The sequence below is a fragment of the Lepisosteus platostomus genome, chromosome 8, assembly GCF_059453375.1.
Source record: "Lepisosteus platostomus isolate fLepPlt1 chromosome 8, fLepPlt1.hap1, whole genome shotgun sequence".
In the NCBI taxonomy this organism is placed as follows: Eukaryota; Metazoa; Chordata; class Actinopteri; order Semionotiformes; family Lepisosteidae; genus Lepisosteus; species Lepisosteus platostomus.
The window spans coordinates 1960676-2032764 of NC_142618.1; the positions used below are offsets into that span (position 1 = coordinate 1960676).

At 41.3% G+C, this 72089-nt stretch overlaps 1 long non-coding RNA gene across 2 annotated transcripts; it reads left to right on the forward strand.

Moving 5' to 3' along the window:
- Positions 1 to 1606: 1606 nt before the first annotated feature.
- LOC148655486 (uncharacterized) lies at positions 1607 to 14940 on the forward strand. 2 transcript variants are annotated; one of them, XR_015941067.1, is made up of 4 exons: positions 1608 to 1687; positions 8663 to 8767; positions 10443 to 10530; positions 13892 to 14940. It is a non-coding gene; the product is annotated as an uncharacterized LOC148655486 (long non-coding RNA). The 2 variants fall into 2 exon arrangements; XR_015941068.1 differs by lacking the exon at positions 8663 to 8767 and having other exon boundaries at positions 1607 to 1687.
- Positions 14941 to 72089: the final 57149 nt, after the last annotated feature.

Genomic DNA, 72089 nt, shown 5'->3' on the forward strand with positions numbered 1-72089 from the left:
TTGAAACCATACGGTCTCATACTGTATATAGTTCAAGTTCATGTTTATTTGTCACTATATACAATTATACAGTGGAACTAAATATTGTTCCTCCTGGTCCACAGTCCAAATGTAGACAGGACATTGTAGACAGGATACACATGATTTCTGAAACCCTTTCTTTATGTCCTGTTTTCATTCAGGTAAGGGTCAACTATATACACAAAACTGCTGACGGCAGGAAAATACCTATTTTTTACTCAGCAGCTTATTAAAAACAGCACCCATGGTGTTCAAACCTATTTTTTTTTACACAGAAGACTGACACAGCTTTGCGTTGTGAATCTGTTTTTCTAAGAAAACGTGTGTCAGTGGGGGAAGGTGGAGTGTCTTTCATTGGAAGACTCGCCCTATTCTACTTTGAAAATACCTGTGAAACCGGTTTAATTCGGCACAGCCAGCACTCCCGAAGAGAGAGAGAGAGAGATGAAAACCGCGCAGTGCCAGGTGCACATTTTTCAGCAATTTAAGCAAACAACACGTCAGCATTCTTAGGTTACACATAAAATGCTGGACAGGCCTGTTTGCAAGCTTTTTTTCTGGTAAGCTTGGCTGGAAGTGAAGACATGAGTAACATTGAAAAAAGGAAAATTGTAGGAGTGCTTTAATTTGATGTCAACATCATAAAACAATAAGTAGCAAAGGGCAACTGTGGATGGAAGCACATACTCCAGAATTGTGATATTTCTGATATTCCTGACAAAAGAGAAGTGCACATGTGGCACTAGCCTGAAGAACTGTAAATCCCTAAGCTCTGGGTACCAACAGTGAAGATTCCTTAATATTTTGGGGCACATTTGTGTGGTATGGCTTGGGTGCCATATTTTTCTTAGATGGCAAGGTCAATGTTAATTGCTACCCTAGTACTGAATGATCAACATCACTCCATGTAGCAGCATTTCTTCTCTGTCAGGACAGGTAGATTCCAGAATGTCAATACCCTCATCCACAGAACACATATCGCCAACCAACAGTTGATGAGCACAACAGTGTTGTTATCCATATATCATAGTCTTCTGAACCACACTGAGCATTTATAGGATATTTAGAATGACCCCCGAGACAGCATTTTTGACTTCACTCAACCAGGAGTGAGCTGATTGACTTTCTTGGAGTAAGAACGGTACTGTATTCCTCTTGCAGAATTACAAATGTTGGTGTACTGTATACCATGGGTGATTGTCACCGGCCAAGTGACCAGGTTTGGCTCAAAAGAAAAGAAAAGAAACTTCCACACAGCAGTCTTCAAATGCAAACAACACACCTTTCCTCCAAGGCACCCTCCTCTATACTGAGCTCTCCCAGTCTCTTTTATAGCCCCTCCTCTTCTAAGGACCATCCTCTTAAAGGGACTCACTCACATTTTTAACAGAGATGAGCAGATTGATCAAAATAAAGTATTTAACCATCTCAAAATAACTTCTAACTTTTAACAGAGTCATGCAACTGTGATATATTCACTTAAACAAAACAACTAATCTTATATCGGTTATTTATAGTTGCCTCACCAGTAACCTTTCCCTTTAAGATAATTTATGTGATACTACAAACAGGAAAGGTGACTGGTGGCCATCTTGATCAACACAAAACAATACAAATAATCCAAATGGGGAAAACACTGCAGTGATTTTTGGGAAACACCAAAAGGGTAAGTATCGTTTACACTTCATTCGTATCACATACACTCTCTCAAACATACCAGAAGGGTAGGGGGAAGTATTGGAGTATTTCACATTCAGAAAGAAAGAAAAAATAACAAGCACTCCGTCACAGTGATACAGGCCATATTGGCAAAGATGGTGATACCCTATTAAGTTACTTTACATTAGTGTTTCCATTATTTGTCTACTGCTTGTAGGTAGTTCAACATATAATCTGTTACAATATCAGTTATTTTTAGTTGTGGGTTGTGGATTAATGTAGCATACAGAATTTATAAAGTTAAAATGCAGAGGTTGTTACTAAATGAGGATGGAAAAGTATTTTAGAGGACAAGTTATTTTTGAAAAAAACATAGTATATAGATTTTGATCACTTTAAAATTCATAGGTTTACAGGGTGTTACTTTTCCTCACCTTGACACGCAAAGTTAAAGTGTCTCTAAAATACTATCGATTTATCAAATTAGGTATAGCATCTTTTTTGAAAAAATCTTGCACTATTTCGTGCTGTAAAAATATTTAAAAATGAAAATCACCAACATTTTGTGAGTATAAATTAAATAAACATGCTTTTACAGGACAACCTGGAAATTCATCCAACACTGCCAACAAATGTTAATTTAGAGCCTGGCTGTAATTAACAGATAAAAGCATGGGTTCATTAAATGAATATGCAATGTCATGCATTCAGAACTCAGTATTGATCGCTGCTGCCTTTTTGGTCCTCCCCTAGCACTGGAATTCTGACACCACATATATCACCAAAACCTATTTATAGAATTCTAATTAGCTGAATGCTAAACCCAACATCATTAGCTTTTATTTCCAGAAAAAAACATTGTGTGTGGTAATAATGGTTATCTTAATATATATATCAAGGGTATTGCCAAACAGGTCACAGTTCAAAAAAAGCTGTGACAAATTAAACAATAGATAACAATTTATATGTGCCTTGTACACACCAGCAATTTCACCTTGAAATTGCTTTGAGCTGAAGAAACTAATGCAGTCTGGTTTATTATTCTCACTCAAACCTCAACAATGTAAAGAAATAGTAAATGAAAAAAATGTACTTAAATTGTTTAATTTATTATAATAAAATAAACAGCATATTTTATTTTAATTGAGCTGATTGTTTTAGAATATATTCTAAAACAACTCTTTATTCAACACTTATTCAGAAATGAGAATCATAGGCAGGACATTTGACATACTTTTTCGATTAACAAGAAAAACACAATATTCTGCCTACCCCTGCCTTACATAGAGCACTTTTTCTAAACTGCTTACTTATATTTGTAATTAGTGAGACACATATGTGCATAAATATGTTTCCAAATATGTGCATAACATTTCACTCTAGTCTCAAAATCTGAGGCAGTGGTAGAGATGGACTTCCTCTGATACCCAACCAGAGGAATTTTTATTTTGTGTAAGAACCATTTCAGTAGATCATTTCAGAAGTTGAAGGACAGCTCAAATAGTGAGCTTTCCTGGGTTAACTCACCTGGCTGAGGAGACCAGCAACTCATCTGTAAGGACAGAGGTGTTAGAGCCCTGATCCACCCTTTAATGAAGGATGAAACAGTGAGCTGCTGTAAGGGAAAAGATGAAGCAGGAGGAAGGATGCAAATCTGAAACACATAATCGAAAAGTATGGTATTTATTTGTAGGTAGGTGGAAGATTATAGTTTTTCCTCTTCCTGAACTTTTTTTAAAGTCTCCATAATGTAAAGCATTTCATTGCCTACCAAACATCTATTTTAAATGAGATGTCACTGGTTTCACATTCTAACTAAAGAATTGAGAAAATGAAAAAGATGCATGTCTTAAAACATTTTTGTTAGAACTGCATTTTTCTCATAATTTTGTTATTAATCTTTCAAAGTATATATATATTTTTTTTACCATGTTGTAAAAACGTAATCTCCTGCTCATTTAAGCAAACCTATTCAATTAGAAGTGGGTGAGGGACAACACAAAACCTAATATTGTTGGTATGACATTAGCTTTATAAATGACAAGAAAACAAATATCCAGCTAATGTTGAAAATCACATGGCAATGAGTTAATTAAATGTGACGGATAAGCTACTACAGCACTTCCTATAGGCATCTGAAGGATAACTTACTTTTTTGATCACCTCTTGAATAATCTGATTATTGTGGAATAAAGACTGCTACATGACAATCTTGGTTTCTTCTCACCCAAAATAAACTATAATGATCAAAGTTGTAATAATAGTTGTAATAATAATACACCAAAATAACATAGGATTTCTAAAAATTGCTGATACTCAAAGCTTGTATTCAATGATTCATTATAAATCCATCTCTGTGCTTGCATTGCCTATGCCCTCTCAAAATCTCAGATCAGGATTTTGTAGTGTTAATAGGGAACCGTATTCCTCTTTCCCCAGTTTTCCCATTTTGAGTGGTTTATTATTTGTATGGAGCACACTAATTAAAGACAATTTCCCAGGAACTGACAGAGAGATGAGCAAATTTGCAGGTAAATGCAAAGGTAAAACTCAGGGTGTGTCTGGACTGAGTATCTATTCATTATCATATCTCAGTAACCCTGTCAGGAACATCTTGTGCTCTTCCTCCTGGTTCTACTCCTTTTTGTTCCAGCTGTCCTCTGTTTGTCATGTGCTCCCTGTCAATAACTTCTTTTTCTCATTATTATTAGTGTGTTTAGCTTATGTGAGTCAAGGCCAAGTGTTCGATCTGCACAGCCTGATCCTTTCACAGCAAACAGAACTGCAGCAGAAGTCTATCTCGACAAAGGCCCAGAGCTGTTTTTGCCCTATCCTTTTGTACTATGAGATGCAGCCTGAACTGAAAACAGCTGTGCCTCATAACCTAGGGCTTCAACTAGTTATCTAACTTCCTTCCAATTGCCTTGTAGGAAATTTAATCTTCTCTGCCCTGCATTAAATGAGTCAACTATAAACTTCAGTGAACTAGGTTACAGACTGTAGAGACATAGGAACATGACCATTATAAATGACTACAAAAAGTAAACACTAGGGCACAAGGTGTCACAGATTCATTAGTTTTCTGAGCATTATCTATGTGAAAAATATACTGATAGGCATTAAAAACACAACAAATGATATTGGTATCGATATTTTGGAACCATTAGATTTAATGGCTCTCAGTATACTTCTACATTTTTATATAGGCATTCATATTGATACAAAAGGGGGGTTATGGAAATGGTGAAAATCAGGAATTGACCGAACAGTTTAGTCAATAAGTAAAATAAATATTCATAACCTCTGACTTGTAAATGATTTCTCGAGAATATACCCAAGAGGATGGTATAATTAGAGGATTTTTAATTCTCTGGTACAACTTTTTTTTAAAAGGAGTAATAATCCAGGCACACTTCGTTAAACAAATGTTTATTAACAATGAGAAGATACAAACTACACTACACAGACAGAAACATACCCTTCTTGTTTGAAGCTAGAGAAATTTACTCTCCCAAGTGTCATAAAATTTATTTGAAATCTAAGAGAATACACAAGGAGTACCATATCTAGAACTCTATGGTAAAGGTAAAGATTACAGTGATTTATTGTATTGTTAAAAAAAATAAAGTAGCTATAAATGATTAAATAGTATTTATATATTGAAATTGTAATTTGGGCGGCATGGTGGTGCAATGGTTAGCATTGCTGCCTTGCAGTGCTGGGGTCCGGCTTGAATTCCTGGGGTACAATATGTGTGGAGTTTATATGTTCTTCCTATTTTCTTGTGGGTTTGTACCCAGTGCTTCAATTTTATCCCACAGTCAAAAGGTATACTGGAAGGTTAGTAGGTTTGTGGGAAAATTGGACTTGGTGTGAGTGTGCGCATGTTTGTGTCCATGCAAAGGACTTGTGTTCCATCCAGCGTGTATCCTGCCTTGCACCCAATATTCCTGAGATATACATGCTTCCACAATCCACAATCTATTTCTTCTTACAGATATCCTTTGCTTCCTTTACTTTTCTTAAAGAGTATTTTTGACCTGGCTACTTTTATAATAATAATAATAATAATAATAATAATAATAATAATAATAATAATAATAATAATAATAATAATAATAATAATGTTTCTTTATTAACCCTATACAATTTCTTGCATTAGGGATTCGTCTTTTCGCATACCCCAGCTTTTCTCCATGGAGACACAGACAGGGAGAGAAGCTTGGGGTCAGAGCGCAGGGTCAGCCATTATATGGCACCCCTGGAGCAGTTGGGGTTAAGGGCCTTGCTCAGGGGCCCAATGAAGTAGGATTCCTCTGCCAGCCACGGGATTTGAACCGGCAACCTTCCAGTCACAGCCACCACTCCGCCCATTTTATTTTATTATTTTTTGTTAAGTATCCCATCAAATCTGCATACAGTACATTTGACATTGTCTCTTTGAGTCTTTTTTATGCAAATTATTTTTCCAACATGATGAATTTCATGACTGATGCTTTCAAAGCTGTGTGTTATCTCACTGTATCTTCTGTGATATAATAATCATTATAAGCAATAAGCTTAATTCTTCACTCCTAAAAAATACATTAGTTATGCTATCATTATTACTTCATTTTTAGACTCCTTATCATAAGTTCAACAGGAACATATAGGAATAAAAGTAATTTTTACAATCAGTTTAATAAGAAATACATCCAAAATGCAAAATTAAATTGAGCAAAAATAATGTTCTAATGTCATACTTTAAAAGTTATTTTATATCCAAATATGTTTTCCATATGTTTTATTGGATGTTAAGTCAGTAAAATAAAAAAAAAATGTCAGAGGATAAACAAAATTCCATCAAGTGGAATTATTGATTTCTCAGAAGAGGCTCATTACTTGTTTCAATTATGAAACACAATACTGTATGTAATTTAACACTATACTTTGTAAAGTTCTCACTTTCTCACTGAAAACACACAGCTTTGAAAGCATCAGTCATGAAATTCACCATGTTGGAAAAATAATTTCAATAAAAAAGACTCAAAGAGACAATGTCAAATGTAAGCAGATTTGATGGGATACTCAACAAAATAAGGGCATATCAAATACATTGAAGACATCAAGTCATTGCTATTTAACCTTAGGTGTTTCAGAACAATTTAATATAGACTACATAGAGACAATTCAATTTTCTTTTCATTAATTAAAAAATAATTTAAAATACGTACAAATGCACTATGCACTTTTTGCATTTTTTTCACTACTACATATTTATTGTTCTCTACAACATATTTATTGTTCTGGTTGCATTATTTATTATGTTTGCAATGTACATTCTACATTGTGTGGTGCTGTCTGTTGTGCCCTGCATATGTTCTGAGTAATCGATGGGAATAAGAATTCCAATATACATTCAGTCAGCCTTGTTCTCTCCATTCTCCATGCTCTTTGTTTTGTCAGTACATTGCCATTTTAAAATATTGTAGCATGTCTTTGGGAGTTAGGACAAATTCCTTGCAGCAAATCCCCAGTATTCTTTTTTTCAGCTATTACAGGACATGCATTATACTGCTCTGGGCAAAAATAAAAATAAAAACAAAGGAAAGAAGAAACACAAATATAACGTAGCCAGAATATTAAAAAAAAAACAGAAGAACCTAATAAAACCAAATAAAAAATACTGATGTGAGTGTGCTGAACTAACCTAGGTCCAACAGTTTGAGAAGTGCAAACATGGAAAAACCATTGACATGTTAACAATAGGACATCATGGTGGTGTGGTGTTTAGTTCTGGGTTTGATTCTAGCCTGAACCACATGGGGCCCCTGCTACTTCCCATCTTCCAAATGCCAGCTAGGGCAATTAGTGTCTGTAATTTTTTGTATAGTTATCACCTGCAGTGGACTGGCTTCCTGGGATAAAGTCCCACCTTGATCACTGCAGTATTTGTGACAAAAAAGATATTTTATAGTCTATCACCACTGATACCAACATAATGCATTTTATGGAGCTCGGAAGCTTAGGCTGGCAGCAGTCTGGATCCTTCGCTTTCAGGACAGGCTTCGGTTCGTCATAATCTTAACCAAGAAGAAGCAGCTTCCAGATAATAGGTAAATGGATAGATTTCCAGATCCGTGCTCAAACAACAACCTCTCCTTCACGTTCCCAACATTACATAGTGAGAAGCAGTACAGAAGTATGTTTTCTTTAAATCATTTATTATCCAATTACTTCTGGCTGGACATATACTGTTCTTTAAGAGTCCTAGCACGCAAAGTTAATGCAAGAGCAGCAGATGATACCACAGTGACAGGAAATCAATAAAATGCATTATGTTGGTATCAGTGGTGGTAGACTTTAAAATGTCTTTTTTTGCCTCCTGTTGAACACAGGCTTACAGATACTGCAGAGATCAAAACAAAATCTGTCTGAGAGGTTTAGGTTCTTAAGAATTTATATAAATAAACAAGAAAGAAATGGTTGAGCTCAGAAGGCTTTATTTGTATACTGTATTGATTTCTTTCCCCAAGAAATATTTAGGCGGGAGCTTATTTATTTGATAATAATAAAGTGCCATGGTTATCCTCTTCTTCAGCTCACATGCATACAGTATGCATGCCTCCAGATTTCTTTGTAAAGATGAATATGATTAATTTTAAATAACTGTAAAGAAACTTGAAAGTCTTTGTAATTTAAGCAGCTTCTTATAATTCTGTTAGTCAGGGCTAACTTGATTGACAATGACTCTAATAAAACAGACTATAATTAAAAGATTGGAGAAAGATTGTGTCACCCGTAGAAGGCAGTACAGCTGAAATGTTGTATCTCTTTACAAGCTTTACCTGTTCCTTTGCAGCCCATGCATGCTGACGCAGCTACATAATATGCATTTGGGATAATTTACCACGTGTTCTGAGTGTTTGTTTTATACTGTTTTATCAATGTTATTTACCGTGACTATTGATAAAAAAAGCTGTCTATGGTTTATGTGTTTTAGACCAGCAGTACAGACATAATGGTAATCCTAATGGTAAGACTGCATATGATGTGTGTATCTGACTACTGCATGAATGGACAAACTAGAAGATCCAGCCCTCATGCAGTAAGTGTATTGTTGAGTACTGTACCTGTAATTCTGAATGACAATCTGAGACTGATTGTACATTTACCACTTAATATGGAACTTTTTTACCAAGTTTATTAACTTTTCTTCTTTTATAGCACCAGATATAAAAAAGGGAGCATAAACAGAAAAAGGAAAAAAAGATAAAAGGGAGTACCTTTGTAGCCTGAGGTGGAACCACAAGCAATGAGTAAGACTGCCTATGTCCCTCTTGCTCTAAGGACACAGAGCAGAGAAACCTGTTCCAAATTTGCTTTGATGGCTGGGAGAACCATGTGTGGAACCATCAAATAAATTACTAATATTAACAATTCCTCTTGACACTTATAGTGTAAAACTATAATCTATAATGCCTGGTAAGAAGTCCGGGTTGTCAGAAATTGGAATGCAGAAGCCATCCCTGATTTCTCCTCAATGCACCAAACAAAGTTCCATAACTTGACTGTATTGATTGATATTGAGTTTTCACAATACTGATTGATTTTATATTCTTAAAGAGCAACACATTTTGTAAGGGACATTTTGATTGTGAGGTTTCAATTTCAATTCAAATTGAAGAAGAATCATTGCACACCCAATCAGCTATAGATCGTAGGTGGGCACTTAACTGATTTGTTTTAATGACTGGGAGCTACAGGCCACCTTTGGCACTTGGTAGGCATAACTCTGCCATCTTAAATAGGATTCTCCACATAAAAGAGTTGAACCAGCTATTTCAGTTTTTCAATATTTTGTGAGAAAATATAACAGGAATCATTTGAATAGGATAAAACAAGTAAGGAGAGCATTCATTTTCAGAAGTGAAATATGGCCCAGTCAGGATATGGGCAGTGTGTTCCATTGCTAAAGATCCAGCCTGATTCTCTCAGACGGAAATGAAGTTAGCCTTAAAAACCTGACTATGTTTGGGTGTGGCAAATATACCCAAGTAAACAAACACTGAAGGTGACCAAGAAAAGGGGAATGGAGAAGGAGTATTAGGTATATGTTGCAGGCTATCTAGTGGCATGGCCTCAGATTGAGCAAAGTTTATCTTATAACCACAGAAGGCACCTAACACAGTAATTGTATTAATTAAACTGAAAATTGACACATCAGGTTTTTTATAAAAAATAACAGAAGTTTGACAGCATATAGGACAAAAGACAAAAAGATGGCTGAATTAAACACAGAACCCATGATTACCTCACTCTCAGCAGAAGCACTGATTACACACAGACCTACCTTCCAGCAGTAATCATGGAGTCCAGTGGGTAAACAAAGCTGCACTAAGCATCTGATTATTCCACCATGTCGATGAATTCCATAGCCAGGACTGTCGAATACCTTAGTGGCTCTACTGTGAGTGATCTGCAAGTAAACCGTATCAATATTTCATAAACTGGAAGATCATTACTTTTGAGTCTTCATATATTAGAGATCTCCTGTTTGCCTCACTGAGCCTTGAAACCTTCATCAATCTCTGCTTGTCCACGTGATTGTGTAATCTGATAACAACTGGCTGTGGCCTGTTGTCTGGACCTGGCATAGGGGCTAGCATGCAGTGGGCCCTCTCAGTCTTAATTCAACTTGATTTGGTTTCAGTGTTCAGGAACTAGGCAGCCATGACTGGGTGGGCAATGCATACATTCTTTCTTCTCCCTCTATTTTCCAGATCGTCGATAGGATCAGCTCTTTCCTGCACCTGTTTATCCAGTGCTAGCAGCCAAATCTCAAGCATGTCAGCAGCTTCTTCCACAATTGTAATCCTTTGCTATTTTTCTATAGCCTGTTTTTCATAACTTTCAAGTTTTTCTACATGGGTTTGCAGCTCTTGAGTATTACCTTGGTAATATTGTCCATGATCCATGAAATTACTCTTATTTTTGTGTAAAACACTGAATAGTTTATTATTGTCAATGATAATCTCATTGCTTTTGTCTTGAAGAAATACAGGTATGAAACACATAGGTCTGGTACACTTATAAGAACTACATGCCATCATTATTTTTTTAGTATTGTTACAACTATGGGTGAATAGGAACTAAGATATAAATTGGATAATTATTGTGTAAATTTGGGGGAGACAGATTAAAAGATCTACAGGTCAAAAAAGTTTGGTAGATCCAGAGGTTTAGATCAGAGTTAAGATAAAGTGTGTAACAGCTTGCATTGCAAACATTAACAGCTTTAAAACAAAGGGGATGTTTGCTGAGATGTAGGGGATCCAAATCCTATGATCAAATACAATGATAAAGTTTATCTTGCTTTACCTAAGTTAATTAAGTTATAGGCACATGTGTCTATTAACAGTCCAGATAAACATAATATGAGATCAGATCATCATCAGAAGAAAAGAGGTAAAATAAAGCCCAGACCGCAAGAGAGAGAGAAGTGAGAGAAGTTGGAATTTAAAGCTTGTGCCAGGCGAGAGCCCCTAATTCATGATTAACCAGACAAAACCTGATTGGAGCATAGTATTTAAACCTTGCTGGAGAGAGCATTATTTAAGAATTGAATATGTGGTAGCAGTCTGGGGTTTTCTGTGTGATTAGGTTGTTAGACCTCTAGATCGCCTTGTCTGTAAACCTTTAAATGCAGATCAAGTGGGAAAACTTTATGAACTAAAATGAATTGTAGCTTACAAAAACTGGAAAACGAGATAGAAAAACACTAGCAACTGAAATGAAAAATCTAGGAACTAGGATATAAATTGGATAATTGTTGTGTTAATTTGGGGGAGACAGATGAAAAGACCTACAAGTCAAAAACGAGTTTGGTAGATCTAGAGGTTTCTGTGTCCTCTAAGCCTACAGTGAAAAGCTTGTGAAATTAAATAAAGGAGATCTTGAGGAAGTTTGAGCAGTGGACAGATGTAGTAAATACTGTATGGTTAGCAAAAATATAGAGATGTGTGAGTCTAGAGCTGGTCAGGCAGGAAGAGCAGACGCAGGGGAGAGTGAGGTGCTCACTAGCAGAAGAAAACTGTTTTGACTGGGGATAACACTACTCTCTGCTAGTGTTCAGGGTTAGAATAGTCCTCAGTAAATCTTACCAGTGCACAACAGATTGTGTACAGTGACTCTCTGCCCTTGAAGAGACAACACCTGAGTTTCCCGCACCTCCACCTGGTTTTCATAAAGTACCAGAGGAGGAAGACCTCCAGCTGACAGGAGAAATAGAGGACAGCAGCAGCAGAAGCAGTCAGCCTAGAGTCAGCAGTATTGACAGTACCGATGTCAGTAGCCTGAGCCTCTGAGCCCCTGATCTAGCCAGTGAACTGTGTGTGTACCAGATCACAACCCCTGAGACACCCTAACTAGGTGAGTTGCAAAGACACTGCAAGAGCAGGGCAGCAGCTCTAAAATCTGTGCAGGCAATTTAATTATTGTCTGTAACAGTGATGTGCAGTTTTTGCCACAGAGCACTAAGGATTGAAGAGCACTGACTCTTCTAGAACCCACGTCTGTCTGCAGTACCGACAGCTTATCTTCCAGGTGGATGCTGCACTTTGGTGGTGGTGGAGGGGAGTCCCAATTACCTGTAAAGCGCTGTGAGTGGAGTGTCCAGAAAAGTACTATATAAGTGTAAGCAATTATTATTATTATTATTATTATTATTATTATTATTATTATTATTATTATCTGTCTAATCCCGTATATCGGTCTGCAACGGTGCCACAGACAGCATGGATGGTCATTTAACCTCTCCAGATATGAACTGTCAGGTATCAGGGAAAAACATTTTCCTTGGTTTAATGTCCCTTACTATAGTTTATGTTGTATCGTTGTTTAAGGTCAACATTTTTTTCCTTTCTTTTACTAATTTATTTAAAGTTTTAAAGAAGTTTATAATGTTATTGTTTTAGGATTGTGTTTGGTTAGTCTACAGAGGTCTATGGTTTGTTGATTCAGTGCTTCTATTCAAATGCTACCAATTTGTAACAATATCCTACATATTTAGAATTAACAAGTTATTAGTCAGTTCAGCTCACCATGTTGCCTATATACTGAACTAGATTAAGCAAGATGAAGACCCACAGAGTTTTATCATCCAATAGAGGACTGGTGCAGTTCTCACTTATCACTCTGCATTGCAAGCCAGTGATACTTTGATAGACTAAAGTACACTAATCCAGAGCAGAACTTGATGAATTATGCACCATTGATTGAAGAATAACAATCACAGCTGACTAATGATAAAGCCCAGGTTTGAACCAGTGATGTCTGAACTGTAGAGCTCAACCTGTACTATATGTACTCCAAACGAGCATCTTCACTGGTTCAGCCTCTTGGGAGTCACCCTGATCATTCTTGTTCCTCACACATAAAAACTGGAGTGTGGAAAATTACATCAGATTTAAGTACATTTTCAAAACTGGGTTTTAAACCCATTATAGTTCCTTGTAATCTAGAACGTGTTTGACCTTACACAGCTTGTACAACAGAGCTAAAATCACAGAATCCTTTACTGTGAAATTCCTGAAGTTCCCAAAACCAAACCAACCTTCTATGTTAGTCTTATAACATGAGACTTTGATATTTACCTCCTATGTTTCATACCTGTATTTCACCTAGACATAAGCAATGAGATTATTATGGACAATAATAAAAGTCTGATGTTTTGCAGTCTAAGATACAAGTGTAGTGACGCAGTGCACATAGTTCCACTGTTGCACAGCATTAAAAACCAGAATTGTTCAGATACTGTTAAAACCTTTTATCTAAATTGATCATTATTAAAATATTAGTAAATATATTAGAGACGCTGGTACTATTTATGCTGCAATCTCTAATATAGTTATTTAGTTTTGGATATGTTGTTATGTGCCATTTTAAATGATTCTTGATTTTGGAATGGTTATCAAGTAATAGTTAAAATAGTTTTTTTTCTTAAAGAAAATGTCAATGGCACTAAGCTTTGTAGTTGATATTTCTTTTTTTGTGTATATTCAGTTCTATTAAATTAAAAGAAAGTGATACTCTCATTAAGTTAGACTGCTATTTAATATGGCCTCAAGGCAGCATTTTTGAAGGAAACAGCAATTTAATTAGGTAACGAAAAATGAGAAAATTAACAAAAGTTTCTGACTAAAAATAATTTTCTTTTTAATTTGACATACAGGGAACTTCAGGAAAACTCAAGGACTTTCAAAAGAGTATTACATAAAATGTCAAATGTCTGTTTTGTGTGTTTTGTGGGGACCCAAGGATTTGGACCCAGACTCTCACAGGTCACCAACCGGCACCCTACAAGAGGAGCCATAGAGCCACAAATGAGTAGTACAATTTTAAAAAAGACAATCTTCATGGGAAATAGTGCTGGAGCTTTATTGTACATGATTACTACCATTAACCATTGGATGGTCCTATATTCAACGTTGGAACATAAAATTTGAAATATTATAATGTATCCCAAGATAATAGGTAATCAAAATCAACTAGAAGTAAATTCCTATCAGTTAAGCAGTTTGTGAAAAGATAATGACCTGTTGCAACTATTGCAAAAACATCTGTGTAGCAGTCTACATATGCCTACAGGCAGACTTTAACTTTAGTATCCATCAATACAACTGCTTCTCTCTCCACAGAAAATAAATACTGTAATTATTTCCTAACAGATGGTAATGTGTAATGTAATCATTTCTGTTTTGTGTTACCTTGTTGCTTCAACACTGCATATATTTTCCTTGAACTGTTTCCCTTTTATTTTATTCAATGCTTTTTTAATTCAGTAGTGTTTATGTTTCATGAAACTATAGAAATTATTTCTGTAAAAGCACTCTGTGGTCAATGTAAGCATAGTTTCCTTGTTTCATACAATTGTTATTAATCTTGCATGAAAACATCTAAAAGAACAGTTACAGAGAGGCAACATGGAAAGTATTAGTTTTACTTTAGATTCAGAATGAAAGCTTTTAGAATTACAACAGTTTTGGAATTGTATTTTTAAATTTCCAGGAACAGTCAGTGAACAAATGGTCATGGAAATAAAACTCCTTTCGTTGGAATAAAAGTACTGCTTAACAAATGACTTTCTGAACCTTGCCACAACTAAAAATAAAATACACCAAAATAATTAAAACTAGTTTTATGTGTATAGCTCTTAATAATGGCAGCCTAAAACTACCACTAAAAAGCTTAAAATTGAATTAGACCATTTCTACTGTACCACGTTTCCTACACAGAGTGGCATCAGATGCATATGTCTGAGGCCTCTTATATCTGCATTCGATGCTGATGGTCCCAAAGGAAAGAAATGATAAGAAGTGTATGGAAATTGACTGAACAGCCTAAGGGTCTCTACAGGGTTCTATACTTATTGTTGCAGATTTCTGCCTAAGCACTGTAAATGTTCTATTTCTTTTATCTAAGTTCTCCTAGTATAGTGAAATTCTCTGTTTTTTTTTCCTTTGAAATAAATGCACTCTAGGTTGAACAAAAAATATTCTGTGAGTAGCTATTAGTCTTCCATGACCACTTGCTTTGCCAATATGTTGAATGTCAATAACTCAGGTTATTCTGTGTTGTTAGAGATTTTGTGTCAAACAAATGACAAAGTTCAGGTGTCTGTGAAGCAGAAGTCCCTTTATTCATATGCATATGGAAGTCTGGTTTGCGACCACCAGACTTAAAAAATAAGTAGCTGAAGATGGTCCTTTATACCTTTAAACACAATGAGTTACTATGACATATTCTAAACAAATGATGAAAAAGCAACACCTGCCAATTAATTATATCTAAGTTGCAGACTAGACAACAGTTAGTTCTTTTCATATTCTGGGCGTACAGCCAGCTTACCAAATACATGCCCTTATCTTACTGACCAAGGCCAGGTAGCATCTTTATATACATTTGAGCACAAAGCCTACGTCAAGCCACTAGACTGCATAGTTTGCAAAAAACATACAAAAACACGAAAATTATATTATTATCCCACTTCCTGGGCATCTCTCTTATCTCTTCATTCTTCAGAGATAAATTCTGAATAAACAACTACAACACTTTTTGTTAAATGAAATTTTACTTCTTTAATTGATATTACTTATTTAATAGAAAAAATACAAGAGGCAGTAATTTTGTCATATTTTCTTGAAAAGGAGCAACTACAGGCATTTTTCTGTTAATGGTGACTCAAATGATCAGTTGTCCCATATGCAAAGCAGAACATTCCTGTCTTTATGCTATTGTCCCTTTCTGTGGAAGATGGCGCAATGACCTCTCCAGGAATGTCCAGTCAAATGTTGAATGTTTATTCTTTATTATGGTGGATCTAATTATTTACGGCACAGTTGATTAACTATGAACAACCTTTGTGTTCTTTTTTAACCCACAAACACAACATCTATGCCTTACCCTATACCTACTAAAATGCTTTATTTTGCAAGGTTAAAGTAAATAAATTTCTAATTCTGAAGAGAAAAAATGGTATGTAGAACTGGATAAATTGCACTCAAGTGCCATTCAGTATAGGGAAACATTTCAGAGGATTATTGTGGGTTTAAAGTAAATCTAGCACTCTGTTATGCCTCTCAGTGTCTGCACACTCTTGGAATTGTCTACACACAGTTGGAATTGGTTAGTGGAAATGCCCTGGCTAGATGATAAGCTCAATAAAGTCCTGGTTTTACGATCGTCATCCCTCCTCTAGAGGGTGCTCCAACCCTTTTGTATTTTAGTTTCATTATTACATACACCTGTCCCTGGTTTCCCCGTTATTATTTAAACCCCATGGCTCTAAAGCTCAGGGCTCAGCATTGGAAGATGGACACCCAGAAGCCCACCTACCAGCTGGTCCAGGAGAGACCCGACGGCATAATGTAGTCTTCAGAACAGTGTCCTGTCCAGGGCTCAGAGCGCCTAGCTCCGTTATGGTTTTATCTTCTGTGTTCCTGGTTTCCTGTTCCCTTTGTTCGTCTTTGGGTTTGGATCTCCCAGTATGGGATTTTGGACTGCTCCCTGTTTTTTTCAATTGGGCTCCCCTTGGACTCATTCGCCTTTGCCAGCTTTGTCTGTCATCCCATCCTGTTCCAGCTGTGTTTGCCCTGTTGTCCTTCTCCAGTCACTTCCGGATTATACCGTCTGCGTAGGGTCCTAAACAACTCACTTTATGGGAGTCAGGACTGGCTCCCGTGACACCTGGATCCAAAAGTATTTGGGGCTCTGTCATTCTATCTTGAGCCTGAGCCCCATGAGCCTGGTTTCTGTCTCTCCATGCTTGGTCTGCCTGCCTGTAGGCCTGGCCTGTCTGTCTGCCTGCTTTTTGTCTCAGTCTGTTCTGGTACTCAACGTATTCAATCTCTTGAATACCTGTCAGTCTGGTAATCTGTCTGGCTCCCCCATCTCTCTGTAACGTATTCCTATCAGTCTGGTAAACAGATTCAGATTTCTGTCAGCCTGGTATTCTGTCTCAGACTCCCACCAGATATGGTACTCAGTTTTAAATCCCAGTCAGTCTGGAATGGATTCCTGTTTTTCTGGTATTCTCTCTCAAATTCCCATTGACTCAGCAACTTGTCTTGGATTCCCTGTATCTGCCTGGCTTTCAGCTCAAATGCTGAATATGGTTTTCAGTGAAGTCTATGGTTCTGTAGCTCTCTGGCTGGGTGTGACACCATATCTGTCTGTGTGTGTGTGGCTGCTTGGCACTTTCGAGGGCTGTCAGCCTGCCTCTCCCTCACCTATCCTGTTCTACCTGTCCTGCCTGGACATGTTTCCTAGCCTGCCTGGGTCTAGTTCTCAGCCACTGTAATGTGGGTGGGCAAGGAGGTTCACAACTAGGGTGATAGCTCTGTTGCCCTGTGCATGATTTCTTGTGTATCATTGTGAGCTTCTCAAAATACTTATCTTTTAAGCATTTTACTTGTAAATTGATTTAAAAAAATAGTGCAGTTCAAACACATTAGGGTATACAGCTAAGAATTATATATTCCTTTTTCATTTTTACAATCAAGCAAACTAAATGGTTTTAGCAAAATATTAATTAAATAAAATATTGGCTTGCATAATTTATTTGCAGATGCTAATTGCTAAATTGAGGATCCTATCCCTAATGGCAATAAGAATACCCAAGATAAGATAATCTAAGTGATCGTATATAAAGTAATTTGTTAATCTAATATGCTTACTGATTGAAAAAATAAGTAATATGGAAAAATATAGATATGTCATGAAAAGCCAAAACAAAAAATAGGCTAGTGAACAGAATTTTATTAATTTTGTACACATGTACAGTATGAGTTCTGTTCAGGCCTGACACCTCATATGAAGAAGGAGTTATCTGTTTTCAAAACATGATTTTATATTAATACAACATGGATTTATTTGTAGCATGAATGCTCTATTCATTCAGTGATAGATTTTTATAATAGCGTTTATGCTCCATAACTTAAATCAGGAAAAAAATCTGGATAAAGTAACAGTAATGAGTATCAATAAGTTGGTGTTTCGTGGATACAAGATACCCATATTTTAATTAAGTTCACGTAGGTAGCTGCGTCAGAATGTGTAGGCTGCAAAGGAACAAGTAAAGGTTTATTCCATGCTGAAAAAGTGTTTCTATCTGTTGTCTTGATTGTTTCCCACTCATTCCTTTTGGTTTGGGGAACATGTCAAAATCCCATGCCCAGAGCACTTCAACTAGAGTTTGCGGAAATGCTCAGTTGACACCCCAGGTAGGGTAAGGATCAGCATTTCCACACTACTCAGAGAATGTTTATTTACAGGGATGGATTTTTAGCCCAATTCAAGTTGAAGAAAAGTGGTTTCGTGAAAATCGCAGAATTTTTTTTTTCAGAAACTGCGGGGTGCCTGGAGGTCGCGGTGTACCACGCGACAGTTGTATTCCAAAACTGAGTCACTCAGATCACACGAGTACCCAAGCATGCTTGAAACTCATTCAAATGCAACTGCTTCTATCTGTTGTCTTGACTGTTTCCCACTCATTCCTTTTGGTTTAGGTAACATGTCAAAATCCCATGCCCAGAGCACTTCAACTAGAGTTTGCGGAAATGCTCAGTGGACACCCCAGGTAGGGTAAGGATTAGCATTTCCACACTACTCAGAGAATTTTTATTTTCAGGGATGGATTTTTAGCCCAATTCAAGTTGAAGAAAAGTGGTTTCGTGAAAATCGCAGAAAATTTTTTTTCAGAAACTCCGGGGTGCCTGGAGGTCGCGGTGTACCACGCGACAGTTGTATTCCAAAACTGAGTCACTCAGATCACACGAGTACCCAAGCATGCTTGAAACTCATTCAAATGCAAGTGCTTCTATCTGTTGTCTTGATTGTTTCCCACTCATTCCTTTTGATTTGGGTAACATGTCAAAATCCATTGCCCAGAGCACTTCAACTAGAGTTTGCGGAAATGCTCAGTGGACACCCCAGGTGGGGTAAGGATCAGCATTTCCACACTACTCAGAGAATTTTTATTTTCAGGGATGGATTTTTAGCCCAATTCAAGTTGAAGAAAAGTGGTTTCGTGAAAATCGCAGAAATTTTTTTTTCAGAAACTCCGGGGTGCCTGGAGGTCGCGGTGTACCACGCGACAGTTGTATTCCAAAACTGAGTCACTCAGATCACACGAGTACCCAAGCATGCTTGAAACTCATTCAAATGCAAGTGCTTCTATCTGTTGTCTTGATTGTTTCCCACTCATTCCTTTTGGTTTGGGTAACATGTCAAAATCCCATGCCCAGAGCACTTCAACTAGAGTTCGCGGAAATGCTCTGTGGACACCCCAGGTAGGGTAAGGATCAGCATTTCCACACTACTCAGAGAATTTTTATTTTCAGGGATGGATTTTTAGCCCAATTCAAGTTGAAGAAAAGTGGTTTCGTGAGAATCGCAGAAATTTTTTTTTCAGAAACTCCGGGGTGCCTGGAGGTCGCGGTGTACCACACGACAGTTGTATTCCAAAACTGAGTCACTCAGATCACACGAGTACCCAAGCATGCTTGAAACTCATTCAAATGCAAGTGCTTCTATCTGTTGTCTTGATTGTTTCCCACTCATTCCTTTTGGTTTGGGTAACATGTCAAAATCCCATGCCCAGAGCACTTCAACTAGAGTTCGCGGAAATGCTCTGTGGACACCCCAGGTAGGGTAAAGATCAGCATTTCCACACTACTCAGAGAATTTTTATTTTCTGGGATGGATTTTTAGCCCAATTCAAGTTGAAGAAAAGTGGTTTCGTGAAAATCGCAGAAAAATATTTTTCAGAAACTCCGGGGTGCCTGGAGGTCGCGGTGTACCACGCGACAGTTGTATTCCAAAACTGAGTCACTCAGATCACACGAGTACCCAAGCATGCTTGAAACTCATTCAAATGCAAGTGCTTCTATCTGTTGTCTTGATTGTTTCCCACTCATTCCTTTTGGTTTGGGTAACATGTCAAAATCCCATGCCCAGAGCACTTCAACTAGAGTTCGCGGAAATGCTCTGTGGACACCCCAGGTAGGGTAAAGATCAGCATTTCCACACTACTCAGAGAATTTTTATTTTCAGGGATGGATTTTTAGCCCAATTCAAGTTGAAGAAAAGTGGTTTCGTGAAAATCGCAGAAAAATTTTTTTCAGAAACTCCGGGGTGCCTGGAGGTCGCGGTGTACCACGCGACAGTTGTATTCCAAAACTGAGTCACTCAGATCACACGAGTACCCAAGCATGCTTGAAACTCATTCAAATGCAAGTGCTTCTATCTGTTGTCTTGATTGTTTCCCACTCATTCCTTTTGGTTTGGGTAACATGTCAAAATCCATTGCCCAGAGCAGTTCAACTAGAGTTTGCGGAAATGCTCAGTGGACACCCCAGGTGGGGTAAGGATCAGCATTTCCACACTACTCAGAGAATTTTTATTTTCAGGGATGGATTTTTAGCCCAATTCAAGTTGAAGAAAAGTGGTTTCGTGAGAATCGCAGAAATTTTTTTTTCAGAAACTCCGGGGTGCCTGGAGGTCGCGGTGTACCACACGACAGTTGTATTCCAAAACTGAGTCACTCAGATCACACGAGTACCCAAGCATGCTTGAAACTCATTCAAATGCAAGTGCTTCTATCTGTTGTCTTGATTGTTTCCCACTCATTCCTTTTGGTTTGGGTAACATGTCAAAATCCCATGCCCAGAGCACTTCAACTAGAGTTCGCGGAAATGCTCTGTGGACACCCCAGGTAGGGTAAAGATCAGCATTTCCACACTACTCAGAGAATTTTTATTTTCTGGGATGGATTTTTAGCCCAATTCAAGTTGAAGAAAAGTGGTTTCGTGAAAATCGCAGAAAATTTTTTTTCAGAAACTCCGGGGTGCCTGGAGGTCGCGGTGTACCACGCGACAGTTGTATTCCAAAACTGAGTCACTCAGATCACACGAGTACCCAAGCATGCTTGAAACTCATTCAAATGCAAGTGCTTCTATCTGTTGTCTTGATTGTTTCCCCCTCATTCCTTTTGGTTTGGGTAACATGTCAAAATCCCATGCCCAGAGCACTTCAACTAGAGTTCGCGGAAATGCTCTGTGGACACCCCAGGTAGGGTAAAGATCAGCATTTCCACACTACTCAGAGAATTTTTATTTTCAGGGATGGATTTTTAGCCCAATTCAAGTTGAAGAAAAGTGGTTTCGTGAAAATCGCAGAAAAATTTTTTTCAGAAACTCCGGGGTGCCTGGAGGTCGCGGTGTACCACGCGACAGTTGTATTCCAAAACTGAGTCACTCAGATCACACGAGTACCCAAGCATGCTTGAAACTCATTCAAATGCAAGTGCTTCTATCTGTTGTCTTGATTGTTTCCCACTCATTCCTTTTGGTTGGGTAACATGTCAAAATCCATTGCCCAGAGCAGTTCAACTAGAGTTTGCGGAAATGCTCAGTGGACACCCCAGGTAGGGTAAGGATCAGCATTTCCAAACTACTCAGAGAATTTTTCTTTTCAGGGATGGATTTCTAGACCAATTCAAGTTGAAGAAAAGTGGTTTCGTGAAAATCGCAGAAAATTTTTTTTCAGAAACTCCGGGGTGCCTGGAGGTCGCGGTGTATCACGCGACAGTTGTATTCCAAAACTGAGTCACTCAGATCACACGAGTACCCAAGCATGCTTGAAACTCATTCAAATGCAAGTGCTTCTATCTGTTGTCTTGATTGTTTCCCACTCATTCCTTTTGGTTTGGGTAACATGTCAAAATCCCATACCCAGAGCACTTCAACTAGAGTTCGCGGAAATGCTCTGTGGACACCCCAGGTAGGGTAAGGATCAGCATTTCCACACTACTCAGAGAATTTTTATTTTCAGGTATGGATTTTTAGCCCAATTCAAGTTGAAGAAAAGTGGTTTCATGAAAATCGCAGAAATTTTTTTTTCAGAAACTCCGGGGTGCCTGGATGTCGCGGTGTACCATGCGACAGTTGTATTCCAAAACTGAGTCACTCAGATCACACGAGTACCCAAGCATGCTTGAAACTCATTCAAATGCAAGTGCTTCTATCTGTTGTCTTGATTGTTTCCCACTCATTCCTTTTGATTTGGGTAACATGTCAAAATCCATTGCCCAGAGCACTTCAACTAGAGTTTGCGGAAATGCTCAGTGGACACCCCAGGTAGGGTAAGGAGCAGCATTTCCACACTACTCAGAGAATTTTTATTTTCAGGGATGGATTTTTAGCCCAATTCAAGCTGAAGAAAAGTGCTTTCGTGAAAATCGCAGAAAATTTTTTTTCAGAAACTCCGGGGTGCCTGGAGGTCGCGGTGTACCACGCGACAGTTGTATTCCAAAACTGAGTCACTCAGATCACACGAGTACCCAAGCATGCTTGAAACTCATTCAAATGCAAGTGCTTCTATCTGTTGTCTTGATTGTTTCCCACTCATTCCTTTTGGTTTGGGTAACATGTCAAAATCCCATGTCCAGAGCACTTCAACTAGAGTTCGCGGAAATGCTCTGTGGACACCCCAGGTAGGGTAAAGATCAGCATTTCCACACTACTCAGAGAATTTTTATTTTCAGGGATGGATTTTTAGCCCAATTCAAGTTGAAGAAAAGTGGTTTCGTGAAAATCTCAGAAAATTTTTTTTCAGAAACTCCTCGGTGCCTGGAGGTCGCGGTGTACCACGCGACAGTTGTATTCCAAAACTGAGTCACTCAGATCACACGAGTACCCAAGCATGCTTGAAACTCATTCAAATGCAAGTGCTTCTATCTGTTGTCTTGATTGTTTCCCACTCATTCCTTTTGGTTTGGGTAACATGTCAAAATCCATTGCCCAGAGCAGTTCAACTAGAGTTTGCGGAAATGCTCAGTGGACACCCCAGGTAGGGTAAGGATCAGCATTTCCAAACTACTCAGAGAATTTTTCTTTTCAGGGATGGATTTTTAGACCAATTCAAGTTGAAGAAAAGTGGTTTCGTGAAAATCGCAGAAAATTTTTTTTCAGAAACTCCGGGGTGCCTGGAGGTCGCGGTGTACCACGCGACAGTTGTATTCCAAAACTGAGTCACTCAGATCACACGAGTACCCAAGCATGCTCGAAACTCATTCAAATGCAAGTGCTTCTATCTGTTGTCTTGATTGTTTCCCACTCATTCCTTTTGGTTTGGGTAACATGTCAAAATCCCATGCCCAGAGCACTTCAACTAGAGTTCGCGGAAATGCTCTGTGGACACCCCAGGTAGGGTAAAGATCAGCATTTCCACACTACTCAGAGAATTTTTATTTTCAGGGATGGATTTTTAGCCCAATTCAAGTTGAAGAAAAGTGGTTTCGTGAAAATCGCAGAAAATTTTTTTTCAGAAACTCCAGGATGCCTGGAGGTCGCGGTGTACCACGCGACAGTTGTATTCCAAAACTGAGTCACTCAGATCACACGAGTACCCAAGCATGCTTGAAACTCATTCAAATGCAAGTGCTTCTATCTGTTGTCTTGATTGTTTCCCACTCATTCCTTTTGATTTGGGTAACATGTCAAAATCCATTGCCCAGAGCACTTCAACTAGAGTTTGCGGAAATGCTCAGTGGACACCCCAGGTAGGGTAAGGATCAGCATTTCCACACTACTCAGAGAATGTTTATTTTCAGGGATGGATTTTTAGCCCAATTCAAGTTGAAGAAAAGTGGTTTCGTGAAAATCGCAGAAATTTTTTTTTCAGAAACTCCGGGGTGCCTGGAGGTCGCGGTGTACCACGCGACAGTTGTATTCCAAAACTGAGTCACTCAGATCACACGAGTACCCAAGCATGCTTGAAACTCATTCAAATGCAAGTGCTTCTATCTGTTGTCTTGATTGTTTCCCACTCATTCCTTTTGGTTTGGGTAACATGTCAAAATCCCATGCCCAGAGCACTTCAACTAGAGTTCGCGGAAATGCTCTGTGGACACCCCAGGTAGGGTAAGGATCAGCATTTCCACACTACTCAGAGAATTTTTATTTTCAGGGATGGATTTTTAGCCCAATTCAAGTTGAAGAAAAGTGGTTTCGTGAAAATCGCAGAAATTTTTTTTTCAGAAACTCCGAGGTGCCTGGAGGTCGCGGTGTACCACGCGACAGTTGTATTCCAAAACTGAGTCACTCAGATCACACGAGTACCCAAGCATGCTTGAAACTCATTCAAATGCAAGTGCTTCTATCTGTTGTCTTGATTGTTTCTCACTCATTCCTTTTGGTTTGGGTAACATGTCAAAATCCCATTGCCCAGAGCACTTCAACTAGAGTTTGCGGAAATGCTCAGTGGACACCCCAGGTAGGGTAAGGATCAGCATTTCCACACTACTCAGAGAATTTTTATTTTCAGGGATGGATTTTTAGCCCAATTCAAGTTGAAGAAAAGTGGTTTCGTGAAAATCGCAGAAATTTTTTTTTCAGAAACTCCGAGGTGCCTGGAGGTCGCGGTGTACCACGCGACAGTTGTATTCCAAAACTGAGTCACTCAGATCACACGAGTACCCAAGCATGCTTGAAACTCATTCAAATGCAAGTGCTTCTATCTGTTGTCTTGATTGTTTCCCACTCATTCCTTTTGATTTGGGTAACATGTCAAAATCCATTGCCCAGAGCACTTCAACTAGAGTTTGCGGAAATGCTCAGTGGACACCCCAGGTGGGGTAAGGATCAGCATTTCCACACTACTCAGAGAATTTTTATTTTCAGGGATGGATTTTTAGCCCAATTCAAGTTGAAGAAAAGTGGTTTCGTGAGAATCGCAGAAATTTTTTTTTCAGAAACTCCGGGGTGCCTGGAGGTCGCGGTGTACCACACGACAGTTGTATTCCAAAACTGAGTCACTCAGATCACACGAGTACCCAAGCATGCTTGAAACTCATTCAAATGCAAGTGCTTCTATCTGTTGTCTTGATTGTTTCCCACTCATTCCTTTTGGTTTGGGTAACATGTCAAAATCCCATGCCCAGAGCACTTCAACTAGAGTTCGCGGAAATGCTCTGTGGACACCCCAGGTAGGGTAAAGATCAGCATTTCCACACTACTCAGAGAATTTTTATTTTCTGGGATGGATTTTTAGCCCAATTCAAGTTGAAGAAAAGTGGTTTCGTGAAAATCGCAGAAAAATTTTTTTCAGAAACTCCGGGGTGCCTGGAGGTCGCGGTGTACCACGCGACAGTTGTATTCCAAAACTGAGTCACTCAGATCACACGAGTACCCAAGCATGCTTGAAACTCATTCAAATGCAAGTGCTTCTATCTGTTGTCTTGATTGTTTCCCACTCATTCCTTTTGGTTTGGGTAACATGTCAAAATCCATTGCCCAGAGCAGTTCAACTAGAGTTTGCGGAAATGCTCAGTGGACACCCCAGGTAGGGTAAGGATCAGCATTTCCAAACTACTCAGAGAATTTTTCTTTTCAGGGATGGATTTCTAGACCAATTCAAGTTGAAGAAAAGTGGTTTCGTGAAAATCGCAGAAAATTTTTTTTCAGAAACTCCGGGGTGCCTGGAGGTCGCGGTGTATCACGCGACAGTTGTATTCCAAAACTGAGTCACTCAGATCACACGAGAACCCAAGCATGCTTGAAACTCATTCAAATGCAAGTGCTTCTATCTGTTGTCTTGATTGTTTCCCACTCATTCCTTTTGGTTTGGGTAACATGTCAAAATCCCATGCCCAGAGCACTTCAACTAGAGTTCGCGGAAATGCTCTGTGGACACCCCAGGTAGGGTAAAGATCAGCATTTCCACACTACTCAGAGAATTTTTATTTTCTGGGATGGATTTTTAGCCCAATTCAAGTTGAAGAAAAGTGGTTTCGTGAAAATCGCAGAAAATTTTTTTTCAGAAACTCCGGGGTGCCTGGAGGTCGCGGTGTACCACGCGACAGTTGTATTCCAAAACTGAGTCACTCAGATCACACGAGTACCCAAGCATGCTTGAAACTCATTCAAATGCAAGTGCTTCTATCTGTTGTCTTGATTGTTTCCCACTCATTCCTTTTGATTTGGGTAACATGTCAAAATCCATTGCCCAGAGCACTTCAACTAGAGTTTGCGGAAATGCTCAGTGGACACCCCAGGTGGGGTAAGGATCAGCATTTCCACACTACTCAGAGAATTTTTATTTTCAGGGATGGATTTTTAGCCCAATTCAAGTTGAAGAAAAGTGGTTTCGTGAGAATCGCAGAAATTTTTTTTTCAGAAACTCCGGGGTGCCTGGAGGTCGCGGTGTACCACACGACAGTTGTATTCCAAAACTGAGTCACTCAGATCACACGAGTACCCAAGCATGCTTGAAACTCATTCAAATGCAAGTGCTTCTATCTGTTGTCTTGATTGTTTCCCACTCATTCCTTTTGGTTTGGGTAACATGTCAAAATCCCATGCCCAGAGCACTTCAACTAGAGTTCGCGGAAATGCTCTGTGGACACCCCAGGTAGGGTAAAGATCAGCATTTCCACACTACTCAGAGAATTTTTATTTTCTGGGATGGATTTTTAGCCCAATTCAAGTTGAAGAAAAGTGGTTTCGTGAAAATCGCAGAAAAATTTTTTTCAGAAACTCCGGGGTGCCTGGAGGTCGCGGTGTAAAACGCGACAGTTGTATTCCAAAACTGAGTCACTCAGATCACACGAGTACCCAAGCATGCTTGAAACTCATTCAAATGCAAGTGCTTCTATCTGTTGTCTTGATTGTTTCCCACTCATTCCTTTTGGTTTGGGTAACATGTCAAAATCCCATGCCCAGAGCACTTCAACTAGAGTTCGCGGAAATGCTCTGTGGACACCCCAGGTAGGGTAAAGATCAGCATTTCCACACTACTCAGAGAATTTTTATTTTCAGGGATAGATTTTTAGCCCAATTCAAGTTGAAGAAAAGTGGTTTCGTGAAAATCGCAGAAAATTTTTTTTCAGAAACTCCGGGGTGCCTGGAGGTCGCGGTGTACCACGCGACAGTTGTATTCCAAAACTGAGTCACTCAGATCACACGAGTACCCAAGCATGCTTGAAACTCATTCAAATGCAAGTGCTTCTATCTGTTGTCTTGATTGTTTCCCACTCATTCCTTTTGGTTTGGGTAACATGTCAAAATCCATTGCCCAGAGCACTTCAACTAGAGTTCGCGGAAATGCTCTGTGGACACCCCAGGTAGGGTAAGGATCAGCATTTCCAAACTACTCAGAGAATTTTTCTTTTCAGGGATGGATTTCTAGACCAATTCAAGTTGAAGAAAAGTGGTTTCGTGAAAATCGCAGAAAATTTTTTTTCAGAAACTCCGGGGTGCCTGGAGGTCGCGGTGTATCACGCGACAGTTGTATTCCAAAACTGAGTCACTCAGATCACACGAGTACCCAAGCATGCTTGAAACTCATTCAAATGCAGGTGCTTCTATCTGTTGTCTTGATTGTTTCCCACTCATTCCTTTTGATTTGGGTAACATGTCAAAATCCATTGCCCAGAGCACTTCAACTAGAGTTTGCGGAAATGCTCAGTGGACACCCCAGGTGGGGTAAGGATCAGCATTTCCACACTACTCAGAGAATTTTTATTTTCAGGGATGGATTTTTAGCCCAATTCAAGTTGAAGAAAAGTGGTTTCGTGAGAATCGCAGAAATTTTTTTTTCAGAAACTCCGGGGTGCCTGGAGGTCGCGGTGTACCACACGACAGTTGTATTCCAAAACTGAGTCACTCAGATCACACGAGTACCCAAGCATGCTTGAAACTCATTCAAATGCAAGTGCTTCTATCTGTTGTCTTGATTGTTTCCCACTCATTCCTTTTGGTTTGGGTAACATGTCAAAATCCCATGCCCAGAGCACTTCAACTAGAGTTCGCGGAAATGCTCTGTGGACACCCCAGGTAGGGTAAAGATCAGCATTTCCACACTACTCAGAGAATTTTTATTTTCTGGGATGGATTTTTAGCCCAATTCAAGTTGAAGAAAAGTGGTTTCGTGAAAATCGCAGAAAATTTTTTTTCAGAAACTCCGGGGTGCCTGGAGGTCGCGGTGTACCACGCGACAGTTGTATTCCAAAACTGAGTCACTCAGATCACACGAGTACCCAAGCATGCTTGAAACTCATTCAAATGCAAGTGCTTCTATCTGTTGTCTTGATTGTTTCCCACTCATTCCTTTTGATTTGGGTAACATGTCAAAATCCATTGCCCAGAGCACTTCAACTAGAGTTTGCGGAAATGCTCAGTGGACACCCCAGGTAGGGTAAGGATCAGCATTTCCACACTACTCAGAGAATGTTTATTTTCAGGGATGGATTTTTAGCCCAATTCAAGTTGAAGAAAAGTGGTTTCGTGAAAATCGCAGAAAAATTTTTTTCAGAAACTCCGGGGTGCCTGGAGGTCGCGGTGTACCACGCGACAGTTGTATTCCAAAACTGAGTCACTCAGATCACACGAGTACCCAAGCATGCTTGAAACTCATTCAAATGCAAGTGCTTCTATCTGTTGTCTTGATTGTTTCCCACTCATTCCTTTTGGTTTGGGTAACATGTCAAAATCCCATGCCCAGAGCACTTCAACTAGAGTTCGCGGAAATGCTCTGTGGACACCCCAGGTAGGGTAAAGATCAGCATTTCCACACTACTCAGAGAATTTTTATTTTCAGGGATGGATTTTTAGCCCAATTCAAGTTGAAGAAAAGTGGTTTCGTGAAAATCGCAGAAAAATTTTTTTCAGAAACTCCGGGGTGCCTGGAGGTCGCGGTGTACCACGCGACAGTTGTATTCCAAAACTGAGTCACTCAGATCACACGAGTACCCAAGCATGCTTGAAACTCATTCAAATGCAAGTGCTTCTATCTGTTGTCTTGATTGTTTCCAACTCATTCCTTTTGGTTTGGGTAACATGTCAAAATCCATTGCCCAGAGCAGTTCAACTAGAGTTTGCGGAAATGCTCAGTGGACACCCCAGGTAGGGTAAGGATCAGCATTTCCAAACTACTCAGAGAATTTTTCTTTTCAGGGATGGATTTCTAGACCAATTCAAGTTGAAGAAAAGTGGTTTCGTGAAAATCGCAGAAAATTTTTTTTCAGAAACTCCGGGGTGCCTGGAGGTCGCGGTGTATCACGCGACAGTTGTATTCCAAAACTGAGTCACTCAGATCACACGAGTACCCAAGCATGCTTGAAACTCATTCAAATGCAAGTGCTTCTATCTGTTGTCTTGATTGTTTCCCACTCATTCCTTTTGGTTTGGGTAACATGTCAAAATCCCATACCCAGAGCACTTCAACTAGAGTTCGCGGAAATGCTCTGTGGACACCCCAGGTAGGGTAAGGATCAGCATTTCCACACTACTCAGAGAATTTTTATTTTCAGGTATGGATTTTTAGCCCAATTCAAGTTGAAGAAAAGTGGTTTCGTGAAAATCGCAGAAAATTTTTTTTCAGAAACTCCGGGGTGCCTGGATGTCGCGGTGTACCACGCGACAGTTGTATTCCAAAACTGAGTCACTCAGATCACACGAGTACCCAAGCATGCTTGAAACTCATTCAAATGCAAGTGCTTCTATCTGTTGTCTTGATTGTTTCCCACTCATTCCTTTTGATTTGGGTAACATGTCAAAATCCATTGCCCAGAGCACTTCAACTAGAGTTTGCGGAAATGCTCAGTGGACACCCCAGGTAGGGTAAGGAGCAGCATTTCCACACTACTCAGAGAATTTTTATTTTCAGGGATGGATTTTTAGCCCAATTCAAGCTGAAGAAAAGTGCTTTCGTGAAAATCGCAGAAAATTTTTTTTCAGAAACTCCGGGGTGCCTGGAGGTCGCGGTGTACCACGCGACAGTTGTATTCCAAAACTGAGTCACTCAGATCACACGAGTACCCAAGCATGCTTGAAACTCATTCAAATGCAAGTGCTTCTATCTGTTGTCTTGATTGTTTCCCACTCATTCCTTTTGGTTTGGGTAACATGTCAAAATCCATTGCCCAGAGCAGTTCAACTAGAGTTTGCGGAAATGCTCAGTGGACACCCCAGGTAGGGTAAGGATCAGCATTTCCAAACTACTCAGAGAATTTTTCTTTTCAGGGATGGATTTTTAGACCAATTCAAGTTGAAGAAAAGTGGTTTCGTGAAAATCGCAGAAAATTTTTTTTCAGAAACTCCGGGGTGCCTGGAGGTCGCGGTGTACCACGCGACAGTTGTATTCCAAAACTGAGTCACTCAGATCACACGAGTACCCAAGCATGCTCGAAACTCATTCAAATGCAAGTGCTTCTATCTGTTGTCTTGATTGTTTCCCACTCATTCCTTTTGGTTTGGGTAACATGTCAAAATCCCATGCCCAGAGCACTTCAACTAGAGTTCGCGGAAATGCTCTGTGGACACCCCAGGTAGGGTAAAGATCAGCATTTCCACACTACTCAGAGAATTTTTATTTTCAGGGATGGATTTTTAGCCCAATTCAAGTTGAAGAAAAGTGGTTTCGTGAAAATCGCAGAAAATTTTTTTTCAGAAACTCCAGGATGCCTGGAGGTCGCGGTGTACCACGCGACAGTTGTATTCCAAAACTGAGTCACTCAGATCACACGAGTACCCAAGCATGCTTGAAACTCATTCAAATGCAAGTGCTTCTATCTGTTGTCTTGATTGTTTCCCACTCATTCCTTTTGATTTGGGTAACATGTCAAAATCCATTGCCCAGAGCACTTCAACTAGAGTTTGCGGAAATGCTCAGTGGACACCCCAGGTAGGGTAAGGATCAGCATTTCCACACTACTCAGAGAATGTTTATTTTCAGGGATGGATTTTTAGCCCAATTCAAGTTGAAGAAAAGTGGTTTCGTGAAAATCGCAGAAAAATTTTTTTCAGAAACTCCGGGGTGCCTGGAGGTCGCGGTGTACCACGCGACAGTTGTATTCCAAAACTGAGTCACTCAGATCACACGAGTACCCAAGCATGCTTGAAACTCATTCAAATGCAAGTGCTTCTATCTGTTGTCTTGATTGTTTCCCACTCATTCCTTTTGGTTTGGGTAACATGTCAAAATCCATTGCCCAGAGCAGTTCAACTAGAGTTTGCGGAAATGCTCAGTGGACACCCCAGGTAGGGTAAGGATCAGCATTTCCAAACTACTCAGAGAATTTTTCTTTTCAGGGATGGATTTCTAGACCAATTCAAGTTGAAGAAAAGTGGTTTCGTGAAAATCGCAGAAAATTTTTTTTCAGAAACTCCGGGGTGCCTGGAGGTCGCGGTGTATCACGCGACAGTTGTATTCCAAAACTGAGTCACTCAGATCACACGAGTACCCAAGCATGCTTGAAACTCATTCAAATGCAAGTGCTTCTATCTGTTGTCTTGATTGTTTCCCACTCATTCCTTTTGGTTTGGGTAACATGTCAAAATCCCATACCCAGAGCACTTCAACTAGAGTTCGCGGAAATGCTCTGTGGACACCCCAGGTAGGGTAAGGATCAGCATTTCCACACTACTCAGAGAATTTTTATTTTCAGGTATGGATTTTTAGCCCAATTCAAGTTGAAGAAAAGTGGTTTCGTGAAAATCGCAGAAAATTTTTTTTCAGAAACTCCGGGGTGCCTGGATGTCGCGGTGTACCACGCGACAGTTGTATTCCAAAACTGAGTCACTCAGATCACACGAGTACCCAAGCATGCTTGAAACTCATTCAAATGCAAGTGCTTCTATCTGTTGTCTTGATTGTTTCCCACTCATTCCTTTTGATTTGGGTAACATGTCAAAATCCATTGCCCAGAGCACTTCAACTAGAGTTTGCGGAAATGCTCAGTGGACACCCCAGGTAGGGTAAGGAGCAGCATTTCCACACTACTCAGAGAATTTTTATTTTCAGGGATGGATTTTTAGCCCAATTCAAGCTGAAGAAAAGTGCTTTCGTGAAAATCGCAGAAAATTTTTTTTCAGAAACTCCGGGGTGCCTGGAGGTCGCGGTGTACCACGCGACAGTTGTATTCCAAAACTGAGTCACTCAGATCACACGAGTACCCAAGCATGCTTGAAACTCATTCAAATGCAAGTGCTTCTATCTGTTGTCTTGATTGTTTCCCACTCATTCCTTTTGGTTTGGGTAACATGTCAAAATCCATTGCCCAGAGCAGTTCAACTAGAGTTTGCGGAAATGCTCAGTGGACACCCCAGGTAGGGTAAGGATCAGCATTTCCAAACTACTCAGAGAATTTTTCTTTTCAGGGATGGATTTTTAGACCAATTCAAGTTGAAGAAAAGTGGTTTCGTGAAAATCGCAGAAAATTTTTTTTCAGAAACTCCGGGGTGCCTGGAGGTCGCGGTGTACCACGCGACAGTTGTATTCCAAAACTGAGTCACTCAGATCACACGAGTACCCAAGCATGCTCGAAACTCATTCAAATGCAAGTGCTTCTATCTGTTGTCTTGATTGTTTCCCACTCATTCCTTTTGGTTTGGGTAACATGTCAAAATCCCATGCCCAGAGCACTTCAACTAGAGTTCGCGGAAATGCTCTGTGGACACCCCAGGTAGGGTAAAGATCAGCATTTCCACACTACTCAGAGAATTTTTATTTTCAGGGATGGATTTTTAGCCCAATTCAAGTTGAAGAAAAGTGGTTTCGTGAAAATCGCAGAAAATTTTTTTTCAGAAACTCCAGGATGCCTGGAGGTCGCGGTGTACCACGCGACAGTTGTATTCCAAAACTGAGTCACTCAGATCACACGAGTACCCAAGCATGCTTGAAACTCATTCAAATGCAAGTGCTTCTATCTGTTGTCTTGATTGTTTCCCACTCATTCCTTTTGATTTGGGTAACATGTCAAAATCCATTGCCCAGAGCACTTCAACTAGAGTTTGCGGAAATGCTCAGTGGACACCCCAGGTAGGGTAAGGATCAGCATTTCCACACTACTCAGAGAATGTTTATTTTCAGGGATGGATTTTTAGCCCAATTCAAGTTGAAGAAAAGTGGTTTCGTGAAAATCGCAGAAAAATTTTTTTCAGAAACTCCGGGGTGCCTGGAGGTCGCGGTGTACCACGCGACAGTTGTATTCCAAAACTGAGTCACTCAGATCACACGAGTACCCAAGCATGCTTGAAACTCATTCAAATGCAAGTGCTTCTATCTGTTGTCTTGATTGTTTCCCACTCATTCCTTTTGGTTTGGGTAACATGTCAAAATCCCATGCCCAGAGCACTTCAACTAGAGTTCGCGGAAATGCTCTGTGGACACCCCAGGTAGGGTAAAGATCAGCATTTCCACACTACTCAGAGAATTTTTATTTTCAGGGATGGATTTTTAGCCCAATTCAAGTTGAAGAAAAGTGGTTTCGTGAAAATCGCAGAAAAATTTTTTTCAGAAACTCCGGGGTGCCTGGAGGTCGCGGTGTACCACGCGACAGTTGTATTCCAAAACTGAGTCACTCAGATCACACGAGTACCCAAGCATGCTTGAAACTCATTCAAATGCAAGTGCTTCTATATGTTGTCTTGATTGTTTCCCACTCATTCCTTTTGATTTGGGTAACATGTCAAAATCCATTGCCCAGAGCACTTCAACTAGAGTTTGCGGAAATGCTCAGTGGACACCCCAGGTAGGGTAAGGATCAGCATTTCCACACTACTCAGAGAATGTTTATTTTCAGGGATGGATTTTTAGCCCAATTCAAGTTGAAGAAAAGTGGTTTCGTGAAAATCGCAGAAAAATTTTTTTCAGAAACTCCGGGGTGCCTGGAGGTCGCGGTGTACCACGCGACAGTTGTATTCCAAAACTGAGTCACTCAGATCACACGAGTACCCAAGCATGCTTGAAACTCATTCAAATGCAAGTGCTTCTATCTGTTGTCTTGATTGTTTCCCACTCATTCCTTTTGGTTTGGGTAACATGTCAAAATCCCATGCCCAGAGCACTTCAACTAGAGTTCGCGGAAATGCTCTGTGGACACCCCAGGTAGGGTAAAGATCAGCATTTCCACACTACTCAGAGAATTTTTATTTTCAGGGATGGATTTTTAGCCCAATTCAAGTTGAAGAAAAGTGGTTTCGTGAAAATCGCAGAAAAATTTTTTTCAGAAACTCCGGGGTGCCTGGAGGTCGCGGTGTACCACGCGACAGTTGTATTCCAAAACTGAGTCACTCAGATCACACGAGTACCCAAGCATGCTTGAAACTCATTCAAATGCAAGTGCTTCTATCTGTTGTCTTGATTGTTTCCCACTCATTCCTTTTGGTTTGGGTAACATGTCAAAATCCATTGCCCAGAGCAGTTCAACTAGAGTTTGCGGAAATGCTCAGTGGACACCCCAGGTAGGGTAAGGATCAGCATTTCCAAACTACTCAGAGAATTTTTCTTTTCAGGGATGGATTTCTAGACCAATTCAAGTTGAAGAAAAGTGGTTTCGTGAAAATCGCAGAAAATTTTTTTTCAGAAACTCCGGGGTGCCTGGAGGTCGCGGTGTATCACGCGACAGTTGTATTCCAAAACTGAGTCACTCAGATCACACGAGTACCCAAGCATGCTTGAAACTCATTCAAATGCAAGTGCTTCTATCTGTTGTCTTGATTGTTTCCCACTCATTCCTTTTGGTTTGGGTAACATGTCAAAATCCCATACCCAGAGCACTTCAACTAGAGTTCGCGGAAATGCTCTGTGGACACCCCAGGTAGGGTAAGGATCAGCATTTCCACACTACTCAGAGAATTTTTATTTTCAGGTATGGATTTTTAGCCCAATTCAAGTTGAAGAAAAGTGGTTTCGTGAAAATCGCAGAAAATTTTTTTTCAGAAACTCCGGGGTGCCTGGATGTCGCGGTGTACCACGCGACAGTTGTATTCCAAAACTGAGTCACTCAGATCACACGAGTACCCAAGCATGCTTGAAACTCATTCAAATCCAAGTGCTTCTATCTGTTGTCTTGATTGTTTCCCACTCATTCCTTTTGATTTGGGTAACATGTCAAAATCCATTGCCCAGAGCACTTCAACTAGAGTTTGCGGAAATGCTCAGTGGACACCCCAGGTAGGGTAAGGAGCAGCATTTCCACACTACTCAGAGAATTTTTATTTTCAGGGATGGATTTTTAGCCCAATTCAAGCTGAAGAAAAGTGCTTTCGTGAAAATCGCAGAAAATTTTTTTTCAGAAACTCCGGGGTGCCTGGAGGTCGCGGTGTACCACGCGACAGTTGTATTCCAAAACTGAGTCACTCAGATCACACGAGTACCCAAGCATGCTTGAAACTCATTCAAATGCAAGTGCTTCTATCTGTTGTCTTGATTGTTTCCCACTCATTCCTCTTGGTTTGGGTAACATGTCAAAATCCCATGCCCAGAGCACTTCAACTAGAGTTCGCGGAAATGCTCTGTGGACACCCCAGGTAGGGTAAGGATCAGCATTTCCACACTACTCAGAGAATTTTTATTTTCAGGGATGGATTTTTAGCCCAATTCAAGTTGAAGAAAAGTGGTTTCGTGAAAATCTCAGAAAATTTTTTTTCAGAAACTCCGGGGTGCCTGGAGGTCGCGGTGTACCACGCGACAGTTGTATTCCAAAACTGAGTCACTCAGATCACACGAGTACCCAAGCATGCTTGAAACTCATTCAAATGCAAGTGCTTCTATCTGTTGTCTTGATTGTTTCCCACTCATTCCTTTTGGTTTGGGTAACATGTCAAAATCCATTGCCCAGAGCAGTTCAACTAGAGTTTGCGGAAATGCTCAGTGGACACCCCAGGTAGGGTAAGGATCAGCATTTCCAAACTACTCAGAGAATTTTTCTTTTCAGGGATGGATTTTTAGACCAATTCAAGTTGAAGAAAAGTGGTTTCGTGAAAATCGCAGAAAATTTTTTTTCAGAAACTCCGGGGTGCCTGGAGGTCGCGGTGTACCACGCGACAGTTGTATTCCAAAACTGAGTCACTCAGATCACACGAGTACCCAAGCATGCTCGAAACTCATTCAAATGCAAGTGCTTCTATCTGTTGTCTTGATTGTTTCCCACTCATTCCTTTTGGTTTGGGTAACATGTCAAAATCCCATGCCCAGAGCACTTCAACTAGAGTTCGCGGAAATGCTCTGTGGACACCCCAGGTAGGGTAAAGATCAGCATTTCCACACTACTCAGAGAATTTTTATTTTCAGGGATGGATTTTTAGCCCAATTCAAGTTGAAGAAAAGTGGTTTCGTGAAAATCGCAGAAAATTTTTTTTCAGAAACTCCAGGATGCCTGGAGGTCGCGGTGTACCACGCGACAGTTGTATTCCAAAACTGAGTCACTCAGATCACACGAGTACCCAAGCATGCTTGAAACTCATTCAAATGCAAGTGCTTCTATCTGTTGTCTTGATTGTTTCCCACTCATTCCTTTTGGTTTGGGTAACATGTCAAAATCCATTGCCCAGAGCAGTTCAACTAGAGTTTGCGGAAATGCTCAGTGGACACCCCAGGTAGGGTAAGGATCAGCATTTCCAAACTACTCAGAGAATTTTTCTTTTCAGGGATGGATTTTTAGACCAATTCAAGTTGAAGAAAAGTGGTTTCGTGAAAATCGCAGAAATTTTTTTTTCAGAAACTCCGGGGTGCCTGGAGGTCGCGGTGTACCACGCGACAGTTGTATTCCAAAACTGAGTCACTCAGATCACACGAGTACCCAAGCATGCTCGAAACTCATTCAAATGCAAGTGCTTCTATCTGTTGTCTTGATTGTTTCCCACTCATTCCTTTTGGTTTGGGTAACATGTCAAAATCCCATGCCCAGAGCACTTCAACTAGAGTTCGCGGAAATGCTCTGTGGACACCCCAGGTAGGGTAAAGATCAGCATTTCCACACTACTCAGAGAATTTTTATTTTCAGGGATGGATTTTTAGCCCAATTCAAGTTGAAGAAAAGTGGTTTCGTGAAAATCGCAGAAAATTTTTTTTCAGAAACTCCAGGATGCCTGGAGGTCGCGGTGTACCACGCGACAGTTGTATTCCAAAACTGAGTCACTCAGATCACACGAGTACCCAAGCATGCTTGAAACTCATTCAAATGCAAGTGCTTCTATCTGTTGTCTTGATTGTTTCCCACTCATTCCTTTTGGTTTGGGTAACATGTCAAAATCCATTGCCCAGAGCAGTTCAACTAGAGTTTGCGGAAATGCTCAGTGGACACCCCAGGTAGGGTAAGGATCAGCATTTCCAAACTACTCAGAGAATTTTTCTTTTCAGGGATGGATTTTTAGACCAATTCAAGTTGAAGAAAAGTGGTTTCGTGAAAATCGCAGAAAATTTTTTTTCAGAAACTCCAGGATGCCTGGAGGTCGCGGTGTACCACGCGACAGTTGTATTCCAAAACTGAGTCACTCAGATCACACGAGTACCCAAGCATGCTTGAAACTCATTCAAATGCAAGTGCTTCTATCTGTTGTCTTGATTGTTTCCCACTCATTCCTTTTGATTTGGGTAACATGTCAAAATCCATTGCCCAGAGCACTTCAACTAGAGTTTGCGGAAATGCTCAGTGGACACCCCAGGTAGGGTAAGGATCAGCATTTCCACACTACTCAGAGAATGTTTATTTTCAGGGATGGATTTTTAGCCCAATTCAAGTTGAAGAAAAGTGGTTTCGTGAAAATCGCAGAAAAATTTTTTTCAGAAACTCCGGGGTGCCTGGAGGTCGCGGTGTACCACGCGACAGTTGTATTCCAAAACTGAGTCACTCAGATCACACGAGTTCCCAAGCATGCTTGAAACTCATTCAAATGCAAGTGCTTCTATCTGTTGTCTTGATTGTTTCCCACTCATTCCTTTTGGTTTGGGTAACATGTCAAAATCCCATGCCCAGAGCACTTCAACTAGAGTTTGCGGAAATGCTCAGTGGACACCCCAGGTAGGGTAAGGATCAGCATTTCCAAACTACTCAGAGAATTTTTCTTTTCAGGGATGGATTTCTAGACCAATTCAAGTTGAAGAAAAGTGGTTTCGTGAAAATCGCAGAAAATTTTTTTTCAGAAACTCCGGGGTGCCTGGAGGTCGCGGTGTATCACGCGACAGTTGTATTCCAAAACTGAGTCACTCAGATCACACGAGTACCCAAGCATGCTTGAAACTCATTCAAATGCAAGTGCTTCTATCTGTTGTCTTGATTGTTTCCCACTCATTCCTTTTGGTTTGGGTAACATGTCAAAATCCCATACCCAGAGCACTTCAACTAGAGTTCGCGGAAATGCTCTGTGGACACCCCAGGTAGGGTAAGGATCAGCATTTCCACACTACTCAGAGAATTTTTATTTTCAGGTATGGATTTTTAGCCCAATTCAAGTTGAAGAAAAGTGGTTTCGTGAAAATCGCAGAAAATTTTTTTTCAGAAACTCCGGGGTGCCTGGATGTCGCGGTGTACCACGCGACAGTTGTATTCCAAAACTGAGTCACTCAGATCACACGAGTACCCAAGCATGCTTGAAACTCATTCAAATGCAAGTGCTTCTATCTGTTGTCTTGATTGTTTCCCACTCATTCCTTTTGATTTGGGTAACATGTCAAAATCCATTGCCCAGAGCACTTCAACTAGAGTTTGCGGAAATGCTCAGTGGACACCCCAGGTAGGGTAAGGAGCAGCATTTCCACACTACTCAGAGAATTTTTATTTTCAGGGATGGATTTTTAGCCCAATTCAAGCTGAAGAAAAGTGCTTTCGTGAAAATCGCAGAAAATTTTTTTTCAGAAACTCCGGGGTGCCTGGAGGTCGCGGTGTACCACGCGACAGTTGTATTCCAAAACTGAGTCACTCAGATCACACGAGTACCCAAGCATGCTTGAAACTCATTCAAATGCAAGTGCTTCTATCTGTTGTCTTGATTGTTTCCCACTCATTCCTTTTGGTTTGGGTAACATGTCAAAATCCCATGCCCAGAGCACTTTAACTAGAGTTCGCGGAAATGCTCTGTGGACACCCCAGGTAGGGTAAAGATCAGCATTTCCACACTACTCAGAGAATGTTTATTTTCAGGGATGGATTTTTAGCCCAATTCAAGTTGAAGAAAAGTGGTTTCGTGAAAATCGCAGAAAATTTTTTTTCAGAAACTCCGGGGTGCCTGGAGGTCGCGGTGTACCACGCGACAGTTGTATTCCAAAACTGAGTCACTCAGATCACACGAGTACCCAAGCATGCTCGAAACTCATTCAAATGCAAGTGCTTCTATCTGTTGTCTTGATTGTTTCCCACTCATTCCTTTTGGTTTGGGTAACATGTCAAAATCCCATGCCCAGAGCACTTCAACTAGAGTTCGCGGAAATGCTCTGTGGACACCCCAGGTAGGGTAAAGATCAGCATTTCCACACTACTCAGAGAATTTTTATTTTCAGGGATGGATTTTTAGCCCAATTCAAGTTGAAGAAAAGTGGTTTCGTGAAAATCGCAGAAAATTTTTTTTCAGAAACTCCAGGATGCCTGGAGGTCGCGGTGTACCACGCGACAGTTGTATTCCAAAACTGAGTCACTCAGATCACACGAGTACCCAAGCATGCTTGAAACTCATTCAAATGCAAGTGCTTCTATCTGTTGTCTTGATTGTTTCCCACTCATTCCTTTTGGTTTGGGTAACATGTCAAAATCCATTGCCCAGAGCAGTTCAACTAGAGTTTGCGGAAATGCTCAGTGGACACCCCAGGTAGGGTAAGGATCAGCATTTCCAAACTACTCAGAGAATTTTTCTTTTCAGGGATGGATTTTTAGACCAATTCAAGTTGAAGAAAAGTGGTTTCGTGAAAATCGCAGAAAATTTTTTTTCAGAAACTCCAGGATGCCTGGAGGTCGCGGTGTACCACGCGACAGTTGTATTCCAAAACTGAGTCACTCAGATCACACGAGTACCCAAGCATGCTTGAAACTCATTCAAATGCAAGTGCTTCTATCTGTTGTCTTGATTGTTTCCCACTCATTCCTTTTGATTTGGGTAACATGTCAAAATCCATTGCCCAGAGCACTTCAACTAGAGTTTGCGGAAATGCTCAGTGGACACCCCAGGTAGGGTAAGGATCAGCATTTCCACACTACTCAGAGAATGTTTATTTTCAGGGATGGATTTTTAGCCCAATTCAAGTTGAAGAAAAGTGGTTTCGTGAAAATCGCAGAAAAATTTTTTTCAGAAACTCCGGGGTGCCTGGAGGTCGCGGTGTACCACGCGACAGTTGTATTCCAAAACTGAGTCACTCAGATCACACGAGTTCCCAAGCATGCTTGAAACTCATTCAAATGCAAGTGCTTCTATCTGTTGTCTTGATTGTTTCCCACTCATTCCTTTTGGTTTGGGTAACATGTCAAAATCCCATGCCCAGAGCACTTCAACTAGAGTTTGCGGAAATGCTCAGTGGACACCCCAGGTAGGGTAAGGATCAGCATTTCCAAACTACTCAGAGAATTTTTCTTTTCAGGGATGGATTTCTAGACCAATTCAAGTTGAAGAAAAGTGGTTTCGTGAAAATCGCAGAAAATTTTTTTTCAGAAACTCCGGGGTGCCTGGAGGTCGCGGTGTATCACGCGACAGTTGTATTCCAAAACTGAGTCACTCAGATCACACGAGTACCCAAGCATGCTTGAAACTCATTCAAATGCAAGTGCTTCTATCTGTTGTCTTGATTGTTTCCCACTCATTCCTTTTGGTTTGGGTAACATGTCAAAATCCCATACCCAGAGCACTTCAACTAGAGTTCGCGGAAATGCTCTGTGGACACCCCAGGTAGGGTAAGGATCAGCATTTCCACACTACTCAGAGAATTTTTATTTTCAGGTATGGATTTTTAGCCCAATTCAAGTTGAAGAAAAGTGGTTTCGTGAAAATCGCAGAAAATTTTTTTTCAGAAACTCCGGGGTGCCTGGATGTCGCGGTGTACCACGCGACAGTTGTATTCCAAAACTGAGTCACTCAGATCACACGAGTACCCAAGCATGCTTGAAACTCATTCAAATGCAAGTGCTTCTATCTGTTGTCTTGATTGTTTCCCACTCATTCCTTTTGATTTGGGTAACATGTCAAAATCCATTGCCCAGAGCACTTCAACTAGAGTTTGCGGAAATGCTCAGTGGACACCCCAGGTAGGGTAAGGAGCAGCATTTCCACACTACTCAGAGAATTTTTATTTTCAGGGATGGATTTTTAGCCCAATTCAAGCTGAAGAAAAGTGCTTTCGTGAAAATCGCAGAAAATTTTTTTTCAGAAACTCCGGGGTGCCTGGAGGTCGCGGTGTACCACGCGACAGTTGTATTCCAAAACTGAGTCACTCAGATCACACGAGTACCCAAGCATGCTTGAAACTCATTCAAATGCAAGTGCTTCTATCTGTTGTCTTGATTGTTTCCCACTCATTCCTTTTGGTTTGGGTAACATGTCAAAATCCCATGCCCAGAGCACTTTAACTAGAGTTCGCGGAAATGCTCTGTGGACACCCCAGGTAGGGTAAAGATCAGCATTTCCACACTACTCAGAGAATGTTTATTTTCAGGGATGGATTTTTAGCCCAATTCAAGTTGAAGAAAAGTGGTTTCGTGAAAATCGCAGAAAAATTTTTTTCAGAAACTCCGGGGTGCCTGGAGGTCGCGGTGTATCACGCGACAGTTGTATTCCAAAACTGAGTCACTCAGATCACACGAGTACCCAAGCATGCTTGAAACTCATTCAAATGCAAGTGCTTCTATCTGTTGTCTTGATTGTTTCCCACTCATTCCTTTTGGTTTGGGTAACATGTCAAAATCCCATACCCAGAGCACTTCAACTAGAGTTCGCTGAAATGCTCTGTGGACACCCCAGGTAGGGTAAGGATCAGCATTTCCACACTACTCAGAGAATTTTTATTTTCAGGTATGGATTTTTAGCCCAATTCAAGTTGAAGAAAAGTGGTTTCGTGAAAATCGCAGAAAATTTTTTTTCAGAAACTCCGGGGTGCCTGGATGTCGCGGTGTACCACGCGACAGTTGTATTCCAAAACTGAGTCACTCAGATCACACGAGTACCCAAGCATGCTTGAAACTCATTCAAATGCAAGTGCTTCTATCTGTTGTCTTGATTGTTTCCCACTCATTCCTTTTGATTTGGGTAACATGTCAAAATCCATTGCCCAGAGCACTTCAACTAGAGTTTGCGGAAATGCTCAGTGGACACCCCAGGTAGGGTAAGGAGCAGCATTTCCACACTACTCAGAGAATTTTTATTTTCAGGGATGGATTTTTAGCCCAATTCAAGCTGAAGAAAAGTGCTTTCGTGAAAATCGCAGAAAATTTTTTTTCAGAAACTCCGGGGTGCCTGGAGGTCGCGGTGTACCACGCGACAGTTGTATTCCAAAACTGAGTCACTCAGATCACACGAGTACCCAAGCATGCTTGAAACTCATTCAAATGCAAGTGCTTCTATCTGTTGTCTTGATTGTTTCCCACTCATTCCTTTTGGTTTGGGTAACATGTCAAAATCCCATGCCCAGAGCACTTCAACTAGAGTTCGCGGAAATGCTCTGTGGACACCCCAGGTAGGGTAAAGATCAGCATTTCCACACTACTCAGAGAATTTTTATTTTCAGGGATGGATTTTTAGCCCAATTCAAGTTGAAGAAAAGTGGTTTCGTGAAAATCTCAGAAAATTTTTTTTCAGAAACTCCTCGGTGCCTGGAGGTCGCGGTGTACCACGCGACAGTTGTATTCCAAAACTGAGTCACTCAGATCACACGAGTACCCAAGCATGCTTGAAACTCATTCAAATGCAAGTGCTTCTATCTGTTGTCTTGATTGTTTCCCACTCATTCCTTTTGGTTTGGGTAACATGTCAAAATCCATTGCCCAGAGCAGTTCAACTAGAGTTTGCGGAAATGCTCAGTGGACACCCCAGGTAGGGTAAGGATCAGCATTTCCAAACTACTCAGAGAATTTTTCTTTTCAGGGATGGATTTTTAGACCAATTCAAGTTGAAGAAAAGTGGTTTCGTGAAAATCGCAGAAAATTTTTTTTCAGAAACTCCGGGGTGCCTGGAGGTCGCGGTGTACCACGCGACAGTTGTATTCCAAAACTGAGTCACTCAGATCACACGAGTACCCAAGCATGCTCGAAACTCATTCAAATGCAAGTGCTTCTATCTGTTGTCTTGATTGTTTCCCACTCATTCCTTTTGGTTTGGGTAACATGTCAAAATCCCATGCCCAGAGCACTTCAACTAGAGTTCGCGGAAATGCTCTGTGGACACCCCAGGTAGGGTAAAGATCAGCATTTCCACACTACTCAGAGAATTTTTATTTTCAGGGATGGATTTTTAGCCCAATTCAAGTTGAAGAAAAGTGGTTTCGTGAAAATCGCAGAAAATTTTTTTTCAGAAACTCCAGGATGCCTGGAGGTCGCGGTGTACCACGCGACAGTTGTATTCCAAAACTGAGTCACTCAGATCACACGAGTACCCAAGCATGCTTGAAACTCATTCAAATGCAAGTGCTTCTATCTGTTGTCTTGATTGTTTCCCACTCATTCCTTTTGATTTGGGTAACATGTCAAAATCCATTGCCCAGAGCACTTCAACTAGAGTTTGCGGAAATGCTCAGTGGACACCCCAGGTAGGGTAAGGATCAGCATTTCCACACTACTCAGAGAATGTTTATTTTCAGGGATGGATTTTTAGCCCAATTCAAGTTGAAGAAAAGTGGTTTCGTGAAAATCGCAGAAAAATTTTTTTCAGAAACTCCGGGGTGCCTGGAGGTCGCGGTGTACCACGCGACAGTTGTATTCCAAAACTGAGTCACTCAGATCACACGAGTACCCAAGCATGCTTGAAACTCATTCAAATGCAAGTGCTTCTATCTGTTGTCTTGATTGTTTCCCACTCATTCCTTTTGGTTTGGGTAACATGTCAAAATCCCATGCCCAGAGCACTTCAACTAGAGTTCGCGGAAATGCTCTGTGGACACCCCAGGTAGGGTAAAGATCAGCATTTCCACACTACTCAGAGAATTTTTATTTTCAGGGATGGATTTTTAGCCCAATTCAAGTTGAAGAAAAGTGGTTTCGTGAAAATCGCAGAAAAAATTTTTTCAGAAACTCCGGGGTGCCTGGAGGTCGCGGTGTACCACGCGACAGTTGTATTCCAAAACTGAGTCACTCAGATCACACGAGTACCCAAGCATGCTTGAAACTCATTCAAATGCAAGTGCTTCTATCTGTTGTCTTGATTGTTTCCCACTCATTCCTTTTGGTTTGGGTAACATGTCAAAATCCATTGCCCAGAGCAGTTCAACTAGAGTTTGCGGAAATGCTCAGTGGACACCCCAGGTAGGGTAAGGATCAGCATTTCCAAACTACTCAGAGAATTTTTCTTTTCAGGGATGGATTTCTAGACCAATTCAAGTTGAAGAAAAGTGGTTTCGTGAAAATCGCAGAAAATTTTTTTTCAGAAACTCCGGGGTGCCTGGAGGTCGCGGTGTATCACGCGACAGTTGTATTCCAAAACTGAGTCACTCAGATCACACGAGTACCCAAGCATGCTTGAAACTCATTCAAATGCAAGTGCTTCTATCTGTTGTCTTGATTGTTTCCCACTCATTCCTTTTGGTTTGGGTAACATGTCAAAATCCCATACCCAGAGCACTTCAACTAGAGTTCGCGGAAATGCTCTGTGGACACCCCAGGTAGGGTAAGGATCAGCATTTCCACACTACTCAGAGAATTTTTATTTTCAGGTATGGATTTTTAGCCCAATTCAAGTTGAAGAAAAGTGGTTTCGTGAAAATCGCAGAAAATTTTTTTTCAGAAACTCCGGGGTGCCTGGATGTCGCGGTGTACCACGCGACAGTTGTATTCCAAAACTGAGTCACTCAGATCACACGAGTACCCAAGCATGCTTGAAACTCATTCAAATGCAAGTGCTTCTATCTGTTGTCTTGATTGTTTCCCACTCATTCCTTTTGATTTGGGTAACATGTCAAAATCCATTGCCCAGAGCACTTCAACTAGAGTTTGCGGAAATGCTCAGTGGACACCCCAGGTAGGGTAAGGAGCAGCATTTCCACACTACTCAGAGAATTTTTATTTTCAGGGATGGATTTTTAGCCCAATTCAAGCTGAAGAAAAGTGCTTTCGTGAAAATCGCAGAAAATTTTTTTTCAGAAACTCCGGGGTGCCTGGAGGTCGCGGTGTACCACGCGACAGTTGTATTCCAAAACTGAGTCACTCAGATCACACGAGTACCCAAGCATGCTTGAAACTCATTCAAATGCAAGTGCTTCTATCTGTTGTCTTGATTGTTTCCCACTCATTCCTTTTGGTTTGGGTAACATGTCAAAATCCCATGCCCAGAGCACTTCAACTAGAGTTCGCGGAAATGCTCTGTGGACACCCCAGGTAGGGTAAAGATCAGCATTTCCACACTACTCAGAGAATTTTTCTTTTCAGGGATGGATTTTTAGACCAATTCAAGTTGAAGAAAAGTGGTTTCGTGAAAATCGCAGAAAATTTTTTTTCAGAAACTCCGGGGTGCCTGGAGGTCGCGGTGTACCACGCGACAGTTGTATTCCAAAACTGAGTCACTCAGATCACACGAGTACCCAAGCATGCTCGAAACTCATTCAAATGCAAGTGCTTCTATCTGTTGTCTTGATTGTTTCCCACTCATTCCTTTTGATTTGGGTAACATGTCAAAATCCCATGCCCAGAGCACTTCAACTAGAGTTCGCGGAAATGCTCTGTGCACACCCCAGGTAGGGTAAAGATCAGCATTTCCACACTACTCAGAGAATTTTTATTTTCAGGGATGGATTTTTAGCCCAATTCAAGTTGAAGAAAAGTGGTTTCGTGAAAATCGCAGAAAATTTTTTTTCAGAAACTCCGGGGTGCCTGGAGGTCGCGGTGTACCACGCGACAGTTGTATTCCAAAACTGAGTCACTCAGATCACACAAGTACCCAAGCATGCTTGAAACTCATTCAAATGCAAGTGCTTCTATATGTTGTCTTGATTGTTTCCCACTCATTCCTTTTGGTTTGGGTAACATGTCAAAATCCCATGCCCAGAGCACTTCAACTAGAGTTCGCGGAAATGCTCTGTGGACACCCCAGGTAGGGTAAAGATCAGCATTTCCACACTACTCAGAGAATTTTAATTTTCAGGGATGGATTTTTAGCCCAATTCAAGTTGAAGAAAAGTGGTTTCGTGAAAATCGCAGAAAATTTTTTTTCAGAAACTCCGGGGTGCCTGGAGGTCGCGGTGTATCACGCGACAGTTGTATTCCAAAACTGAGTCACTCAGATCACACGAGTACCCAAGCATGCTTGAAACTCATTCAAATGCAAGTGCTTCTATCTCTTGTCTTGATTGTTTCCCACTCATTCCTTTTGGTTTGGGTAACATGTCAAAATCCCATGCCCAGAGCACTTCAACTAGAGTTCGCGGAAATGGTCTGTGGACACCCCAGGTAGGGTAAGGATCAGCATTTCCACACTACTCAGAGAATTTTTATTTTCAGGGATGGATTTTTAGCCCAATTCAAGTTGAAGAAAAGTGGTTTCGTGAAAATCGCAGAAATTTTTTTTTCCAAAACTCCGGGGTGCCTGGAGGTCGCGGTGTACCACGCGACAGTTGTATTCCAAAACTGAGTCACTCAGATCACACGAGTACCCAAGCATGCTTGAAACTCATTCAAATGCAAGTGCTTCTATCTGTTGTCTTCATTGTTTCCCACTCATTCCTTTTGATTTGGGTAACATGTCAAAATCCATTGCCCAGAGCACTTCAACTAGAGTTTGCGGAAATGCTCTGTGGACACCCCAGGTAGGGTAAGGATTAGCATTTCCACACTACTCAGAGAATTATTATTTTCAGGGATGGATTTTTAGCCCAATTCAAGTTGAAGAAAAGTGGTTTCGTGAAAATCACAGAAATTTTTTTTTCAGAAACTCCGGGGTGCCTGGAGGTCGCGGTGTACCACGTGACAGTTGTATTCCAAAACTGAGTCACTCAGATCACACGAGTACCCAAGCATGCTTGAAACTCTTTCAAATGAAAGTGCTTCTATCTGTAGTCTTGATTGTTTCCCACTCATTCCTTTTGGTTTGGGTAACATGTCAAAATCCCAAGCCCAGAGCACTTCAACGATAGTTTGTGGAAATGCTCAGAGGACACCCCAGGTAGGGTAAGGATCAGCATTTCCACACTACTCAGAGAATTTTTATTTTCAGGGATGGATTTTTAGCCCAATTCAAGTTGAAGAAAAGTGGTTTCGTGAAAATCGCAGAAAAAGTTTTTTCAGAAACTCCGGGGTGCCTGAAGGTCGCGGTGTACCACGCGACAGTTGTATTCCAAAACTGAGTCACTCAGATCACACGAGTACCCAAGCATGCTTGAAACTCTTTCAAATGCAAGTGCTTCTATCTGTTGTCTTGATTGTTTCCCACTCATTCCTTTTGATTTGGGTAACATGTCAAAATCCATTGCCCAGAGCACTTCAACTAGAGTTTGCGGAAATGCTCTGTGGACACCCCAGGTAGGGTAAGGATCAGCATTTCCACACTACTCAGAGAATTTTTATTTTCAGGGATGGATTTTTAGCCCAATTCAAGTTGAAGAAAAGTGGTTTCGTGAAAATCGCAGAAAATTTTTTTTCAGAAAATCCGGGTTGCCTGGAGGTCGCGGTGTACCACGCGATAGTTGTATTCCAAAACTGAGTCACTCAGATCACACGAGTACCCAAGCATGCTTGAAACTCATTCAAATGCAAGTGCTTCTATCTGTTGTCTTGATTGTTTCCCACTCATTCCTTTTGATTTGGGTAACATGTCAAAATCCATTGCCCAGAGCACTTCAACTAGAGTTTGCGGAAATGCTCTGTGGACACCCCAGGTAGGGTAAGGATCAGCATTTCCACACTACTCAGAGAATTATTATTTTCAGGGATGGATTTTTAGCCCAATTCAAGTTGAAGAAAAGTGGTTTCGTGAAAATCACAGAAATTTTTTTTTCAGAAACTCCGGGGTGCCTGGAGGTCGCGGTGTACCACGTGACAGTTGTATTCCAAAACTGAGTCACTCAGATCACACGAGTACCCAAGCATGCTTGAAACTCTTTCAAATGAAAGTGCTTCTATCTGTAGTCTTGATTGTTTCCCACTCATTCCTTTTGGTTTGGGTAACATGTCAAAATCCCAAGCCCAGAGCACTTCAACGATAGTTTGTGGAAATGCTCAGAGGACACCCCAGGTAGGGTAAGGATCAGCATTTCCACACTACTCAGAGAATTTTTATTTTCAGGGATGGATTTTTAGCAAAATTCAAGTTGAAGAAAAGTGGTTTCGTGAAAATCGCAGAAAATTTTTTTTCAGAAACTCCGGGGTGCCTGGAGGTCGCGGTGTACCACGCGACAGTTGTATTCCAAAACTGAGTCACTCAGATCACACGAGTACCCAAGCATGCTTGAAACTCTTTCAAATGCAAGTGCTTCTATCTGTAGTCTTGATTGTTTCCCACTCATTAATTTTGGTTTGGGTAACATGTCAAAATCCATTGCCCAGAGCACTTCAACTAGAGTTTGCGGAAATGCTCAGTGGACACCCCAGGTAGGGTAAGGATCAGCATTTCTACACTACTCAGAGAATTTTTATTTTCAGGGATGGATTTTTAGCCCAATTCAAGTTGAAGGAAAGTGGTTTCGTGAAAATCGCAGAAAATTTTTTTTCAGAAACTCCGGGGTGCCTGGAGGTCGCGGTGTACCACGCGACAGTTGTATTCCAAAACTGAGTCAATCAGATCACACGAGTACCCAAGCATGCTTGAAACTCATTCAAATGCAAGTGCTTCTATCTGTTGTCTTGATTGTTTCCCAATCATTCCTTTTGGTTTGGGTAACATGTCAAAATCCCATGCCCAGAGCACTTCAACTAGAGTTCGCGGAAATGCTCTGTGGACACCCCAGGTAGGGTAAGGATCAGCATTTCCACACTACTCAGAGAATTTTTATTTTCAGGGATGGATTTTTAGCCCAATTCAAGTTGAAGAAAAGTGGTTTCGTGAAAATCGCAGAAAATTTTTTTTCAGAAACTCCGGGGTGCCTGGAGGTCGCGGTGTACCACGCGACAGTTGTATTCCAAAACTGAGTCACTCAGATCACACGAGTACCCAAGCATGCTTGAAACTCATTCAAATGCAAGTGCTTCTATCTGTTGTCTTGATTGTTTCCCACTCATTCCTTTTGATTTGGGTAACATGTCAAAATCCATTGCCCAGAGCACTTCAACTAGTGTTTGCGGAAATGCTCAGTGGACACCCCAGGTAGGGTAAGGATCAGCATTTCCACACTACTCAGAGAATTTTTATTTTCAGGGATGGATTTTTAGCCCAATTCAAGTTGAAGAAAAGTGGTTTCGTGAAAATCGCAGAAAATTTGTTTTCAGAAACTCCGGGGTACCTGGAGGTCACGGTGTACCACGCGACAGTTGTATTCCAAAACTGAGTCACTCAGATCACACGAGTACCCAAGCATGCTCGAAACTCATTCAAATGCAAGTGCTTCTATCTGTTGTCTTGATTGTTTCCCACTCATTCCTTTTGGTTTGGGTAACATGTCAAAATCCCATGCCCAGAGCACTTCAACTAGAGTTCGCGGAAATGCTCTGTGCACACCCCAGGTAGGGTAAAGATCAGCATTTCCACACTACTCAGAGAATTTTTATTTTCAGGGATGGATTTTTAGCCCAATTCAAGTTGAAGAAAAGTGGTTTCGTGAAAATCGCAGAAAATTTTTTTTCAGAAACTCCGGGGTGCCTGGAGGTCGCGGTGTACCACGCGACAGTTGTATTCCAAAACTGAGTCACTCAGATCACACAAGTACCCAAGCATGCTTGAAACTCATTCAAATGCAAGTGCTTCTATATGTTGTCTTGATTGTTTCCCACTCATTCCTTTTGGTTTGGGTAACATGTCAAAATCCCATGCCCAGAGCACTTCAACTAGAGTTCGCGGAAATGCTCTGTGGACACCCCAGGTAGGGTAAAGATCAGCATTTCCACACTACTCAGAGAATTTTAATTTTCAGGGATGGATTTTTAGCCCAATTCAAGTTGAAGAAAAGTGGTTTCGTGAAAATCGCAGAAAATTTTTTTTCAGAAACTCCGGGGTGCCTGGAGGTCGCGGTGTATCACGCGACAGTTGTATTCCAAAACTGAGTCACTCAGATCACACGAGTACCCAAGCATGCTTGAAACTCATTCAAATGCAAGTGCTTCTATCTCTTGTCTTGATTGTTTCCCACTCATTCCTTTTGGTTTGGGTAACATGTCAAAATCCCATGCCCAGAGCACTTCAACTAGAGTTCGCGGAAATGGTCTGTGGACACCCCAGGTAGGGTAAGGATCAGCATTTCCACACTACTCAGAGAATTTTTATTTTCAGGGATGGATTTTTAGCCCAATTCAAGTTGAAGAAAAGTGGTTTCGTGAAAATCGCAGAAATTTTTTTTTCCAAAACTCCGGGGTGCCTGGAGGTCGCGGTGTACCACGCGACAGTTGTATTCCAAAACTGAGTCACTCAGATCACACGAGTACCCAAGCATGCTTGAAACTCATTCAAATGCAAGTGCTTCTATCTGTTGTCTTCATTGTTTCCCACTCATTCCTTTTGATTTGGGTAACATGTCAAAATCCATTGCCCAGAGCACTTCAACTAGAGTTTGCGGAAATGCTCTGTGGACACCCCAGGTAGGGTAAGGATTAGCATTTCCACACTACTCAGAGAATTATTATTTTCAGGGATGGATTTTTAGCCCAATTCAAGTTGAAGAAAAGTGGTTTCGTGAAAATCACAGAAATTTTTTTTTCAGAAACTCCGGGGTGCCTGGAGGTCGCGGTGTACCACGTGACAGTTGTATTCCAAAACTGAGTCACTCAGATCACACGAGTACCCAAGCATGCTTGAAACTCTTTCAAATGAAAGTGCTTCTATCTGTAGTCTTGATTGTTTCCCACTCATTCCTTTTGGTTTGGGTAACATGTCAAAATCCCAAGCCCAGAGCACTTCAACGATAGTTTGTGGAAATGCTCAGAGGACACCCCAGGTAGGGTAAGGATCAGCATTTCCACACTACTCAGAGAATTTTTATTTTCAGGGATGGATTTTTAGCCCAATTCAAGTTGAAGAAAAGTGGTTTCGTGAAAATCGCAGAAAAAGTTTTTTCAGAAACTCCGGGGTGCCTGAAGGTCGCGGTGTACCACGCGACAGTTGTATTCCAAAACTGAGTCACTCAGATCACACGAGTACCCAAGCATGCTTGAAACTCTTTCAAATGCAAGTGCTTCTATCTGTTGTCTTGATTGTTTCCCACTCATTCCTTTTGATTTGGGTAACATGTCAAAATCCATTGCCCAGAGCACTTCAACTAGAGTTTGCGGAAATGCTCTGTGGACACCCCAGGTAGGGTAAGGATCAGCATTTCCACACTACTCAGAGAATTTTTATTTTCAGGGATGGATTTTTAGCCCAATTCAAGTTGAAGAAAAGTGGTTTCGTGAAAATCGCAGAAAATTTTTTTTCAGAAAATCCGGGTTGCCTGGAGGTCGCGGTGTACCACGCGATAGTTGTATTCCAAAACTGAGTCACTCAGATCACACGAGTACCCAAGCATGCTTGAAACTCATTCAAATGCAAGTGCTTCTATCTGTTGTCTTGATTGTTTCCCACTCATTCCTTTTGATTTGGGTAACATGTCAAAATCCATTGCCCAGAGCACTTCAACTAGAGTTTGCGGAAATGCTCTGTGGACACCCCAGGTAGGGTAAGGATCAGCATTTCCACACTACTCAGAGAATTATTATTTTCAGGGATGGATTTTTAGCCCAATTCAAGTTGAAGAAAAGTGGTTTCGTGAAAATCACAGAAATTTTTTTTTCAGAAACTCCGGGGTGCCTGGAGGTCGCGGTGTACCACGTGACAGTTGTATTCCAAAACTGAGTCACTCAGATCACACGAGTACCCAAGCATGCTTGAAACTCTTTCAAATGAAAGTGCTTCTATCTGTAGTCTTGATTGTTTCCCACTCATTCCTTTTGGTTTGGGTAACATGTCAAAATCCCAAGCCCAGAGCACTTCAACGATAGTTTGTGGAAATGCTCAGAGGACACCCCAGGTAGGGTAAGGATCAGCATTTCCACACTACTCAGAGAATTTTTATTTTCAGGGATGGATTTTTAGCAAAATTCAAGTTGAAGAAAAGTGGTTTCGTGAAAATCGCAGAAAATTTTTTTTCAGAAACTCCGGGGTGCCTGGAGGTCGCGGTGTACCACGCGACAGTTGTATTCCAAAACTGAGTCACTCAGATCACACGAGTACCCAAGCATGCTTGAAACTCTTTCAAATGCAAGTGCTTCTATCTGTAGTCTTGATTGTTTCCCACTCATTAATTTTGGTTTGGGTAACATGTCAAAATCCATTGCCCAGAGCACTTCAACTAGAGTTTGCGGAAATGCTCAGTGGACACCCCAGGTAGGGTAAGGATCAGCATTTCTACACTACTCAGAGAATTTTTATTTTCAGGGATGGATTTTTAGCCCAATTCAAGTTGAAGGAAAGTGGTTTCGTGAAAATCGCAGAAAATTTTTTTTCAGAAACTCCGGGGTGCCTGGAGGTCGCGGTGTACCACGCGACAGTTGTATTCCAAAACTGAGTCAATCAGATCACACGAGTACCCAAGCATGCTTGAAACTCATTCAAATGCAAGTGCTTCTATCTGTTGTCTTGATTGTTTCCCAATCATTCCTTTTGGTTTGGGTAACATGTCAAAATCCCATGCCCAGAGCACTTCAACTAGAGTTCGCGGAAATGCTCTGTGGACACCCCAGGTAGGGTAAGGATCAGCATTTCCACACTACTCAGAGAATTTTTATTTTCAGGGATGGATTTTTAGCCCAATTCAAGTTGAAGAAAAGTGGTTTCGTGAAAATCGCAGAAAATTTTTTTTCAGAAACTCCGGGGTGCCTGGAGGTCGCGGTGTACCACGCGACAGTTGTATTCCAAAACTGAGTCACTCAGATCACACGAGTACCCAAGCATGCTTGAAACTCATTCAAATGCAAGTGCTTCTATCTGTTGTCTTGATTGTTTCCCACTCATTCCTTTTGATTTGGGTAACATGTCAAAATCCATTGCCCAGAGCACTTCAACTAGTGTTTGCGGAAATGCTCAGTGGACACCCCAGGTAGGGTAAGGATCAGCATTTCCACACTACTCAGAGAATTTTTATTTTCAGGGATGGATTTTTAGCCCAATTCAAGTTGAAGAAAAGTGGTTTCGTGAAAATCGCAGAAAATTTGTTTTCAGAAACTCCGGGGTACCTGGAGGTCACGGTGTACCACGCGACAGTTGTATTCCAAAACTGAGTCACTCAGATCACACGAGTACCCAAGCATGCTTGAAACTCTTTCAAATGCAAGTGCTTCTATCTGTAGTCTTGATTGTTTCCCACTCATTCCTTTTGATTTGGGTAACATGTCAAAATCCATTGCCCAGAGCACTTCAACTAGAGTTTGCGGAAATGCTCAGTGGACACCCCAGGTAGGGTAAGGATCAGCATTTCCACACTACTCAGAGAATTTTTATTTTCAGGGATGGATTTTTAGCCCAATTCAAGTTGAAGAAATGTGGTTTCGTGAAAATCGCAGAAAATTTTTTTTCAGAAACTCCGGGGTGCCTGGAGGTCGCGGTGTACCACGCGACAGTTGTATTCCAAAACTGAGTCACTCAGATCACACGAGTACCCAAACATGCTTGAAACTCATTCAAATGCAAGTGCTTCTATCTGTTGTCTTGATTGTTTCCCACTCATTCCTTTTGATTTGGGTAACATGTCAAAATCCAATGCCCAGAGCACTTCAACTAGTGTTTGCGGAAATGCTCAGTGGACACCCCAGGTAGGGTAAGGATCAGCATTTCCACACTACTCAGAGAATTTTTATTTTCAGGGATGGATTTTTAGCCCAATTCAAGTTGAAGAAAAGTGGTTTCGTGAAAATCGCAGAAATTTTTTTTTCAGAAACTCCGGGGTGCCTGGAGGTCGCGGTGTACCACGCGACAGTTGTATTCCAAAACTGAGTCAATCAGATCACACGAGTACCCAAGCATGCTTGAAACTCATTCAAATGCAAGTGCTTCTATCTGTTGTCTTGATTGTTTCCCAATCATTCCTTTTGGTTTGGGTAACATGTCAAAATCCCATGCTCAGAGCACTTCAACTAGAGTTCGCGGAAATGCTCTGTGGACACCCCAGGTAGGGTAAGGATCAGCATTTCCACACTACTCAGAGAATTTTTATTTTCAGGGATGAATTTTTAGCCCAATTCAAGTTGAAGAAAAGTGGTTTCGTGAAAATCGCAGAAAATTTTTTTTCAGAAACTCCGGGGTGCCTGGTTGTCGCGGTGTACCACGCGACAGTTGTATTCCAAAACTGAGTCACTCAGATCACACAAGTACCCAAGCATGCTTGAAACTCATTCAAATGCAAGTGCTTCTATCTGTTGTCTTGATTGTTTCCCACTCATTCCTTTTGGTTTGGGTAACATGTCAAAATCCATTGCCCAGAGCACTTCAACTAGAGTTCGCGGAAATGCTCTGTGGACACCCCAGGTAGGGTAAGGATCAGCATTTCCACACTACTCAGAGAATTTTTATTTTCAGGGATGGATTTTTAGCCCAATTCAAGTTGAAGAAAAGTGGTTTCGTGAAAATCGCAGAAATTTTTTTTTCAGAAACTCCGGGGTGCCTGGAGGTCGCGGTGTACCACGCGACAGTTGTATTCCAAAACTGAGTCACTCAGATCACACGAGTACCCAAGTATGCTTGAAACTCATTCAAATGCAAGTGTTTCTATCTGTTGTCTTGATTGTTTCCCAGTCATTAATTTTGATGTGGGTAACATGTCAAAATCCATTGCCCAGAGCACTTCAACTAGAGTTCGCGGAAATGCTCTGTGGACACCCCAGGTAGGGTAAGGATCAGCATTTCCACACTACTCAGAGAATTTTTATTTTCAGGGATGGATTTTTAGCCCAATTCAAGTTGAAGAAAAGTGGTTTCGTGAAAATCGCAGAAAATTTTTTTTCAGAAACTCCGGGGTGCCTGGAGGTCGCGGTGTACCACGCGACAGTTGTATTCCAAAACTGAGTCACTCAGATCACACGAGTACCCAAGCATGCTTGAAACTCATTCAAATGCAAGTGCTTCTATCTGTTGTCTTGATTGTTTCCCACTCATTCCTTTTGATTTGGGTAACATGTCAAAATCCATTGCCCAGAGCACTTCAACTAGTGTTTGCGGAAATGCTCAGTGGACACCCCAGGTAGGGTAAGGATCAGCATTTCCACACTACTCAGAGAATTTTTATTTTCAGGGATGGATTTTTAGCCCAATTCAAGTTGAAGAAAAGTGGTTTCGTGAAAATCGCAGAAAATTTGTTTTCAGAAACTCCGGGGTACCTGGAGGTCACGGTGTACCACGCGACAGTTGTATTCCAAAACTGAGTCACTCAGATCACACGAGTACCCAAGCATGCTTGAAACTCTTTCAAATGCAAGTGCTTCTATCTGTAGTCTTGATTGTTTCCCACTCATTCCTTTTGATTTGGGTAACATGTCAAAATCCATTGCCCAGAGCACTTCAACTAGAGTTTGCGGAAATGCTCAGTGGACACCCCAGGTAGGGTAAGGATCAGCATTTCCACACTACTCAGAGAATTTTTATTTTCAGGGATGGATTTTTAGCCCAATTCAAGTTGAAGAAATGTGGTTTCGTGAAAATCGCAGAAAATTTTTTTTCAGAAACTCCGGGGTGCCTGGAGGTCGCGGTGTACCACGCGACAGTTGTATTCCAAAACTGAGTCACTCAGATCACACGAGTACCCAAACATGCTTGAAACTCATTCAAATGCAAGTGCTTCTATCTGTTGTCTTGATTGTTTCCCACTCATTCCTTTTGATTTGGGTAACATGTCAAAATCCAATGCCCAGAGCACTTCAACTAGTGTTTGCGGAAATGCTCAGTGGACACCCCAGGTAGGGTAAGGATCAGCATTTCCACACTACTCAGAGAATTTTTATTTTCAGGGATGGATTTTTAGCCCAATTCAAGTTGAAGAAAAGTGGTTTCGTGAAAATCGCAGAAATTTTTTTTTCAGAAACTCCGGGGTGCCTGGAGGTCGCGGTGTACCACGCGACAGTTGTATTCCAAAACTGAGTCAATCAGATCACACGAGTACCCAAGCATGCTTGAAACTCATTCAAATGCAAGTGCTTCTATCTGTTGTCTTGATTGTTTCCCAATCATTCCTTTTGGTTTGGGTAACATGTCAAAATCCCATGCCCAGAGCACTTCAACTAGAGTTCGCGGAAATGCTCTGTGGACACCCCAGGTAGGGTAAGGATCAGCATTTCCACACTACTCAGAGAATTTTTATTTTCAGGGATGAATTTTTAGCCCAATTCAAGTTGAAGAAAAGTGGTTTCGTGAAAATCGCAGAAAATTTTTTTTCAGAAACTCCGGGGTGCCTGGTTGTCGCGGTGTACCACGCGACAGTTGTATTCCAAAACTGAGTCACTCAGATCACACGAGTACCCAAGCATGCTTGAAACTCATTCAAATGCAAGTGCTTCTATCTGTTGTCTTGATTGTTTCCCACTCATTCCTTTTGGTTTGGGTAACATGTCAAAATCCATTGCCCAGAGCACTTCAACTAGAGTTCGCGGAAATGCTCTGTGGACACCCCAGGTAGGGTAAGGATCAGCATTTCCACACTACTCAGAGAATTTTTATTTTCAGGGATGGATTTTTAGCCCAATTCAAGTTGAAGAAAAGTGGTTTCGTGAAAATCGCAGAAATTTTTTTTTCAGAAACTCCGGGGTGCCTGGAGGTCGCGGTGTACCACGCGACAGTTGTATTCCAAAACTGAGTCACTCAGATCACACGAGTACCCAAGCATGCTTGAAACTCATTCAAATGCAAGTGTTTCTATCTGTTGTCTTGATTGTTTCCCAGTCATTAATTTTGATGTGGGTAACATGTCAAAATCCATTGCCCAGAGCACTTCAACTAGAGTTCGCAGAAATGCTCTGTGGACACCCCAGGTAGGGTAAGGATCAGCATTTCCACACTACTCAGAGAATTTTTATTTTCAGGGATGGATTTTTAGCCCAATTCAAGTTGAAGAAAAGTGGTTTCGTGAAAATCGCAGAAAATTTTTTTTCAGAAACTCCGGGGTGCCTGGAGGTCGCGGTGTACCACGCGACAGTTGTATTCCAAAACTGAGTCACTCAGATCACACGAGTACCCAAGTATGCTTGAAACTCATTCAAATGCAAGTGTTTCTATCTGTTGTCTTGATTGTTTCCCAGTCATTAATTTTGATGTGGGTAACATGTCAAAATCCATTGCCCAGAGCACTTCAACTAGAGTTCGCAGAAATGCTCTGTGGACACCCCAGGTAGGGTAAGGATCAGCATTTCCACACTACTCAGAGAATTTTTATTTTCAGGGATGGATTTTTAGCCCAATTCAAGTTGAAGAAAAGTGGTTTCGTGAAAATCGCAGAAAATTTTTTTTCAGAAAAATGCCTGGAGGTCACGGTGTACCACGCGACAGTTGTATTCCAAAACTGAGTCACTCAGATCACACGAGTACCCAAGCATGCTTGAAACTCTTTCAAATGCAAGTGCTTCTATCTGTAGTCTTGATTGTTTCCCACTCATTAATTTTGGTTTGGGTAACATGTCAAAATCCATTGCCCAGAGCACTTCAACTAGAGTTTGCGGAAATGCTCAGACGACACCCCAGGTAGGGTAAGGATCAGCATTTCCACACTACTCAGAGAATTTTTATTTTCAGGGATGGATTTTTAGCCCAATTCAAGTTGAAGAAAAGTGGTTTCGTGAAAATCGCAGAAAATTTTTTTTCAGAAACTCCGGGGTGCCTGGAGGTCGCGGTGTACCACGCGACAGTTGTATTCCAAAACTGAGTCAATCAGATCACACGAGTACCCAAGCATGCTCGAAACTCATTCAAATGCAAGTGCTTCTATCTGTTGTCTTGATTGTTTCCCAATCATTCCTTTTGGTTTGGGTAACATGTCAAAATCCCATGCCCAGAGCACTTCAACTAGAGTTCGCGGAAATGCTCTGTGGACACCCCAGGTAGGGTAAGGATCAGCATTTCCACACTACTCAGAGAATTTTTATTTTCAGGGATGGATTTTTAGCCCAATTCAAGTTGAAGAAAAGTGGTTTCGTGAAAATCGCAGAAAATTTTTTTTCAGAAACTCCAGGATGCCTGGAGGTCGCGGTGTACCACGCGACAGTTGTATTCCAAAACTGAGTCACTCAGATCACACGAGTACCCAAGCATGCTTGAAACTCATTCAAATGCAAGTGCTTCTATCTGTTGTCTTGATTGTTTCCCACTCATTCCTTTTGATTTGGGTAACATGTCAAAATCCATTGCCCAGAGCACTTCAACTAGAGTTTGCGGAAATGCTCAGTGGACACCCCAGGTAGGGTAAGGATCAGCATTTCCACACTACTCAGAGAATGTTTATTTTCAGGGATGGATTTTTAGCCCAATTCAAGTTGAAGAAAAGTGGTTTCGTGAAAATCGCAGAAAAATTTTTTTCAGAAACTCCGGGGTGCCTGGAGGTCGCGGTGTACCACGCGACAGTTGTATTCCAAAACTGAGTCACTCAGATCACACGAGTACCCAAGCATGCTTGAAACTCATTCAAATGCAAGTGCTTCTATCTGTTGTCTTGATTGTTTCCCACTCATTCCTTTTGGTTTGGGTAACATGTCAAAATCCCATGCCCAGAGCACTTCAACTAGAGTTCGCGGAAATGCTCTGTGGACACCCCAGGTAGGGTAAAGATCAGCATTTCCACACTACTCAGAGAATTTTTATTTTCAGGGATGGATTTTTAGCCCAATTCAAGTTGAAGAAAAGTGGTTTCGTGAAAATCGCAGAAAAATTTTTTTCAGAAACTCCGGGGTGCCTGGAGGTCGCGGTGTACCACGCGACAGTTGTATTCCAAAACTGAGTCACTCAGATCACACGAGTACCCAAGCATGCTTGAAACTCATTCAAATGCAAGTGCTTCTATCTGTTGTCTTGATTGTTTCCCACTCATTCCTTTTGGTTTGGGTAACATGTCAAAATCCATTGCCCAGAGCAGTTCAACTAGAGTTTGCGGAAATGCTCAGTGGACACCCCAGGTAGGGTAAGGATCAGCATTTCCAAACTACTCAGAGAATTTTTCTTTTCAGGGATGGATTTCTAGACCAATTCAAGTTGAAGAAAAGTGGTTTCGTGAAAATCGCAGAAAATTTTTTTTCAGAAACTCCGGGGTGCCTGGAGGTCGCGGTGTATCACGCGACAGTTGTATTCCAAAACTGAGTCACTCAGATCACACGAGTACCCAAGCATGCTTGAAACTCATTCAAATGCAAGTGCTTCTATCTGTTGTCTTGATTGTTTCCCACTCATTCCTTTTGGTTTGGGTAACATGTCAAAATCCATTGCCCAGAGCACTTCAACTAGAGTTCGCGGAAATGCTCTGTGGACACCCCAGGTAGGGTAAGGATCAGCATTTCCACACTACTCAGAGAATTTTTATTTTCAGGGATGGATTTTTAGCCCAATTCAAGTTGAAGAAAAGTGGTTTCGTGAAAATCGCAGAAATTTTTTTTTCAGAAACTCCGGGGTGCCTGGAGGTCGCGGTGTACCACGCGACAGTTGTATTCCAAAACTGAGTCACTCAGATCACACGAGTACCCAAGCATGCTTGAAACTCATTCAAATGCAAGTGTTTCTATCTGTTGTCTTGATTGTTTCCCAGTCATTAATTTTGATGTGGGTAACATGTCAAAATCCATTGCCCAGAGCACTTCAACTAGAGTTCGCAGAAATGCTCTGTGGACACCCCAGGTAGGGTAAGGATCAGCATTTCCACACTACTCAGAGAATTTTTATTTTCAGGGATGGATTTTTAGCCCAATTCAAGTTGAAGAAAAGTGGTTTCGTGAAAATCGCAGAAAATTTTTTTTCAGAAACTCCGGGGTGCCTGGAGGTCGCGGTGTACCACGCGACAGTTGTATTCCAAAACTGAGTCACTCAGATCACACGAGTACCCAAGCATGCTTGAAACTCATTCAAATGCAAGTGCTTCTATCTGTTGTCTTGATTGTTTCCCACTCATTCCTTTTGGTTTGGGTAACATGTCAAAATCCATTGCCCAGAGCAGTTCAACTAGAGTTTGCGGAAATGCTCAGTGGACACCCCAGGTAGGGTAAGGATCAGCATTTCCAAACTACTCAGAGAATTTTTCTTTTCAGGGATGGATTTCTAGACCAATTCAAGTTGAAGAAAAGTGGTTTCGTGAAAATCGCAGAAAATTTTTTTTCAGAAACTCCGGGGTGCCTGGAGGTCGCGGTGTATCACGCGACAGTTGTATTCCAAAACTGAGTCACTCAGATCACACGAGTACCCAAGCATGCTTGAAACTCTTTCAAATGCAAGTGCTTCTATCTGTAGTCTTGATTGTTTCCCACTCATTAATTTTGGTTTGGGTAACATGTCAAAATCCATTGCCCAGAGCACTTCAACTAGAGTTTGCGGAAATGCTCAGACGACACCCCAGGTAGGGTAAGGATCAGCATTTCCACACTACTCAGAGAATTTTTATTTTCAGGGATGGATTTTTAGCCCAATTCAAGTTGAAGAAAAGTGGTTTCGTGAAAATCGCAGAAATTTTTTTTTCAGAAACTCCGGGGTGCCTGGAGGTCGCGGTGTACCACGCGACAGTTGTATTCCAAAACTGAGTCAATCAGATCACACGAGTACCCAAGCATGCTCGAAACTCATTCAAATGCAAGTGCTTCTATCTGTTGTCTTGATTGTTTCCCAATCATTCCTTTTGGTTTGGGTAACATGTCAAAATCCCATGCCCAGAGCACTTCAACTAGAGTTCGCGGAAATGCTCTGTGGACACCCCAGGTAGGGTAAGGATCAGCATTTCCACACTACTCAGAGAATTTTTATTTTCAGGGATGGATTTTTAGCCCAATTCAAGTTGAAGAAAAGTGGTTTCGTGAAAATCGCAGAAAATTTTTTTTCAGAAACTCCAGGATGCCTGGAGGTCGCGGTGTACCACGCGACAGTTGTATTCCAAAACTGAGTCACTCAGATCACACGAGTACCCAAGCATGCTTGAAACTCATTCAAATGCAAGTGCTTCTATCTGTTGTCTTGATTGTTTCCCACTCATTCCTTTTGATTTGGGTAACATGTCAAAATCCATTGCCCAGAGCACTTCAACTAGAGTTTGCGGAAATGCTCAGTGGACACCCCAGGTAGGGTAAGGATCAGCATTTCCACACTACTCAGAGAATGTTTATTTTCAGGGATGGATTTTTAGCCCAATTCAAGTTGAAGAAAAGTGGTTTCGTGAAAATCGCAGAAAAATTTTTTTCAGAAACTCCGGGGTGCCTGGAGGTCGCGGTGTACCACGCGACAGTTGTATTCCAAAACTGAGTCACTCAGATCACACGAGTACCCAAGCATGCTTGAAACTCATTCAAATGCAAGTGCTTCTATCTGTTGTCTTGATTGTTTCCCACTCATTCCTTTTGGTTTGGGTAACATGTCAAAATCCCATGCCCAGAGCACTTCAACTAGAGTTCGCGGAAATGCTCTGTGGACACCCCAGGTAGGGTAAAGATCAGCATTTCCACACTACTCAGAGAATTTTTATTTTCAGGGATGGATTTTTAGCCCAATTCAAGTTGAAGAAAAGTGGTTTCGTGAAAATCGCAGAAAAATTTTTTTCAGAAACTCCGGGGTGCCTGGAGGTCGCGGTGTACCACGCGACAGTTGTATTCCAAAACTGAGTCACTCAGATCACACGAGTACCCAAGCATGCTTGAAACTCATTCAAATGCAAGTGCTTCTATCTGTTGTCTTGATTGTTTCCCACTCATTCCTTTTGGTTTGGGTAACATGTCAAAATCCATTGCCCAGAGCAGTTCAACTAGAGTTTGCGGAAATGCTCAGTGGACACCCCAGGTAGGGTAAGGATCAGCATTTCCAAACTACTCAGAGAATTTTTCTTTTCAGGGATGGATTTCTAGACCAATTCAAGTTGAAGAAAAGTGGTTTCGTGAAAATCGCAGAAAATTTTTTTTCAGAAACTCCGGGGTGCCTGGAGGTCGCGGTGTATCACGCGACAGTTGTATTCCAAAACTGAGTCACTCAGATCACACGAGTACCCAAGCATGCTTGAAACTCATTCAAATGCAAGTGCTTCTATCTGTTGTCTTGATTGTTTCCCACTCATTCCTTTTGGTTTGGGTAACATGTCAAAATCCCATACCCAGAGCACTTCAACTAGAGTTCGCGGAAATGCTCTGTGGACACCCCAGGTAGGGTAAGGATCAGCATTTCCACACTACTCAGAGAATTTTTATTTTCAGGTATGGATTTTTAGCCCAATTCAAGTTGAAGAAAAGTGGTTTCGTGAAAATCGCAGAAAATTTTTTTTCAGAAACTCCGGGGTGCCTGGATGTCGCGGTGTACCACGCGACAGTTGTATTCCAAAACTGAGTCACTCAGATCACACGAGTACCCAAGCATGCTTGAAACTCATTCAAATGCAAGTGCTTCTATCTGTTGTCTTGATTGTTTCCCACTCATTCCTTTTGATTTGGGTAACATGTCAAAATCCATTGCCCAGAGCACTTCAACTAGAGTTTGCGGAAATGCTCAGTGGACACCCCAGGTAGGGTAAGGAGCAGCATTTCCACACTACTCAGAGAATTTTTATTTTCAGGGATGGATTTTTAGCCCAATTCAAGCTGAAGAAAAGTGCTTTCGTGAAAATCGCAGAAAATTTTTTTTCAGAAACTCCGGGGTGCCTGGAGGTCGCGGTGTACCACGCGACAGTTGTATTCCAAAACTGAGTCACTCAGATCACACGAGTACCCAAGCATGCTTGAAACTCATTCAAATGCAAGTGCTTCTATCTGTTGTCTTGATTGTTTCCCACTCATTCCTTTTGGTTTGGGTAACATGTCAAAATCCCATGCCCAGAGCACTTCAACTAGAGTTCGCGGAAATGCTCTGTGGACACCCCAGGTAGGGTAAAGATCAGCATTTCCACACTACTCAGAGAATTTTTCTTTTCAGGGATGGATTTTTAGACCAATTCAAGTTGAAGAAAAGTGGTTTCGTGAAAATCGCAGAAAATTTTTTTTCAGAAACTCCGGGGTGCCTGGAGGTCGCGGTGTACCACGCGACAGTTGTATTCCAAAACTGAGTCACTCAGATCACACGAGTACCCAAGCATGCTCGAAACTCATTCAAATGCAAGTGCTTCTATCTGTTGTCTTGATTGTTTCCCACTCATTCCTTTTGGTTTGGGTAACATGTCAAAATCCCATGCCCAGAGCACTTCAACTAGAGTTCGCGGAAATGCTCTGTGCACACCCCAGGTAGGGTAAAGATCAGCATTTCCACACTACTCAGAGAATTTTTATTTTCAGGGATGGATTTTTAGCCCAATTCAAGTTGAAGAAAAGTGGTTTCGTGAAAATCGCAGAAAATTTTTTTTCAGAAACTCCGGGGTGCCTGGAGGTCGCGGTGTACCACGCGACAGTTGTATTCCAAAACTGAGTCACTCAGATCACACAAGTACCCAAGCATGCTTGAAACTCATTCAAATGCAAGTGCTTCTATATGTTGTCTTGATTGTTTCCCACTCATTCCTTTTGGTTTGGGTAACATGTCAAAATCCCATGCCCAGAGCACTTCAACTAGAGTTCGCGGAAATGCTCTGTGGACACCCCAGGTAGGGTAAAGATCAGCATTTCCACACTACTCAGAGAATTTTAATTTTCAGGGATGGATTTTTAGCCCAATTCAAGTTGAAGAAAAGTGGTTTCGTGAAAATCGCAGAAAATTTTTTTTCAGAAACTCCGGGGTGCCTGGAGGTCGCGGTGTATCACGCGACAGTTGTATTCCAAAACTGAGTCACTCAGATCACACGAGTACCCAAGCATGCTTGAAACTCATTCAAATGCAAGTGCTTCTATCTCTTGTCTTGATTGTTTCCCACTCATTCCTTTTGGTTTGGGTAACATGTCAAAATCCCATGCCCAGAGCACTTCAACTAGAGTTCGCGGAAATGGTCTGTGGACACCCCAGGTAGGGTAAGGATCAGCATTTCCACACTACTCAGAGAATTTTTATTTTCAGGGATGGATTTTTAGCCCAATTCAAGTTGAAGAAAAGTGGTTTCGTGAAAATCGCAGAAATTTTTTTTTCCAAAACTCCGGGGTGCCTGGAGGTCGCGGTGTACCACGCGACAGTTGTATTCCAAAACTGAGTCACTCAGATCACACGAGTACCCAAGCATGCTTGAAACTCATTCAAATGCAAGTGCTTCTATCTGTTGTCTTCATTGTTTCCCACTCATTCCTTTTGATTTGGGTAACATGTCAAAATCCATTGCCCAGAGCACTTCAACTAGAGTTTGCGGAAATGCTCTGTGGACACCCCAGGTAGGGTAAGGATTAGCATTTCCACACTACTCAGAGAATTATTATTTTCAGGGATGGATTTTTAGCCCAATTCAAGTTGAAGAAAAGTGGTTTCGTGAAAATCACAGAAATTTTTTTTTCAGAAACTCCGGGGTGCCTGGAGGTCGCGGTGTACCACGTGACAGTTGTATTCCAAAACTGAGTCACTCAGATCACACGAGTACCCAAGCATGCTTGAAACTCTTTCAAATGAAAGTGCTTCTATCTGTAGTCTTGATTGTTTCCCACTCATTCCTTTTGGTTTGGGTAACATGTCAAAATCCCAAGCCCAGAGCACTTCAACGATAGTTTGTGGAAATGCTCAGAGGACACCCCAGGTAGGGTAAGGATCAGCATTTCCACACTACTCAGAGAATTTTTATTTTCAGGGATGGATTTTTAGCCCAATTCAAGTTGAAGAAAAGTGGTTTCGTGAAAATCGCAGAAAAAGTTTTTTCAGAAACTCCGGGGTGCCTGAAGGTCGCGGTGTACCACGCGACAGTTGTATTCCAAAACTGAGTCACTCAGATCACACGAGTACCCAAGCATGCTTGAAACTCTTTCAAATGCAAGTGCTTCTATCTGTTGTCTTGATTGTTTCCCACTCATTCCTTTTGATTTGGGTAACATGTCAAAATCCATTGCCCAGAGCACTTCAACTAGAGTTTGCGGAAATGCTCTGTGGACACCCCAGGTAGGGTAAGGATCAGCATTTCCACACTACTCAGAGAATTTTTATTTTCAGGGATGGATTTTTAGCCCAATTCAAGTTGAAGAAAAGTGGTTTCGTGAAAATCGCAGAAAATTTTTTTTCAGAAAATCCGGGTTGCCTGGAGGTCGCGGTGTACCACGCGATAGTTGTATTCCAAAACTGAGTCACTCAGATCACACGAGTACCCAAGCATGCTTGAAACTCATTCAAATGCAAGTGCTTCTATCTGTTGTCTTGATTGTTTCCCACTCATTCCTTTTGATTTGGGTAACATGTCAAAATCCATTGCCCAGAGCACTTCAACTAGAGTTTGCGGAAATGCTCTGTGGACATCCCAGGTAGGGTAAGGATCAGCATTTCCACACTACTCAGAGAATTATTATTTTCAGGGATGGATTTTTAGCCCAATTCAAGTTGAAGAAAAGTGGTTTCGTGAAAATCACAGAAATTTTTTTTTCAGAAACTCCGGGGTGCCTGGAGGTCGCGGTGTACCACGTGACAGTTGTATTCCAAAACTGAGTCACTCAGATCACACGAGTACCCAAGCATGCTTGAAACTCTTTCAAATGAAAGTGCTTCTATCTGTAGTCTTGATTGTTTCCCACTCATTCCTTTTGGTTTGGGTAACATGTCAAAATCCCAAGCCCAGAGCACTTCAACGATAGTTTGTGGAAATGCTCAGAGGACACCCCAGGTAGGGTAAGGATCAGCATTTCCACACTACTCAGAGAATTTTTATTTTCAGGGATGGATTTTTAGCAAAATTCAAGTTGAAGAAAAGTGGTTTCGTGAAAATCGCAGAAAATTTTTTTTCAGAAACTCCGGGGTGCCTGGAGGTCGCGGTGTACCACGCGACAGTTGTATTCCAAAACTGAGTCAATCAGATCACACGAGTACCCAAGCATGCTTGAAACTCATTCAAATGCAAGTGCTTCTATCTGTTGTCTTGATTGTTTCCCACTCATTAATTTTGGTTTGGGTAACATGTCAAAATCCATTGCCCAGAGCACTTCAACTAGAGTTTGCGGAAATGCTCAGTGGACACCCCAGGTAGGGTAAGGATCAGCATTTCTACACTACTCAGAGAATTTTTATTTTCAGGGATGGATTTTTAGCCCAATTCAAGTTGAAGGAAAGTGGTTTCGTGAAAATCGCAGAAAATTTTTTTTCAGAAACTCCGGGGTGCCTGGAGGTCGCGGTGTACCACGCGACAGTTGTATTCCAAAACTGAGTCAATCAGATCACACGAGTACCCAAGCATGCTTGAAACTCATTCAAATGCAAGTGCTTCTATCTGTTGTCTTGATTGTTTCCCAATCATTCCTTTTGGTTTGGGTAACATGTCAAAATCCCATGCCCAGAGCACTTCAACTAGAGTTCGCGGAAATGCTCTGTGGACACCCCAGGTAGGGTAAGGATCAGCATTTCCACACTACTCAGAGAATTTTTATTTTCAGGGATGGATTTTTAGCCCAATTCAAGTTGAAGAAAAGTGGTTTCGTGAAAATCGCAGAAAATTTTTTTTCAGAAACTCCGGGGTGCCTGGAGGTCGCGGTGTACCACGCGACAGTTGTATTCCAAAACTGAGTCACTCAGATCACACGAGTACCCAAGCATGCTTGAAACTCATTCAAATGCAAGTGCTTCTATCTGTTGTCTTGATTGTTTCCCACTCATTCCTTTTGATTTGGGTAACATGTCAAAATCCATTGCCCAGAGCACTTCAACTAGTGTTTGCGGAAATGCTCAGTGGACACCCCAGGTAGGGTAAGGATCAGCATTTCCACACTACTCAGAGAATTTTTATTTTCAGGAATGGATTTTTAGCCCAATTCAAGTTGAAGAAAAGTGGTTTCGTGAAAATCGCAGAAAATTTGTTTTCAGAAACTCCGGGGTACCTGGAGGTCACGGTGTACCACGCGACAGTTGTATTCCAAAACTGAGTCACTCAGATCACACGAGTACCCAAGCATGCTTGAAACTCTTTCAAATGCAAGTGCTTCTATCTGTAGTCTTGATTGTTTCCCACTCATTCCTTTTGATTTGGGTAACATGTCAAAATCCATTGCCCAGAGCACTTCAACTAGAGTTTGCGGAAATGCTCAGTGGACACCCCAGGTAGGGTAAGGATCAGCATTTCCACACTACTCAGAGAATTTTTATTTTCAGGGATGGATTTTTAGCCCAATTCAAGTTGAAGAAATGTGGTTTCGTGAAAATCGCAGAAAATTTTTTTTCAGAAACTCCGGGGTGCCTGGAGGTCGCGGTGTACCACGCGACAGTTGTATTCCAAAACTGAGTCACTCAGATCACACGAGTACCCAAACATGCTTGAAACTCATTCAAATGCAAGTGCTTCTATCTGTTGTCTTGATTGTTTCCCACTCATTCCTTTTGATTTGGGTAACATGTCAAAATCCAATGCCCAGAGCACTTCAACTAGTGTTTGCGGAAATGCTCAGTGGACACCCCAGGTAGGGTAAGGATCAGCATTTCCACACTACTCAGAGAATTTTTATTTTCAGGGATGGATTTTTAGCCCAATTCAAGTTGAAGAAAAGTGGTTTCGTGAAAATCGCAGAAATTTTTTTTTCAGAAACTCCGGGGTGCCTGGAGGTCGCGGTGTACCACGCGACAGTTGTATTCCAAAACTGAGTCAATCAGATCACACGAGTACCCAAGCATGCTTGAAACTCATTCAAATGCAAGTGCTTCTATCTGTTGTCTTGATTGTTTCCCAATCATTCCTTTTGGTTTGGGTAACATGTCAAAATCCCATGCCCAGAGCACTTCAACTAGAGTTCGCGGAAATGCTCTGTGGACACCCCAGGTAGGGTAAGGATCAGCATTTCCACACTACTCAGAGAATTTTTATTTTCAGGGATGAATTTTTAGCCCAATTCAAGTTGAAGAAAAGTGGTTTCGTGAAAATCGCAGAAAATTTTTTTTCAGAAACTCCGGGGTGCCTGGTTGTCGCGGTGTACCACGCGACAGTTGTATTCCAAAACTGAGTCACTCAGATCACACGAGTACCCAAGCATGCTTGAAACTCATTCAAATGCAAGTGCTTCTATCTGTTGTCTTGATTGTTTCCCACTCATTCCTTTTGGTTTGGGTAACATGTCAAAATCCATTGCCCAGAGCACTTCAACTAGAGTTCGCGGAAATGCTCTGTGGACACCCCAGGTAGGGTAAGGATCAGCATTTCCACACTACTCAGAGAATTTTTATTTTCAGGGATGGATTTTTAGCCCAATTCAAGTTGAAGAAAAGTGGTTTCGTGAAAATCGCAGAAAATTTTTTTTCAGAAACTCCGGGGTGCCTGGAGGTCGCGGTGTACCACGCGACAGTTGTATTCCAAAACTGAGTCACTCAGATCACACGAGTACCCAAGTATGCTTGAAACTCATTCAAATGCAAGTGTTTCTATCTGTTGTCTTGATTGTTTCCCAGTCATTAATTTTGATGTGGGTAACATGTCAAAATCCATTGCCCAGAGCACTTCAACTAGAGTTCGCGGAAATGCTCTGTGGACACCCCAGGTAGGGTAAGGATCAGCATTTCCACACTACTCAGAGAATTTTTATTTTCAGGGATGGATTTTTAGCCCAATTCAAGTTGAAGAAAAGTGGTTTCGTGAAAATCGCAGAAAATTTTTTTTCAGAAACTCCGGGGTGCCTGGAGGTCGCGGTGTACCACGCGACAGTTGTATTCCAAAACTGAGTCACTCAGATCACACGAGTACCCAAGCATGCTTGAAACTCATTCAAATGCAAGTGCTTCTATCTGTTGTCTTGATTGTTTCCCACTCATTCCTTTTGATTTGGGTAACATGTCAAAATCCATTGCCCAGAGCACTTCAACTAGTGTTTGCGGAAATGCTCAGTGGACACCCCAGGTAGGGTAAGGATCAGCATTTCCACACTACTCAGAGAATTTTTATTTTCAGGGATGGATTTTTAGCCCAATTCAAGTTGAAGAAAAGTGGTTTCGTGAAAATCGCAGAAAATTTGTTTTCAGAAACTCCGGGGTACCTGGAGGTCACGGTGTACCACGCGACAGTTGTATTCCAAAACTGAGTCACTCAGATCACACGAGTACCCAAGCATGCTTGAAACTCTTTCAAATGCAAGTGCTTCTATCTGTAGTCTTGATTGTTTCCCACTCATTCCTTTTGATTTGGGTAACATGTCAAAATCCATTGCCCAGAGCACTTCAACTAGAGTTTGCGGAAATGCTCAGTGGACACCCCAGGTAGGGTAAGGATCAGCATTTCCACACTACTCAGAGAATTTTTATTTTCAGGGATGGATTTTTAGCCCAATTCAAGTTGAAGAAATGTGGTTTCGTGAAAATCGCAGAAAATTTTTTTTCAGAAACTCCGGGGTGCCTGGAGGTCGCGGTGTACCACGCGACAGTTGTATTCCAAAACTGAGTCACTCAGATCACACGAGTACCCAAACATGCTTGAAACTCATTCAAATGCAAGTGCTTCTATCTGTTGTCTTGATTGTTTCCCAATCATTCCTTTTGGTTTGGGTAACATGTCAAAATCCCATGCCCAGAGCACTTCAACTAGAGTTCGCGGAAATGCTCTGTGGACACCCCAGGTAGGGTAAGGATCAGCATTTCCACACTACTCAGAGAATTTTTATTTTCAGGGATGAATTTTTAGCCCAATTCAAGTTGAAGAAAAGTGGTTTCGTGAAAATCGCAGAAAATTTTTTTTCAGAAACTCCGGGGTGCCTGGTTGTCGCGGTGTACCACGCGACAGTTGTATTCCAAAACTGAGTCACTCAGATCACACGAGTACCCAAGCATGCTTGAAACTCATTCAAATGCAAGTGCTTCTATCTGTTGTCTTGATTGTTTCCCACTCATTCCTTTTGGTTTGGGTAACATGTCAAAATCCATTGCCCAGAGCACTTCAACTAGAGTTCGCGGAAATGCTCTGTGGACACCCCAGGTAGGGTAAGGATCAGCATTTCCACACTACTCAGAGAATTTTTATTTTCAGGGATGGATTTTTAGCCCAATTCAAGTTGAAGAAAAGTGGTTTCGTGAAAATCGCAGAAATTTTTTTTTCAGAAACTCCGGGGTGCCTGGAGGTCGCGGTGTACCACGCGACAGTTGTATTCCAAAACTGAGTCACTCAGATCACACGAGTACCCAAGTATGCTTGAAACTCATTCAAATGCAAGTGTTTCTATCTGTTGTCTTGATTGTTTCCCAGTCATTAATTTTGATGTGGGTAACATGTCAAAATCCATTGCCCAGAGCACTTCAACTAGAGTTCGCAGAAATGCTCTGTGGACACCCCAGGTAGGGTAAGGATCAGCATTTCCACACTACTCAGAGAATTTTTATTTTCAGGGATGGATTTTTAGCCCAATTCAAGTTGAAGAAAAGTGGTTTCGTGAAAATCGCAGAAAATTTTTTTTCAGAAACTCCGGGGTGCCTGGAGGTCGCGGTGTACCACGCGACAGTTGTATTCCAAAACTGAGTCACTCAGATCACACGAGTACCCAAGCATGCTTGAAACTCTTTCAAATGCAAGTGCTTCTATCTGTAGTCTTGATTGTTTCCCACTCATTAATTTTGGTTTGGGTAACATGTCAAAATCCATTGCCCAGAGCACTTCAACTAGAGTTTGCGGAAATGCTCAGTGGACACCCCAGGTAGGGTAAGGATCAGCATTTCTACACTACTCAGAGAATTTTTATTTTCAGGGATGGATTTTTAGCCCAATTCAAGTTGAAGGAAAGTGGTTTCGTGAAAATCGCAGAAAATTTTTTTTCAGAAACTCCGGGGTGCCTGGAGGTCGCGGTGTACCACGCGACAGTTGTATTCCAAAACTGAGTCAATCAGATCACACGAGTACCCAAGCATGCTTGAAACTCATTCAAATGCAAGTGCTTCTATCTGTTGTCTTGATTGTTTCCCAATCATTCCTTTTGGTTTGGGTAACATGTCAAAATCCCATGCCCAGAGCACTTCAACTAGAGTTAGCGGAAATGCTCTGTGGACACCCCAGGTAGGGTAAGGATCAGCATTTCCACACTACTCAGAGAATTTTTATTTTCAGGGATGAATTTTTAGCCCAATTCAAGTTGAAGAAAAGTGGTTTCGTGAAAATCGCAGAAAATTTTTTTTCAGAAACTCCGGGGTGCCTGGTTGTCGCGGTGTACCACGCGACAGTTGTATTCCAAAACTGAGTCACTCAGATCACACGAGTACCCAAGCATGCTTGAAACTCATTCAAATGCAAGTGCTTCTATCTGTTGTCTTGATTGTTTCCCACTCATTCCTTTTGGTTTGGGTAACATGTCAAAATCCATTGCCCAGAGCACTTCAACTAGAGTTCGCGGAAATGCTCTGTGGACACCCCAGGTAGGGTAAGGATCAGCATTTCCACACTACTCAGAGAATTTTTATTTTCAGGGATGGATTTTTAGCCCAATTCAAGTTGAAGAAAAGTGGTTTCGTGAAAATCGCAGAAAATTTTTTTTCAGAAACTCCGGGGTGCCTGGAGGTCGCGGTGTACCACGCGACAGTTGTATTCCAAAACTGAGTCACTCAGATCACACGAGTACCCAAGTATGCTTGAAACTCATTCAAATGCAAGTGTTTCTATCTGTTGTCTTG